Source organism: Neoarius graeffei, chromosome 26 (assembly GCF_027579695.1).
Source record: "Neoarius graeffei isolate fNeoGra1 chromosome 26, fNeoGra1.pri, whole genome shotgun sequence".
NCBI lineage: Eukaryota > Metazoa > Chordata > Actinopteri > Siluriformes > Ariidae > Neoarius > Neoarius graeffei.
The window spans coordinates 10214199-10278907 of record NC_083594.1 but is presented as its reverse complement, the minus strand read 5'-3'; the positions used below and the strand labels follow the sequence as shown (position 1 = coordinate 10278907).

Here is a 64709-nt window from a genome sequence, read left to right as displayed (position 1 = left end):
GTGTGGGTGTACCTGATGGATGCACCTAATGTACCTAAGTGGCCGGTGCATGTGCGTGTGTATATATAGTAGTATGAAGAAAGTGTCAGTTTAAATGGAAAATCTTTTTTTTTTGATAAATCTTATGACAGGGTCGTATCTTCGAGCGCCTGGGTTTGTGTCATCAGGTGAATTTTACTCGATGGTGTCTGGATCACTTAATTGGCCGTAAACGCCCCCCTCCTGCTGGACTCCGCATTAAAGACTCAACCTTTGCTGGAGTGCCAGTGAGGATCTACGAGCCCACAGCTGTTTCAGAACACAAAAGACGAGGACTCATGTATTTTCATGGAGGAGGATGGGTCATTGGCAGCATTGGTAAGACACCCAGCTTATTTGTTTGTTTGTTTGTTTTGTATGAATGATCAGTAACTTTATCTTTTCTACACCTTCTTTAGACTTGTATGATCAAGTTTGCCGGCACATTGCAAAAGAGAGTGATACTGTTGTCGTATCTGTTGGGTAAGAAATGCAAAACATCTCATCTCATTATCTGTAGCCGCTTTATCCTGTTCTACAGGGTCGCAGGCAAGCTGGAGCCTATCCCAGCTGACTACGGGCGAAAGGCGGGGTACACAAGTCGCCAGGTCATCACAGGGCTGACACATAGACACAGACAACCATTCACACCTACGGTCAATTTAGAGTCATCAGTTAACCTAACCTGCATGTCTTTGGACTGTGGGGGAAACCGGAGCACCCGGAGGAAACCCACGCGGACACGGGGAGAACATGCAAACTCCACACAGAAAGGCCCTCGCCGGCCACGGGGCTCGAACCTGGACCTTCTTGCTGTGAGGCGACAGCGCTAACCACTACACCGCCATGCCACCTCATGTTATATCATTTGGGAGAATTTGTGAGGATGGGAAACCATCCCATTATTCTCGCCGCCAAACATCTCTTTAAAAAAAAAATTACAATTATAACTTTCAAAAATGTTTTTATGCAAGAATTTTGAAGAACGTTTGGAATGTAATTATTTAAATCGATTAATTAATTAATGTGTTATACAGTATTTATTAAATAGTAAACTTAAATTAAATATAAATGAAAACAGGAATTTCAGAAATTCAAAATAATTTTATTTGAATTGTGTTGCATAAGAAAAGTAAAATATCAAATTTCATATTCCATTTTTATGCCAAAGCAAAAATAAAATTGAAATGACAAATTGTCTCATTGAGAATCAAAATTGCTTTATGCTTTTAAACCTTTTAAAAACATACAGTGCCCTCCACAATTATTGCCACCCCTTGTAAAGATTAGCAAAAAGGGTGAGAAAAAAAATCCACCTTTTGGTGAAGTCGCTTCATCTCACACTGAAGAAAAAAAAGAGAAAAATCCAAAATTTAATTGAAATAAATATATTCAAAGAAAAACAAATCCCTCATCAGGAAAATTATTTTTAACAAAAACACGTGTGCCATTCAAATAAATTTGGGACGAGGGCGATTTAGGGCAAGTAATGAGGTAAAACAATTAAATAATGATGTGATTTGAAACAGGTGATTGTAATCCTGATTTGCTAGAAAATCAGTATCGGGGAAAAGCCTAGTCTTTTGCCACTTTTCCACTACAAACGCGGCTGAGTCGGGCTGAGCCATGCCGTGCTGAGTTGGGCTGAGCCGTGCCGTGCTGAGTTGGGCTGAGTCGAGCTGAGCGGGGCTATTGAAGTTGCATTTCGACTACAACCGCGCTGAACCGTGCTGGCTGGAAGTGGGTGGACACATTGGGTGGAGTTAGCGAAAGTGGGTGGACGTCACGTGATGTCGTTAAGCAGCGCAAACAGTGACATCAGTGATCTTTTAAGCGGTAGTCTCACAACCCGAATAGTAAACAATAAACATGGAGGACATGGAGTCGTTAGTGTTGCTGGTCTTGGTGCTGTGGCTTGTTGTCACCGACAACGCCAACAGATACTGGCAAGAGCGTATAGATGAGGCGAGGCGCATAAGGCTTCAGAAATTCTTGTAATTCGTAATTATTATTCTTCCAGGTTTACGGTGTTTACAGATCCCAGCGTGCTCGCGGGGCGTGTGTGGGCATGTGAGGACACTCCTCCTCACCAATCAGTGCACAGGGGAGTGTCTGCTCACGCCCCCAGCCTCACTCGGCTCGCTTTGGCTCGCTTCAGCCCCACTCCAAAACGGTGCGAGTTTTAGGGGCTAAGCAGGGCTGAAGCGAGCCGAGTCGTGCTGTTCTTTGGTAGTCAAAACGCGAGCCGTGTCGGGCTGAAGTGAGCTGAAAAAGGGTAGTGGAAAAGGGCCATTTGAGGAGCAAAGATGGGCTGAGGATCTCCAGTTTGTCAACAAATGCATGAGAAAATTATTGAAATGCTTAAAAACAATTTTCCTCAAAGAAAGATAGGAAGGGATTTGGATATTTCACCCTCTATGGTGCATGATATCATTAAACGATTCAAGGAATCTGGAGGAATTTAGGTGTGTCAAGGGCAAGGGCTCAAGCCAAAGCTGAACACCAGTGTTCTCTGATTCCTCAGACAGCACTGCATCAAGAACTGTCATTCATCTATAGCTGATATAACCATGGGCTTGGGATTACTTTGGTAAACCTTCGTCAAGCTACAGTATGGAGTTACATCCACAAACACCAGTTAAAACTTTATTGCGCAAAAAGGAAGCCTTATGTTAACTGTGTCCAGAAGTGCTGTCAACTTCTCTGGGCTCAGAGGTGTCTGGGATGGACCATCACCCAGTGGAAACATGTATTGTGGTCAGAAGAATCAGGATTCCAGGTCTTTTTGGAAGAAATGGATGCCATGTACTCTGGACTAAAGACAAAAAGGACCATCCAGACTGTTACCAGGAACAAGTCCAAAAGCCAGGGTGTGTCACAGTATGGGGTTGTGTCAGTGCCCTTGGTAAATGTAACTCACACTTCTGTGATGGAGCATTAATGCAGAAATGTACAGTGAGATTTTGGAGCAACATATCCTGCCTTCAAGATGACACCTTTTCCAGGGAGATTTCAACAAGACAATGCAAAACCACATTCTGCTCACATTACAAAGGCATAGCTGTGGAAGAAGAAGGTGTGACCTCTCTGTCCCCAATAGAGAATGTGTGGAGAATTTCGAAATGGAAAAATAAGACAATGACAACCTTGGACAATTGCACACCGTACGACCTGTTTGCAGGAAGAATGGGACAAAAATAACACCTGAAACACTTCATCACTCGGTGATTTTCAGTCCCTGAGCATCTTTTAAATGTTGTGAGAAGGAATGAACACATTTTTTGAAATGTGTTGTAAGAATTTAAACTGAAATAAGCATTTATTTTGAAAAGACAATACAGCTAATGATGTTAAATATCAAATAATGAGGGAAGCCATGGCCTAATAGTTAGAGAAGCAGCTTTGGGACCAAAAGGTCACCAGTTTGATTCCCTGGACCAGCAGGAATGGCTGAAGTGCCCTTGAGCAAGGCAACTAACCCCCAACTGCTCCCCAGGCTGCTCTGGGTATGTTGTACATCGCTCTGGATAAAAGCATCTGCTAAATGCCATTAATATAATGTAAATAATGTGCTGTTGTGTTGTTTTGAGTGCAATACAGGTTAAAAATTATTGTTTTCTGTTTTAATTTCAGTTTCAACATACCGTCCCAACGTTTTCTGATTTGGGGTTGTACATACAATTATTTTACACTTATAATCTTTTTTTTTTCAATAAGATTTGCATAATTTTTTTTCAAAGAAAATAATGTAGTAAGAAAGTAGTGATGAATAATTAATACGTAAATATTGTTTTAAAGTGACTGGTTTTAGGATTAATATTCAATAATCATATTTAACAGTTATTCCACGAAAACGAGTCGTACATGAGCTGATAGCCGATGAGGTGCATAGCTCTAAGTTGGCTATAATCCATGCACGACTCGATTTCATGGAATAACTGTTTTATTCTTTCCATATTCACTGGACTGTAAGAAATGGAGCATTTTTATTTTTTGCAAATTCGATAAATAAAAACTTTATACAAAACGCCTGACAAAATAATTTTCGCTTAGAATGTAAACAAACCAGTAAAATGGCAGGAGCAATTTGTGGAAAATGCTATAATAATAATAATAATAATAATAATAATCCTTGAAAAATAAAAAAGGTATGTTCTTATCATGAAGTACTTTCATTCCATATTTTATTGCTTTTTTTTTGTATTTTTGTGGGTTTTGTTCTCGAGAAGAGTTTTTATTTCAACCTCAGTTGGCTCAGCAAAACATGCCGCCATTTTGTTTTTCTCTACTCATGGTATATATTATGATCTGATATTCTAGTAGTAGAGTAGCCAATCAGAGCGCATGATTGCTCATATCCAGTGAATGTGGACAGAATAAATTGCGATATTTGTACTCAAAGTATTTTTTAAATGTTTGATTCATTCATTTGTGATGAAAGTATAATAAAACATTGTGCTCTTTGTTATCTGGATAGTTACAGACTCGCTCCTGAGCACCGGTTTCCTGCTGCATTGGATGACTGCGAGCTCGCTACGGATCATTTCCTATCTGTGGCGGCTGAGTTCAATGTGGACCCACTCCATGTGGCACTGGGAGGAGACAGTGCAGGCGGTAACCTGGCAGCCGCTCTCAGCCAGAGGCTGGCCACAAGCCCGGATAGGCATCTGCCATCACCCTGTGCCCTCGTCCTCATCTACCCGGCTTTGCAGATGGCCGATTTTAACCTGCCCTCTTATCAGCAGAACCATGCTGTGCCTGTATTGTTCCGTGCTCGTGTAGCCTTCTACTTCCTCCAGTACCTAAATGGTGACATGTCTGTGTGCCAGGATGTGCTCGAGGGCAGACATGTTCCCACCGAGCTAAAACTGCACTACAGCAAGTGGCTAGACCCCTCGAACCTCCCACTTGAATTCCAGGTTGGCACCCGAAAGCAGGTAGCGATGGCTCATGACGGTGAAGTGTATCACATCGTTAAAGATGGCCTTGAGCCAGGGATTTCACCTTTGCTCGCTGAGGATGAAGTGCTCCGCCGCACACCTCCCACTTTTATCCTGACCTGCCAGTATGATGTGCTGAGGGATGATGGGATTCTGTTCAGGAAGAGACTACAGGATCTGGGAGTCAAGGTCACATGGTATAACGTCCCTGATGGCTTCCATGGAATTATGAACTTGTTTAGCAAGGGCTGGTTAAGCTTCCCTGCTGCAGAGAGGGCCATGGAGCAGATTATCAGCTACATAAAGACACTCTGAGGCCTGAAAGTTCGACTCAAGCATGTTTTTTTTCACCATGTTCCCTGAATCTGTATTGTGTGTGATTAGCACAGGCAAGACCTTCAACATGTTTTCCTGCATGGAAGAAAGAACTGAAATGCTGTTTAATTAAAGGGTATAAAGGGTCATCCAAGTTGGTGTCAATAACTACTTGTACAAAAACATACATTTTTGCTGAAATTTTTCAGTCAAAGGTCACAGTGTGTTTGGTCAGCGCCCCGACTGGTGTACAGTCTGATTATAGACCCCTTCGCATGTTTGTAAACAAACCGACCGTTGCCAGGATGCGCGCGCAACCTGGACTCAGAAACAATGGCGCTGCCCATAGACCGGCATTATGAGCTGTCAGATTATGCAAAACAATTGTCATTACAAGATCAAGAACGCTACATAAATAAGTTAACTCTAACAAGTGGACATCGCCTACCGGATCCGTATTTAATTAAAGAGTGGACGGACGATGTTAGTAAGTTCCCTGGTATACAATGGCCAGATATATACTCGTACCTTATTGACAAGACTTCAGTGTACACCCACGAAAAACTTCGTGCCTACAAGTCTTTAGACACATAGGATTATGTTATGATGGCACAAAATCTGGACTGCTTGAGTCAAGCGAGACCTCTCCGACAAACAAAATTGCATGCAAAGCTAAGCTAACATGCTAACAATATTCATTACATTGTGTAACTATGACCCAGCTAATCAGACAAACGTTACCAAAGTATTTTGCTACATCAATAAACGAAGACTAGAAAGAATAAAAAAGAAAGATTTAATAAATAGCCTGATCTTACCTGTGATGGAGTGGGCGCTGCAAACCCGCGCATAGTGCTTTCATCCCAGTCTACACGTTTGATGGCTTGAAGTCATAGACGTCGACGAATTTTTTGGAATGGGTGAGATCCTGCTGGAATTCTGTACATTTTAACCCCATCACTGCTACGATTCTGACACCCGACAACACAACAACTAGGCATTTCTTCCAAATATTTCTTCTCGTCTCTACCGTCGCTGAGTCTTTTTTGGGTCCAGGCTGCGTGTGCAATTTCCTCTTACGTATGAATGACGTTTACTGCGAAGGGGTCTATTGTGTCAAAATAGCTTTTGCATAAAGACGATATTAATAAAAACATCTTGTTATCTTTCAAAGTGTTAAAGTGTTGTTTATCCATGCATGAAATATGAGGTTTCTCTGTCTTTTTGTTGTGACGCACTCAAAAACTGAATAGACGTGTCACCTTGGGACTTGTTTACAGCCGGATAGAACTCCAGATGTAATGTCGCCAAGTACTGTTACGAAATAAATAAATAGGGCGGCACGGTGGTGTAGTGGTTAGCACTGTCGCCTCACAGCAAGAAGGTCCAGGTTCGAGCCCCGTGGCCGGCGAGGGCCTTTCTGTGCGGAGTTTGCATGTTCTCCCCGTGTCCGCGTGGGTTTCCTCCGGGTGCTCCGGTTTCCCCCACAGTCCAAAGACATGCAGGTTAGGTTAACTGGTGACTCTAAATTGAGCGTAGGTGTGAATGTGAGTGTGAATGGTTGTCTGTGTCTATGTGTCAGCCCTGTGATGACCTGGCGACTTGTCCAGGGTGTACCCCGCCTTTCGCCCGTAGTCAGCTGGGATAGGCTCCAGCTTGCCTGCGACCCTGTAGAACAGGATAAAGCGGCTAGAGATAATGAGATGAGATGAAATAAATAAATAAATGTTTCAAAAAGGCAACAAAAATACAGGAGATGAGTACAAAAACAGTTATATCATGGTTTATTTAGAAAATTAAACATTTTCGAATCATGATCTTTTTTGGTCCATGTCTGTCCTTTCATTTAAGTGAGTAGTCAATGGTATGGAGTACTTAAATCCTGAGACCGTAAGACTTAAATTGACTTCGTAAAAACTCCCAAACAAACAGGAAATGACTCGATTTTGATTAAGCTTGATGATGAACATTGAAAAAGCTCTCTATAAATACAACCCCAGTTCCAAAAAAAGTTGGGATGCTCATCTCATTATCTCTAGCCACTTTATCCTTCTACAGGGTCGCAGGCAAGCTGGAGCCTATCCCAGCTGACTACGGGCGAAAGGCAGGGTACACCCTGGACAAGTTGCCAGGTCATCACAGGGCTGACACATAGACACAGACAACCATTCACACTCACATTCACACCTACGGTCAATTTAGAGTCACCAGTTAACCTAACCTGCATGTCTTTGGACTGTGGGGGAAACCGGAGCACCCGGAGGAAACCCACGCGGACAACATGCAAACTCCGCACAGAAAGGCCCTCGCCGGCCACGGGGCTCAAACCCGGACCTTCTTGCTGTGAGGCGACAGCGCTAACCACTACACCACCGTGCTGCCCAGGTTGGGATGTTGTGTAAACTAAATAAAAACAGAATGCAATAATTTGCAAATCATGGAAAACTATATTTAATTGAAAATAGTACAAAGTCGACATATCAATAGAATAGACTAGAATAGGTCTTTATTGTCATTGTCACAACTACAACGAAATTTAAAGTGCTCTCCAGTCAGTGCCTCATTCACTGAGTCTCTAAAATATAATTTAAGTTAAAAAGAATACACAGAAAACATGTAACAGTATTAGCAGCATACATGAACACACAGTCAAACACACCCAGTCATTGCAAAAAAAGACAGTACAGACATACAGTTGTCATATGAACATACATCTACAGACATGCATACTTCCTGTCATTACGAACACACCCAGTCATCAAAAAAAAAGACAGTACGGACAGACAGTAACCATATGAACATACATTTGCACACATGCATACTTTGTCATTACATCGGTCTGTTTCACAGTCAGGTTTTGTATTGCACATTATTTAGCAGCATTGAGGGTTATTATTGCAGTTGGATAAAAACCGTGTCTGAGTCTATTTGTCCTTGTGTATATTGATCTGTACCATCTGCCTGAAGGCAGCAATTCAAACAGGGAGTGACCGGGATGGTAGGTGTCTTTTATAATGTTCTGTGCTTTTTTGAGACAACGAGAACTGTGTAATTCCTCCAGTGTGGGAAGAGAGCAGCCGACGATCTTTTGGGTGGTTTTGATGAACCTCTGGAGCGCTTTCCTCTGAGCCGCTGTGCAGCTGGTGTACCATACACACATGCAGTATGTTAGTATGCTCTCAATGGAGGCACGGTAGAAGGATACCAGCAGTCTTTGTGTGATGTTGTTCCTCCTGAGTATTCTCAGGAAATACAGTCTCTGCAGGGCCTTTTTCAGCAGCTCAGAGGTGTTCACGCTCCAGGATGGGCTCTCCTTGATGTGGACACCCAGGAATCGGAAGTCTGCCACCCTCTCCACACAGTCCCCGTTGATGATTAGTGATGGTACCTGTTTTCTTTCTCCTGAAGTCTATGATGAGTTCTTTGGCCTTTGAGGTGTTGAGGAGCAGGTTGTTGGTTCTACACCATGTTGACAGCCGCTCCACCTCATCTCTGTAGGCACACTTGTGCCCCCCCACCCCCGGGGGTAAGCCCCACCACTGTGGTGTCATCCGCAAACTTCACCATGGTGTTGCTGTGATGGACAGGGGAGCAGTCGTGTGTGTAGAGGGAGTAGAGCAAGGGCCTCAGCACACAGCCCTGGGGGGAGCCAGTACTGAGGCTTAGGGCCGTGGATGTGTAGTGGCCCACTCTAACCCTCTATCTGCGATCAGAGAGGAAGCTATTGAGCCACATGCAGATAGTGTGTGGAAGCCCCAGGTCCCCCAGTTTGACCACTAGCTTGTGAGGGAGGATGGTGTTGAATGCAGAGCTATAATCCACAAGGAGCATCTGCACATAGCTCCCCTGCTGCTCCAGGTGTAATAGTGCAGTATGGAGTACTATGTCTATGGCTTCCTCTGTGGATCGATTCGCTTTGTAGGCAAACTGGTGGGGGTCAAGGCTGCAGGACAGGGCTGCTGTAATGTGACTATGGACCAGTTTTTCAAAGCACTTCATCATGACTGGGGTGAGTGCCACTGGTCGGTAGTCGCTGAGGCTAGAAATGTGAGGTTTTTTGGCCAGGGGGACTATAATTGAGGATTTAAGGCAGGGTGGGATAGTGGACTGTGCCAGGGACTGGTTGAAGATCTTTGTGAAGATTCCAGCCAGCTGATCTGTACAGTCCTTCAGCATGCATCCCAGGACGCCATTAGGACCAGCTGCCTTCCTCGGGTAGACGGCCCACAGCGTGTGCCTCACCTCATGCTCTTCAATTGTGAGGTTTACACTGCTGTATGCCGTAGTGTAGACTCTGGTGCTGTGACCTCAAAGCGGGCAAAGAAGGTATTCAGCTCCTCTGCCAGCACGGGGTCACCTTCAGCAGCTCCAAAGTTGGTCCTGTACTTGGTCAGATGCTGGACTCCCTGCCACACCTGCTTGCTGTTGTTACTGCTCAGATGGTCCTCTATTCCAGCCTTTCTCAACCGGGGTGCCACGGCACCCTGGGGTGCTGTCTGGCTTTGTTAGGGGTGCCATCAAAAAATTATATATTCTAACATTGAAATAAATAAAATTAACTAAAATTCCAAAAAACGATAGTTACACTAATGCAGATCATCGCCGCCTCATGCATCATCAAAATTTGTCTCATGGCCCCCTTTCCCACGTCACAACGTCACTGCCGGGATCAGCGTATGGTCAGCGTGACTGCGTATATTTTATATGGGGGTGCCTTGAGAATTTGCATACTTCTGAAGGGTGCCGTGACTGAAAAAAGGTTGAGAAATGCTGCTCTATCCTCCTCCTGTAGTCTGCCTTGGCCTCTCTGATGCCCCTCTTTAAGTTGGTTCGAGCTGTTGCTGTAGAGGTCTTTGTTGCCAGACCACCAGGTGGTGTTCCTCTTTTTTAGCAGCTGCTGGACCTCCCGTGTCATCCAGGGCTTCTGATTGGGGTAGACCCGGATGCATTTGTCCACCATGACAGTGTCTATACAGTTCTTAATATAGCATAGGACACTGTCTGTGAACACCTCCAGGTCCTGATGTTCAAAGACCCCCCAGTTGGTCCTCTCGAAGCAATCCTGCAGCTGCTGGGAGGCACCCTCTGGCCATGTGGCAACAGTCTTAGTGATAGCAGGAGCAGCTTTTCTGAGGGGGCATATGCGGGGATTAAAAGCAACGACAGGTGGTTGGACTGGCCCAGGTGTGGTAGTGGTCTGGCCCTGTAGCCCAATTTGATGTTAGGGTAAACCTTGTCCAGGGTGTTATCTCCCCTTGTAGCACACTTAACATGCTGGTGGAATTTTGGGAGTGTTGCCTTTAAGTCCGCATGATTAAAATCCCCTGCTATTATATTCACGGCGTCAGGATACGTGTTCTGCTTGTTGGTGATGTTTCCATGCAAAAGTCTGATAGCTGAGCTAGCATTAGCATCCGGTGGTATGTAAACAGCCGTTATCAAGACCACAGTGAACTCCCTTGGGAGATAAAAGGGCATTTAACAGTCAGATATTCTAACTCTGGAGAGCAGTGACTGTCTACAGTCACTGTGTTGGTACACCAGCTGTTGTTCACGTACACACAGAGCCCCCTCCTCTGCTCTTACCAGAGTCTGCTGTTCTGTCATGGCACTGTGTGGTGTAGCCTGCTAGCTCAATGGCAGAATCCGGAATGGATTGATGAAGCCAGGTCTCTGTGATAAGCAGAACGCACGAATCCTTCACGGTGTTGTTCGCTGCAGTCTGTAGCCTCAATTCATCCATTTTGTTCGCGAGGGATCTGGCATTCGTGACAAATAGGATGGGAAGCGGTGGTTTGAATGGCTGCCTCCGTAGCCTGACTAGCCCGCCAGCCCTGCAGCCTCGCTTTTGCCTCCTCTCTCTATGCCGCCTATGCCTCCTCCCTACTGGGATGGTAATCCATGGAGAGCCGGGGCTCCTCACTAACTCCACCAGAATCTTGTGTGTGTGGAGGAACTCTCTTGTTACGCATCATTCATAACAAAGTCCGATCTTGAGGAGATCATGCCGGCTGGAGATGTTATTCGCCCGACAGAACATACACAAAACAATAAACATCATGTACAAAAACAGCCATACATGGCACCGACCGCAAAGTAGAGGTCTGCGCGGGACAGAATTTTCAGTCCCGCTCCTGCCCGCGCCCGCATTGTGCAGTCCCGCTCCCGCAAAGAATTATGATTTTCAGTCCCGCTCCTGCCCGCACCTGCCATATTTTGTCCCGCTCCCGCCCGCAAATCCCGCATGATGCAGACGTTCGCGCTATTTCTCATGAAAGTTCTTGTCATTGGCTTGGGGAATTAAACATGCTGAGCTTAGCTGAGCTCTCCACTGACCGATCCTTCATTTATTTTAAGTTTATTGTTTAGACTCTGATATTCTGCTGACACATTCCAAGTTGAGCGCTGCATGCGCTCATGATCGACAGCTCTCGCTTTGATTGACAGCTCTCGCTTTGATTGACAGCTCTCGCTTTGCGCACTCACACTCCCACTTCCGAGTCTTTGGCGTTATGATTCCAACCGCGATTTCATTCTCCTCTCATATGAAGTGCTGCGCAACCACAACCAGCTCCTCAGATTATACACTGTCTATTTCTCGCTTTAAATTGAACAATCTGTGCGATACACAGTCCTTTTTAATACTAGTTAATACTTTTTAATATTTTTTAAATACTTTTTAATACTTAGGACTAATACTCTTGACTTTTTAATGGTAAATGTACCTCTTTTTAAAGCAGCACTTACTTCTGAAGCACTGTGAGCTTCACTAGAGGAGCTCTGCTCTTCTGCCATGATCGGAGATCTCAAACATGGAAGAGCGGAAAGGAATCGGAAACGTAAGCGAGATTAGACCACATCCGCAAATTTAGGCACCTTAAAATGTTTTTATTAATACCAAATAAAATATCCAGCACAAATTATATATGATAGACATAAATTAATAATTTATAAATTTTATTTTAAACACGTTTTTAGTTAGCGGGACTGCAGCTTATCACCTCTCCCGCCCGCGCCCGCAATGTGCACTCCCCCTCCCGCCCGCGCCCGCAATGAGCTTTCAAAATTTGTCCCGCGCCGCACTGCTTTGCGTCGGGTCCCGCGGGACTCCCACGGGAGTGCAGGGCTCTACCGCAAAGACACTGAGCTGCTGCAACTGTATGCCCCGCCATATCAAATGTTGAAACTGAGAAATGTTATTGTTTTTTGAAAAACATATGCTCATTTTGAATTTGATGTCAGCAACATGTTTCAGAAAAGTTGGGACAGGGGCATGTTTACCACTGTGTTGCATCACGTCTACTTTTAACAACACTCTGTAAATGTTTGGGAACTGAGGAGACCAATTGCTGTAGTTTTGAAAGAGAAATGTTGATTTGTATCTGTATAATTTGATTCATTGTGCTGCTGTCAAGGGATCAGCTGATTAGAGAACGACACAAAACAACAGGTGTACCGAGGGAGGTGTAGCTCATAAAGTGTCCACTGAGTGTATATTTTTAAAACAGAGTCTGTATTATGCATTATTTTTGCTTATTAACATTAACATGGCTATTTTATACAGACCATGAAGACCTGCAGGCCGTGCAGATGAACCCTTCTTTATAAATTCAAAGTGAAATTCATCAGGAAGACTCAGCTTCTTTCTTAACGAGTGTTTACTGTTTCTATAGTAACACACCCCTCTGTCTTCCTCCCCTGCTGAGACAATGGATCAGCTGTTACCGCTGTCCTCTACCTGAATAGATACGTGCCAGAATTTCTGTTGCATGAGGGCATGGTGAAGGTACATTATGCAGGAAAAGGACATAGCGTCTGATAAATGGAAGCAGCCGGGCTGGAGGATTGAGCAGAAATACTCCAATAAAGTGCTTGTAGGCAACTGGGCCGAGGAGAGACTCCAGGTATCACTTTACACCTGCTGTCTCGCATTATTTCAGTGACACAGAATGAACTGCGATGATGAAATGTTATGTAATAAAGTGCAATGGATATTATTGCGAATTCATCTTTCTAACCGTTCTAACCAGCATGCAGTATTGTTATGTTTAAATTGCACACTACTTAAACACTGAATTTAATTGACGATGAAAATAACATTTCATTTAACTTAACGCTGTTCTTCCTAGTAACAGAAAAGTAGATTTATAATGAAATGCAATACAGTCTCTTTCTCGAAAGGATGTTTGAAATGAGCAAAAAATGTCGATAAAATGCTACGAATGAGAAACATTCAATACATTTGTCTAGGTACATCATCTTGAATATCAGATGTATAGAAATTAGGACATACAGTACAGTGCAAAAGTCTTTGGCCTATGGTATGTAAAGAAATGCTGTAGACCAAGAATGGATTAAAAATAATGAAATTCAGGTCAAGTCAAGTTTATTTGTATAGCACTTTTAACAATAGACATTGTCGCAAAGCAGCTTTACAGAATTTTAATGACTTTAAACATGAGCTAATTTTATCCCTAATCTATCCCCAATGAGCAAGCCTGTGGCGACGGTGGCAAGGAAAAACTCCCTCAGACGACATGAGGAAGAAACCTCGAGAGGAACCAGACTCAAAAGGGAACCCATCCTCATTTGGGTGATAACAGACAACGTGATTAAAATATTTTTAACATGAAGTCTGTTTCGTTGATGTTATAAACTCTTCATTGATGGAAACTTGAGTGCAAAACTGTTCATGACAACTGCAGTCCTAAAGTTAGCAAGTCAACTGTAGTCCTGTAAGTGTCCAGAGCATCTTCCAAGTGTTACTTTCGACTGTCCGTATGGGGCCGTCCTCCACAGGAGCGATGTGATGAGACTCCGACCAGATGTAGGGCTTCAGGATGGATCAGGCAAGTCCGAGAAGCAGAAGAGGTCAGCATCTCGATTTCAAGATTGACATGTAACTCAGGGGGACAGACAGAGTGGTGGGGGGAAGAGAAAGAAAACACAGGTTGTTAGGTATGCCCAATGTCACCTGATGAGTAGGAACAGTATACATTTTGCGCTGAGTACAAGCAGGGACTCTGGCAAAACTAACTATGACAGCATAACTAAAAGGGGAGAGCCAGAATGTAACACAGGCATGATGGAGCCCCGGGACATAAAGCAGCCAGCCACTTCACCGTCAACAAACTCGAGTGAGCAAGCGAGTGGGGACTGACAGCATCCATACATCCCAGTTTACCAAAACAATCTATTGCCCCTTTTCCACCAAATCAGTTCCAGGGCTGGTTCGGGGCCAGTGCTTAGTTTGGAACCGGGTTTTCTGTTTCCACTGACAAAGAACTGGCTCTGGGGCCAGAAAAAACGGTTCCAGGCTAGTACCAACTCTCTACTGGGCCAGAGGAAAGAACCGCTTACGTCAGTGGGGGGGCGGAGTTGTTTAGACCAACAACAATAAAAAGACCGCGAAAGATCGCCATTTTTAAGCAACGAGAAGCAGCAGCTGTACAAACGTGAAGTCATCCATTATTATTATTATTGTTGTTGCTGCTGCTGCTTCTTCCATGTTGTTTTTGTTTCGATATTCACACCAAGGTTTATGCAAACGTAGCGACGTAACTGACGTATACAGCGACGTAATGACGTATACAATGACGTAACTGACGTATACAGCAACGTAATGATGTGGCTTCTCTTAGCACCGCAAGCTATGGAAAAGCAAACTGGTTCTCAGCTGGCTCGCAAGTTGAACGAGTTGTGAGCCAGCACCAGCACTGGCCCCGAACCAGCCCTGGAACTGATTTGGTGGAAAAGGGGTATTTGTCTGAGGACCCTCCAGATCTACACCTTTACCTCATAAACACTATTAATGAAAGGCTTGACTAAACAGATATGTTTTCAGCCTAGACTTAAACACTGAGACTGTGTCTGATTCCTGAACATTACTTGGAAGGCTGTTCCATAACTGTGGGGCTTTGTAAGAAAAGGCTCCGCCCCCTGATGTAGCCTTCACTATATGCGGTACCAACAAACAGCCTGCACCTTTTGATCTAAGTAGGCGTGGCGGGTCATAGAGGACCAGAAGTTCACTCAGGTACTGTGGTGCGAGACCATTCAGTGCTTTAAAGGTCAATAGTAGTATTTTATAATCAATACGAAATTTGATTGGGAGCCAGTGCAGTGTGGATAAGACAGGGGTGATGTGGGCATATTTTCTAGTTCTAGTAAAGACTCTTGCTGCTGCATTTTGAACTAACTGGAGCTTGTTTATGCACTTATTGGAACATCCAGACAGTAAGGCATTACAGTAATCCAACCTGGAGGTAACAAAAGCATGAACTAGTTTTTCTGCGTCATGTAGTGACATTACATTTCTTATCTTAGCAATATTTCTGAGATGAAAGAAAGCTATTCGGCTAATGTTATCGATATGAGTTTCAAATGAAAGACTGGAGTCAATAATCACCCTGAGGTTTTTTACTGCTGCACATGAAGAAACAGAAAGGCCATCCAGAGTTACTGTGGAATCAAAAAACTTACTTCTAGCTGCATGTGGTCCGAGTACAAGTACTTCAGTCTTGTCAGAGATTTTTCTCTGTAACGTTTAATTTTGTGCTAGAAAATGAAATGAAATGTTTCAACATTTAAAAAATACTTTAAACAGTAATCAGTGAGCCATAATAAATGAAACAAAGTCGATATTTGGTGTGAGACGACCCTTTGCTTTAAAAAAATAAATAAATAGTAGTCTCAGGTACGGCGGCACGATGGTGTAGTGGTTAGCGCTGTCGCCTCACAGCAAGAAGGTCCGGGTTCGAGCCCCGTGGCCGGCGAGGGCCTTTCTGTGCGGAGTTTGCATGTTCTCCCTGTGTCCGTGTGGGTTTCCTCCGGGTGCTCCGGTTTCCCCCACAGTCCAAAGACATGCAGGTTAGGTTAACTGGTGACTCTAAATTGACTGTAGGTGTGAATGGTTGTCTGTGTCTATGTGTCAGCCCTGTGATGACCTGGCGACTTGTCCAGGGTGTACCCCGCCTTTCGCCCGTAGTCAGCTGGGATAGGCTCCAGCTTGCCTGCGACCCTGTAGAAGGATAAAGCGGCTAGAGATGATGAGATGAGTCTCAGGTCCAGTGAGTGCAGTTTTATGCAGAAATGAGCTGTAGGTTTTACTGAGCATCTTCCAGAACCAGCCACAGTTCTTCTGGACGCTTTGACTGTCACACTCGCTTCTTCATTTTGCACCGAAACCCAGCAGCCTTCATTACCGGTATGTTTTCTTTTTTAATCTGAAAAGGACTCTGTTATGGAATATGCTGCTCAGATACAAACATAATTTTTTCCTGTTCCATTTAATTTTGTGCTAGAAAATGAACGAATGTTTGGAACTCTATAATGTGTTTGTACTGACTCGATAATGTAGAAGTCATAAAATAGAAATCTACAAGAAAGTTTGGATGAAAAAAAAAAAGGGGGCCAAAGACTTTTGCACAGTACTGTACACCGACTAGCCATAACATTACCACTGACATGTGAAGTGAATAACACTGATTATCTCATTACAGTGGCATGTGTCAAGATATGGGATATACTGTATTAAGCAGCAAGAGAACAGTCCGTTCTTGAAGTCGATGTGTTGGAAGCAGGAAAAATGGGCAAGAGTAAGGATCTGATACCCCTTTTCCACCAAATCAGTTCCAGGGCTGGTTCGGAGCCAGTGCTTAGTTTGGAACCGGGTTTTCTGTTTCCACTGACAAAAAACTGGCTCTGGGCCAGAAAAACTGGTTCTAGGGTAGCACCAGCTCTTTGCTGGGCTAGAGGAAAGAACTGCTTATGTCAGCGGGGGGGCGGAGTTGTTAAGACCAACAACAATAGCAAGAACACGAGAGGGCGCCATTTGTAAATAAGCGACGAGATATCATGGATGCAGTAAAGCAGCAGTCATCCATTATTGTTGTTGTTGTTGCTGCTTCTTCTTCTTCTTCTCCATGTTGTTGTTGCTTCGATGTTTGCGCCAAGGTTTATGCAAACGCAGCGACATAACTGACGTATACAGTGACGTAATGACCTGGCTCCCCTTAGCACCCCGAGCTATGGAAAAGCAAACTGGTTCTCAGCTGGTTTGCAAGTTGAACGAGTTGTGAACCAGCACCAGCACTGGCCCCGAACCAGCCCTGGAACTGATTTGGTGGAAAAGTGGTATGAGTGACTTTGACAAGGGCCAAATTGTCATGGCGAGATGACTGGGTCTGAGCATCTCCAAAATGGCACATCCTGTGGGGTGTTCCCAGTATGCAGGGGTTAGTTCCTACCAAAAGTGGTCGAAGGAAGGACAACCAGTGAACCAGCACTAGGGTCATGGGTGTCGAAGGCTCACTGATTCGCATGGGGCACGAAGGCTAGCCCATATGGTCCAATCCCACAGAAGAGCTCCTGTAGCACAAACTGCTAAAAACGTTAATGCTGACACCTTTGTGTTTTAACCAGCATTAAATTTTTCAGCAGTTTGTGTAAAGTAGCTCTTCTGTGGGATTCACTGCTACTGAACCATGCTACCGTAGAAGGACTGAGTCCACCTCACTCAGACACTTGGCAGTTTCTTAAAAATTAAGAATTAAATGCTGCTTTTGGGTCAGAAAACAAAACAATTCCTTGTTGCATTACATTTTACTTTCATCAGTGTGTTGCTGTAGTGCTACACTGAAATGCACTCACTGTCCAATCACAGCCCTAAGATATATATATATACAGGGTGTCTCAGAAAAATGTACTCACACTTTAACTGTCCCTAACATGCTGCCTTTTTTGTGTTGCAGGTGTAATTAATTAATCACAGCATGGCAGGAAATTATCGCATCAAACCAAGAACAACTGATGCATTGAAATTGGAAATTGAAAGACAATGTCGCGATATTCCTAATGACCTGTTTCGTGACGTTTGCGAATCCCTTGGTGCGCGTTATCAGCGTTGTCTGGACAATAATGGTCATCAATTTGAACATTTGCGAACATGATTCTTCAATTACATTTGTCTTCTGTATTCGAAGCTATTCCATTTCACTGTATGTTCATAAATAAAGGTTTTCTCGTCATTCAAAGTGTGAGTACATTTTTTGAGACACCCTATATATATATAATTTGACATCCAACGCATATAAACAATCAATAAGCTAACTAGTGACACTATTCCAGCTTTTAGTTTGCTATATTTAACAGTTATTCCACAAAATCAAGTCATACATGAGCTGACAGCCGATGAAGTGCGTAGCACCGAGTTGTACAATGAGATTGAGTGGAATAACTGTTTTATTCTATCCACATTCACTGGATTTTGAGAAACGGAGCATTTTTATTGTTATTTTTTGCAAATTTGATAAATAAAAACTTTACACAAAACGTCCGACAAAATCATTTCTGCTTGGAATGTAAACAAACTGGTGAAATGACAGTAGCAATTTGTGAAAAATGCGATAATAATAATAATTCTTGAAAAATAAAAAAAGATACGTTCTTACCATCAAATACTTTTTATTTCATATTTTGTTCTTTTTTTGTATTTTTTGGGTTTTGTTTTCAAGTAGAGGTTTTTTTTTCCTTCCTCGGTTGGTTCAGTAACACGCGCCACCATTTTGTTTTTCTCTACTCACGGTATATGAGCTGATATCCTAGTAGCGAAGTAACCAATCAGAGCATGTGATTGCTCATATCAAGGGAATGTGGATAGAATAATATACTGTATATTTCTGAATCAGGAACACAACTGGGCGGAGGCTTTGTTGTTTAATGGCTCATAAAATGTTGCTTTTGCAAGAACTTAACAAGTTTAATGAACAAAACTCTGACATGTCTTGAACCTGACTGTTATTCTGTCCAAGCATTTTGTTCCTGCAAAATACAGCACATTATTCATCTATTCCTAATGTTCTCACTTCCACTTAAAAACACATAAAAATGGTGATTAAAAAACTTGTATGTCCTTCAAAAAACATCAATAAGGTTATTCTGAATTTCCCAGCAATTATTTTGTGGCTTTGTTTTTATTCAAGAAGAAATCACCCCGTTTGTTTCATGTGCACATTTATTTATGCTTCGTCACAATCCCCGAACGCCTGCTGTTCTTGCAAACAGTTGGTCTCCAAACTGTGAACATTCACACTGTGATTCAAAGGCAAAATTTCCTTCAGCAAGACCCGAGATCTTTGCAAAAGCGATTAAAGGGGTGCGATTAAGCTGACTCAGCACAGCTGAGGTGTTTAAATAGCAGACAAATAGCACTGCCCTGGCTGCCTGTTCACACAGGTCTGAGAGAAAGATGTGCTGGAAAAGCGTCAGCGATTGATATTGCTGCTGATCGTGCAGTTCGATTGCCAAGTGCTGCTGTTGGGCCTTTTTTTTTTTAAATGACATTTACACTTGGCTATTTTTTGGCAAATTTACTGTATGCCTTCTCTCTCTCTCTCTCTCTCTCTCTCTCTCTGTTTGCATATGTACTGGATATAGTGTATATATACTGTACACACTCACTGGCCACTTTATGAGGTACACCTCCCAAGGTACACCTGCTGTGTGATGCAGTTCCCTAATCCACCGATCCCTTCACAGCAGCACAATGCATCAAATCGTGCAGATACAAATCAAGAGCTTCAGTTACTGTTTACAGTGTTCAAACATCAGAATGGGAAAATTTTTGATCTCAATGTGTGACTTTCTTTCGCTATAGCATGGGTGTTGGTTTGAGTATTTCAGAAACTGCTGATCTCCTGGGGTTTTCACACACAACAGTCTCGAGAGTTTACAAAGAATGGTGCGAAAAACAAAAAACACTGAGTGACTGACAGTTCTGTGGGTGGAAACAAACGCCTTGCTGATAAGAGAGGGTCAGAGGAAACTGGCCAGATTGAGCAGTTTGAGCTGCCAGGAAGGATATAGTAACTCATATAATCACTCTTTACAACCGTGGTGAGCAGAAAAGCATCTCAGCATGCAACAGCAGAAAGAAGACCACACTGGGTTTCGCTCCTGCAGCCAAGAACATGAATCTTAGAATCAAGAACAAGTTCCTATTAAAGTGGCCAGTAAGCAGTGAGTGTATATATATATATATATATATATATATGTGTGTGTGTGTGTGTGTGTGTGTGTTTGTGTGTGTGTGTGTGTGTGAGACAGTTCTCTCAGGAGCGTAAGACAGCAAACAGCAGCAATCGGCTGGACTTCAAGCCTCACACGGATCACAGGCCAGATGTGATTGTGAGACAAACAGCGCTGCGTAGATCTGAGGTTTGAGTCACGTGATAAAAATGTACATGATCATGTTATTAAAAATACACACAAGCACAATGCTTCATCTTTGCTCATAATCCCGCATTCATGTTATATCTCATCTCATTATCTCATTATCTCTAGCCGCTTTATCCTGTTCTACAGGGTCGCAGGCAAGCTGGAGTCTATCCCAGCTGACTACGGGCGAAAGGCGGGGTACACCCTGGACAAGTCGCCAGGTCATCACAGGGCTGACACATAGACACACAACCATTCACACTCACATTCACACCTACGGTCAATTTAGAGTCACCAGTTAACCTAACCTGCATGTCTTTGGACTGTGGGGGAAACCGGAGCACCCGGAGGAAACCCACGCAGACACGGGGAGAACATGCAAACTCCGCACAGAAAGGCCCTCGCCGGCCACGGGGCTCGAACCCGGACCTTCTTGCTGTGAGGCGACAGTGCTAACCACTACACCACCGTGCCACCTCATGTTATATCATTTGGGAGAATTTGTGAGGATGGGAAACCATCCCATTATTCTCACTTGAAAGTGTTCATACCAGTAGCATATTGCTGTGGAGTGCTGTAGTTAAGACCATCTAAATCAAGACCAAGTCAAAGTGTATCGAGACCAAGACTTTTAGGGGTTGAGATCAAGTCAAGACCTTGACCAAGTCATGACCAGCACCAGACCAGTGTGTGTGAATAGGGGTGGGGGAGGGGTGATGGCCGTTAACAGGAAGCAAAATTTCAAATTAGCGCTGAGTCACGCGATTGGTCGCATTTGAAGCAGGAAATTTTACATCAGTCATAGTAACGATGTTAAGAAAAAAATCAGACAATGCACAGGCAATTTAGTGAAATCTCTCCAGTTGTGAGCTTGACTGGTCTTGAAATAAAATCCCGAGTCCTCGATGTCTGACACCGAGACAAGACCGAGTAAATGTGGTCGATTCCAAGATGAGACCAAAATCTTCAAACAGTGGTCTTGAGACCGGTCTCGAGTACTACAACACTATAGCTCATCTATAATGGAACTCTGGCAGGTTGTGAGATTTCAGTTGAAACCAGAATTTATTTCCTTGGCTTGAGAGAAATCGCGGTTGAAATCTCTCAAAATCTCAGACATTTTCCCCAGCAAGGAAGTGCTATTTATTAACTATTTAACAGTTATTCCACAAAATCAAGTTATACATGAGATTGAATGGAATAATTGTTTTATTCGATCCACATTCAATGGATTTTGAGAAACGGAGCATTTTTATTTTTATTTTTTTGCAAATTCGATAAATGAAAACTTTATCCAAAACGTCCACCAAAATAATTTCTGCTTAGAATGTAAACAAACCGGCGAAATGACAGGAGCAATTTGTGAAAAATGCTATATTAATAATTCTTGAAAAATAAAAAAGATATGCTCTTACCATTAGATACTTTCATTCCATATTTTGTTGCCTTTTTTTGTATTTTTGGCGGTTTTGTTTTCGAGTAGAGTTTTTATTTCGTCCTCGTCTGCTTCAGCAACACGCGCCGCCATTTTGTTTTTCTCTACTCACGGTGTATGTGCTGATAGCCTCGTAGTAGAGTAGCCAATCAGAGCATGCGATTGCTCATATCCAGTGAATGTGGATAAAATAATTATGGTTATTCCCATATGACATAAAAGCAGCACAAAACTGACATTATGTTATGTTATGTTAGCATTACTAGTGAACGACATCATACTGTATGTCATGTTATAACATTTGGCTACTTGTCACATGCTTTGAAAACGTTATGGAAAAAACACAACCATCAAATTCTTTCCATATCAGAAAATCAAATAACAAATGTTCAAATCCCTTTATGATGCAGCTCCATGATTATGATTAGCAGGAACATGTCGTGTTAGAAATCCTCTTCTAAAATATTGTGGATGAAAAGTATCAGCAGGTGTCGTTAAGTTGACTGATGGGAAGTCAGTTGTCATACAGTGTTATAACAGGTATCATAAAATGTCAAAAGATGCCATGAAACTAGAAAATCTTTCAACACATTTACAACTTTACAGCTCATTACATCTGTTTTATGTCTGCTGACATGTTTATGACATGGCTATGTCACCCTAATGCAGTTTTTAACTTTTTAATGTCATGACATGATCTGTATGTCTATGTGGCTTCAAATAAATCAAATTCCTAATTTGCTTGGATCATCATGTCCAGGGTCTTCCCACCAGACTCTTCTTCTCCCATCATAACACTCCAACCTCACATTACCTGGTCACTCTCTATGACGAGTCTTATGGGCGACATAACTCTTCTGGTCTTCCCAAGCTCCGCAGTTGGCACACTGATAAGATGGCTTGGGTTCCTGAGAAGTCTGACCATCCTCTTCATGGTATTCACCATTATATTCTGTTCACAACTTACCACCATGGATATGACTTTATAGCCAGTTATATCCAGTTTATAAGCAATATCATAATGATCATGTCAATAATTAACACTCATATTTCAATTCAATTCAATTCAACTTTATTCACACGCAATATATAATGTGAGAAATATAATTTACTAAAAAGCTTAATGCTATTATACAACCCTGATTCCAAAAAAGTTGGGACAAAGTACAAATTGTAAATAAAAACGGAATGCAATAATTTACAAATCTCAAAAACTGATATTGTATTCACAATAGAACATAGACAACATATCAAATGTCGAAAGTGAGACATTTTGAAATTTCATGCCAAATATTGGCTCATTTGAAATTTCATGACAGCAACACATCTCAAAAAAGTTGGGACAGGGGCAATAAGAGGCTGGAAAAGTTAAAGGTACAAAAAAGGAACAGCTGGAGGACCAAATTGCAACTCATTAGGTCAATTGGCAATAGGTCATTAACATGACTGGGTATAAAAAGAGCATCTTGGAATGGCAGCGGCTCTCAGAAGTAAAGATGGGAAGAGGATCACCAATCCCCCTAATTCTGCGCCGACAAATAGTGGAGCAATATCAGAAAGGAGTTCGACAGTGTAAAATTGCAAAGAGTTTGAACACATCATCATCTACAGTGCATAATATCATCAAAAGATTCAGAGAATCTGGAAGAATCTCTGTGCGTAACGGTCAAGGCCGGAAAACCATACTGAGTGCCCGTGATCTTCGGGCCCTTAGACGGCACTGCATCACATACAGGCATGCTTCTGGATTGGAAATCACAAAATGGGCTCAGGAATATTTCCAGAGAACATTATCTGTGAACACAATTCACCGTGCCATCCGCCGTTGCCAGCTAAAACTCTATAGTTCAAAGAAGAAGCCGTATCTAAACATGATCCAGAAGCGCAGACGTCTTCTCTGGGCCAAGGCTCATTTAAAATGGACTGTGGCAAAGTGGAAAACTGTTCTGTGGTCAGACGAATCAAAATTTGAAGTTCTTTATGGAAATCAAGGACGCCGTGTCATTCGGACTAAAGAGGAGAAGGACGACCCAAGTTGTTATCAGCGCTCAGTTCAGAAGCCTGCATCTCTGATGGTATGGGGTTGCATTAGTGCGTGTGGCATGGGCAGCTTACACATCTGGAAAGACACCATCAATGCTGAAAGGTATATCCAGGTTCTAGAGCAACATATGCTCCCATCCAGATGACGTCTCTTTCAGGAAAGACCTTGCATTTTCCAACATGACAATGCCAAACCACATACTGCATCAATTACAGCATCATGGCTGCGTAGAAGAAGGGTCCGGGTACTGAACTGGCCAGCCTGCAGTCCAGATCTTTCACCCATAGAAAACATTGGCGCATCATAAAACGGAAGATACGACAAAAAGACCTAAGACAGTTGAGCAACTAGAATCCTACATTAGATAAGAATGGGTTAACATTCCTATCCCTAAACTTGAGCAACTTGTCTCCTCAGTCCCCAGACGTTTACAGACTGTTGTAAAGAGAAAAGGGGATGTCTCACAGTGGTAAACATGGCCTTGTCCCAACTTTTTTGAGATGTGTTGTTGTCATGAAATTTAAAATCACCTAATTTTTCTCTTTAAATGATACATTTTCTCAGTTTAAACATTTGATATGTCATCTATGCTCTATTCTGAATAAAATATGGAATTTTGAAACTTCCACATCATTGCATTCCGTTTTTATTTACAATTTGTACTTTGTCCCAACTTTTTTTGGAATCGGGGTTGTATATAATCGAAAAAGAATTTACAAACAATAGTTACGACAATTATTAATGTAAAGTGTGTGTGGCTGTTGAAATAGTAGAAACTTTCGTGTCAACAGCCACCCATGTTATATGACAATTTTTTTTTTGTTAGAACAAGAGAACCATACACACACACATTCTATAATTGCGGGTACAGTTCAAGTGTTGACTTTGTCAGTCATCGTCAACTCTGTTATCAATAACCTGGGCAATCCGTTAGCAGAATCTCTAATAACAGGGTTGACATTTCCCACCATTTTGTGTCTTAACGCCACATGCTAACCTCAAACTAGCTACCCCGTGGCATGCATAAAAACAGAGTTTTATGGATTTTAATCACATTATTGTTTTTAAAAAATGAATGAGAGATTCACTCCAATATCACAATAACAGATTTGACAAATAACTAATTGACTGTTGGTGTGTCCTCAACATTTTGCTCAAATGAATGAGAGAAGAAACATAACGTACCTCGCTGCCTTTCTGAAGTTTCCCGCCGGAGGAAGTGGCGTCTCTCGGTGCAGGTGTCATGCGTATTATTAAGTCTTTGTGGATTTTATGTGGTTTTACAACAGAGTTAACAGAGTTGACAAGAACATTGGGACATATATATTGACTGAAATTTCACATAATACAGAAAATAGATTTTCTATGCAACTGATTTTATAACAGTTAATAGAATAAGCTCCAAAAACCAGACTGTTAGACTGAATCACTTCATGTTTATTCGAGTTGAATGTATGAATCAGGAGTCGAAGACAGCCAATAATGTGGGGGGAGGGGTGGGAGTTATTTAATTAATGTTTTTTGGATAAATTGGGTCGAAAATGGAGATCAAGCATTGCTATTGGTGAAAGTTTGTCATAATTTGCATTATTATTCAAAACTGATTCAATAAAGATTTCTTTTGGGGAAAATAACAAAAGGTTTATCTCAGAGACGTGAAATGTACCCCGAATTCTCGAATGACCCATATAATATATATTAAAAGTAGATAAAGCTTTCTCGCGTGATTTGGAATAAGGAAATGCATCATGTGACACATTAATTTCTTTTTCAGTGGTCTGATATATTCCTGTATTAATATTTACTCCACTTGCCATTTCTACTTGACTTGATAAAGGTCCGATTATTTCACAAGTACACTACTGTTCAAAAGTTTGGGGTCACTTTGAAATGTCCTTATTTTTGAAAGAAAAGCACTGTTCTTTTTAATGAAGCTCACTTTAAACTAATCAGAAATCCACTCTATACATTGCTAATGTGGTAAATGACTATTCTAGCTGCAAATGTCTGGTTTTTGGTGCAATATCTCCATAGGTGTATAGAGGCCCATTTCCAGCAACTATCACTCCAGTGTTCTAATTAGTGTTGCACCGATACCGATACCAGTATCGGGCGGGGCCCCGATCTGGCACTAAAATGGTGGTATCGGTATTGGCGAGTAGCAAGAAATAGGGCGCCGATACCATTTACCGATGCTAGTATGACACTTGAACGCAGCCTTCTCTCTCCCGACACTCACTACACTCTGTGTTGTGTGATCACACGTGATCACTGTGCATGCCTGCCAAGCACGCCAAGCAGCTATTGCTATTGACCTGCTCCAGACCAATGAGAGCGGGCCAATAGCCGCTCTTAACCAATACAGGGGCAGCTTTTTCATGCGGAGGAAAAACAAACCACGAGAAGAAAATGTCGGCGGTCTGGATATATTTCAGCATAGAAACTCCGGCGAGTACAATGGCTACATGCAAGATTTGCGGCCTGAAAGTTTCGAGAGGTGGAGTTAAATCGGCCAGTTTCAATACCTCGAACCTGATAAAACATTTGAAGACGAAACATGTGAACGAACACAAAGAGTTTCTACTGGATTCACTTTGTATTAGTCTTTTTCCTGTTTCACAAAGGTAAGCAGCAGCCTGACAAAGCCATGATAGCAATGATTTTACATGCAAATATGCAGCTCTTCATATATATATATACAGTCGGAGGAAAATGTTTGTACACCCTTTGGAATTTTTTACATTTCTGCCTAAATTGGTCATAAAACATCGCCTGAACTCTCCAGCAATCTTAAGAATGAACAAACAGTGTCTGCTTGAACTAAAACCACTCAAACAATTACATGTTATCATATTTTTATTGGCCATAAGATGGAAATATTGACAGGATAGGGAGGCATAAGTAAGTACACCCTTAGCTAAGGCTCATCCAAGAGCTAATTAGACTAATTAGATGATTAAACAATTTGACTCAGGTGTGAGCCAACCTGATGTCCAATCACTGAGGTGTGTCGTAAGCTACCCACCCCACTGGAAAACCAGTTAAAAGGTGTGTTTTGATGAGAGGCATGTTCTGTGCATCATGCCTCGCTCAAAGGAGCTGTCTGAAGACTTAAGACACAAAATAATTGATTTGTATAAAGCTAAAAAGGGTTACAAAACCATCTCTAAGACCCTTGGTGTTCATGTGTCTACAATTAGAAAAATTGTGTATAAATGGAGACAATTTGGAACGGTTGTTACTCTGCCAAGGAGTGGCCGCCCTGCAAAGATCACTCCAAAGGCACTGCGAGTCATCATCAATGAGGTAAAAAAGAATCCAAGAGTGTCCGCTGAAGACTTGAGGAAATCACTGAAACATGCAGACATCTCTGTGGACACATCTACTATAAGAAAGACACTGAACAAGAATGGGATTCATGGGAGAAGGCCACGGAGGAAGCCATTGCTGTCCAGAAAGAACATTTCTGCTCGTTTGGAGTTCGCGAAAAGCATTTGGATGCTCCTCAGCGCCACTGGAAAAATATATTGTGGTCTGATGAAACCAAAGTTGAATTGTTTGGGGGGAACACACCACATCATGTGTGGAGGAAAGTCGGTACAGCACACCATCAGCAAAACCTCATCCCCACCGTCAAGTATGGCGGCGGTAGCATCATGGTGTGGGGGTGCTTTGCTGCCTCTGGGCCTGGACAACTGGCTATAATCAATGGGAAAATGAATTCTCAAGTATATCAAGATATTTTGCAGAAAAACCTGAGGCAATCTGTCAAAAAGTTGAAACTCAAGAGAGGATGGGTCCTGCAACAGGACAATGACCCTAAACACAGAAGCAGGTTGACATTAGAATGGTTTCAGAAGAACAAAATTCACGTTCTGGAATGGCCCAGTCAAAGCCCTGACCTCAATCCAATCGAGATGTTGTGGCATGACCTCAAGAAAGCCATCCATTCCAGGCATCCCAGGAATCTTGCTGAATTGCAACAGTTTTGCAAAGAGGAATGGTGCAAGATTTCTCCTGATCGTTGTGCCCGTCTAGTCTGCAACTACAGGAAACGTCTGGTTGAAGTTATTGCAGCCAGAGGAGGGTCAACCAGCTACTAAATCAAAGGGTGTACTTACTTATGCCTCCCTATCCTGTGAATAATTCCATCTTATGGTCAATAAAAATATGATAAAACGCAAATATTTGGGTGGTTTTAGTTCAAGCAGACACTGTTTGTTCATTCTTAAGATTGCTGGAGAGTTCAGATGATGTTTTATGACCAATTTAGGCAGAAATGTAAAAAATTCCAAAGGGTGTACAAACATTTTCCTCCGACTGTATATATACACATTTCAAACGGAGTGGTATCGGTATGGTATCGGTATCGGCCGGTACTGCACAGCCAGGTATAGGTATCGGTATCGGGGCCAAAAAAATGGTATCGGTGCAACACTAGTTCTAATGGTACAATGTGTTTGCTCATTGCCTCAGAAGGCTAATGGATGATTAGAAAACCCTTGTACAATCATGTTAGCACAGCTGAAAACAGTTGAGCTCTTTAGAGAAGCTATAAAACTGACCTTCCTTTGAGCAGATTGAGTTTCTGGAGCATCACATTTGTGGGGTCGATTAAATGCTCAAAATGGCCAGAAAATGTCTTGACTATATTTTCTATTCATTTTACAACTTATGGTGGTAAATAAAAGTGTGACTTTTCATGGAAAACACAAAATTGTCTGGGTGACCCCAAACTTTTGAATGGTAGTGTACATCTTTGGGTCTTTGCATGCACCAGTAGTCAGTTCGTGTTCCTTAATACGTCTTCGACAACATTATTTACTGACTCCTTAGTCCTTTGGGCAAGTCATGGCCCAATGGTTAGAGAAGCAGCTTTAGGGCCAAAAGGTCACCTGTTCGATTCCCTGGACCAGCAGGAATGGCTAAAGTGCCCTTGAGCAAGGCATCTAACCTCCAACCGCTCCCCAGGCTGCTCTGGATGTGTTGTACCTCACTCTAGATAAGATCGTCTGTTAAATGTTGTTAATGTAATTTGCTACTTTTTAATTTTTTTTGTAAAGTCGTGCAACTTGTTGTGTTGTCGCTCGCTTTGCATTGCATTTTCAGTGTTCTGTCACAAGTAGCAGTGGTTAAAAGTTCTGCTCCAAATCTGTCAGCGAGCTAATTAATGATTGCAGTACGTAACAGCTGAGTCCTGAGTCCTGCTCTCCTCCTTCCTTTTCCTTCTCCCACACACACACACACACACACACACACACACACACACACACACACACACACACACACACACATATTCCCAGGCCCTCCGACCAACTACGGTCTGACAGAGCTTTGGCGAGCGCAGCTGGAGAAGCAGCAGGCAGGGTCACACATGCTCAGTATGTACAGAGCGGCGTATCCAGTGCACCCTGCAGATGCATTCTGTCAGCCTCGGCATGCCAGAGTGCCACGCCTGACCTCCATCAGGAAGAGCAACTTGGAAATAAACCACATGCCAGGAAATGCTGCAAGACCAATGTCACCCTCGTCCTGTGACTAACCCTTGCCTTGATTGTATGCACTGGTTGGAAAAATGCACATATGTCATATTAAATATCCTGAACAGCATTTATATACATCTTAATAAAGAAAACTATATTGAAAATGTTGTCCATGCTATGATTTAACAGATTTACCTTTCCTGATTTATGCAATTTTGAGAATAAGACAATACACCCAACTTGTCTTGTTACCAAGTCCTCTATTCTGAAGATTCTCCCATAATGGAAGAAAAAAAAAAGTGCTGACACTGGAGACTCATAAAAGTTAGCTTTAAATGTTAAATAAACATCCCTTTTCAGAAATCGTCCATATCAACAGTTAGTTCTGGTCCATTAATTTGATTGGTCGAGCGGCGTTCCAAGAGTGCTGATACAGTACTTCCTATAACCACACTGAAATGTTGCACTCTGTATCACTCCACTCGTCTCATAAAATTCCACTTCCTAGTTCAAAACGATTATTCCAGTAAACTTAGTGACATCATCAGAAGACATGGCCAATGAATATAACTCATCTCATCTCATTATCTCTAGCCGCTTTATCCTTCTACAGGGTCGCAGGCAAGCTGGAGCCTATCCCAGCTGACTACGGGTGAAAGGCGGGGTACACCCTGGACAAGTCGCCAGGTCATCACAGGGCTGACACATAGACACAGACAACCATTCACACTCACGGTCAATTTTAGAGTCACCAATTAACCTAACCTGCATGTCTTTGGACTGTGGGGGAAACCGGAGCACCCGGAGGAAACCCATGCGGACACGGGGAGAACATGCAAACTCCATACAGAAAGGCCCTTGCCGGCCCCGGGGCTCGAACCCAGGACCTTCTTGCTGTGAGGCGACAGCGCTAAGCACTACACCACCGTGCCGCCCTGAATATAACTTATAGATTAAAATATAAACTCTCATCAGATGAAGATGAAAAGGAAGAATTTCACCAGACGCACCTTGAACAAGAATGTGCAAATCAATACGAGTTAGCTAGCCAGCTAGCTGATATGCTATAAAGTAAGCGTGACTTCTTGGGGTCTATTTCTGCTAGTGGAACAAAAAATAAACAGAAAATTTGGCTATTTTGTCTGTGAAGGTTCTCAGTCATCCAGGTCATTGTAAACCATAGGTGCTAAAGAAGGCATCTGGACTTGCTTGAAATTCTTGAAGACGTTCCACCTCTCATCCTTAAGGCTTCTTCAGTTCTGTCTGACTAGTGAGGAGTTTCAGGTATTTATCCTCTAGTGGACCAAAAGCAACCCTAAGGAGAGCCGTTGATGCTCTCAGTCATCCTGGTGTGAATGGTGTTAGCAGCCTAGATGGTTGTTAGGGTGATCTGTGGGTTATTGGTTCTCTCTACCATCATGTAAGTCATTGAAGTCAGCTGAGTCTTGGTGTGGATGTGTATTCAGTTTTCTGGGAAATGCGCCAAGGACTGCATTGTAGGTGGCTGATAAGTGGTGTCTCAGACCACCTCGTCTGTTCAGTGATGGTCATTCCAGGTTGATGAAGATGGCTTCTTTTACATTTGGCCATTTTGTTTCTGACTGTTATATAAAAGCAAGTTCACACTCACAATCATGAGGTTATCGTGAATATCGGCTCAATATGGACGTGATTAGCTTCAGCGCTCGCCCGTTCCAACGGCCAAATCACAGGCTTGCCAATATTCAGTATAACCACTGTTTTTATTTGTCAGATCACATGTTTATTATTAGGTTTCGATTACATGGAACATCTGCCATACAAGATGTCATGAATGAGTTGGTACTATAGAAACGATCATGCATTTGAACCTGTGATTTGACTTGCGCCCAGAACTTCTGTCAGAGCCACTGTTATTTAACAATGATTCACCCATATTCACTAAGTCTGAGGCGGATAATTGTTTTAGTCTAAATACACAGGTGATTATTTCAATAAAAAAATCATATTTAAAAAATCATTAATTTCAAACTTCCAAAGCAGCATGCAAATAATGATAACGGCTCAGTGCAGACTTGTCACTTCTCTACATCGAGTCACATAAAATACTTTGTTTTGAAATCGTTAAAATACCGTAAATCACAATTCCATCTTACCTTTGAATAGTTTTAGACCAAACTTCGTAGCATCTTTTGTACTTTTAGGAACAGTATTGGTTTTTTTTCATAATTTGTAATTCTTCCTCACTTACAATGACGAAGCGATTGGCTGCCATTTTGCCAAGTCGCTTGAGGTGATTATCGAGAAATAGGCCGACTCTCTCGACCAATCAGCATGTGATTTTCTATAATCACCTGCATAAAAATACCAATACCAAAGAAAGTAAAAATACCAAAGAGTATTAATTAATCAGAATGAAGAAATCAACAGCACTGTGGTACTGTATGACATATTATACACAAAAAGTGGATTTTAACATGCTATGGCATATTTTTTCTTCTCATGAAACATCCCCAAGCACATTTTTTTTTTTTTGCTGTCTTACCGATATGCCGAGTGTCCCAAAAGCATAACGGCGCAAAGGTCATCGTTAAATGGTAGAGTGAGCAGCACAGTGAACACTCTCTCTCCTAGTTAAGATGCTCTTAGCATTAAGAGGCTTTTGGGAAACCCACCACTGATAGTTTGTGCAACATTTGTGCTGGTTGGCATCATAAAAATGAACAAATGCAGATTTCAAGCTTGAAGGGTACACAATAGAGTGTATATCTCTGCCAAGCCACATATTATCAACATCAAAATCAAATCACTTGAAACCAGGATAATACTAAAGCTGTACACCAAATTTCATCCAAATCGGTTCACTACTTTTTGAGTTATGTTGGGAACAGACCAAAAAAAAAAAATCCTGGATCCACATACACATCCGGATTTGCATCAAAATCTAATCAATTGTTCCCCCGTGGTTCACCTTTCCTCAAAATTTCATCAAAATCCGTTCACTACTTTTTGAGTTACGTTGGGAACAAACAAACAAACAAACAAACAAACAAACAGAGGGGAAAATATAACCTTGTCCAACAAAGTTGGCAGAGGTAACAATCTTTCATATTAAACTGTGGGTGGTAGAAATGGGCAACTGGACTTGCTTGAAGATTCTTGAAAACGTTTCACCTCTTGTCCAAAAGGCTTCCTCAGACAGAACTGAGGAAGCCTTTTGGACAAGAGGTGAAACGTTTTCAAGAATCTTCAAGCAAGTCCAGTTGCCCATTTCTACCACCCACAGTTTACTATGACCTGGATGATTGAGAATCTTCACAGACACGAATCTTTCATATTTTATATTTCTGGATTTACAGCCTAATTTTTTGTCCTACATTTGTGAAACACTGTTTTGATTATCGAGGAGAATCAACGGAAGGATGAATTGTGATTCATTTGTGCATCTCATCTCATCTCATTATCTCTAGCCGCTTTATCCTTCTACAGGGTCGCAGGCAAGCTGGAGCCTATCCCAGCTGACTACGGGTGAAAGGCGGGGTACACCCTGGACAAGTCGCCAGGTCATCACAGGGCTGACACATAGACACAGACAACCATTCACACTCACATTCACACCTACGGTCAATTTAGAGTCACCAGTTAACCTAACCTGCATGTCTTTGGACTGTGGGGGAAACCGGAGCACCCGGAGGAAACCCACGCGGACACGGGGAGAACATGCAAACTCCACACAGAAAGGCCCTCGCCGGCCCCGGGGCTCGAACCCAGGACCTTCTTGCTGTGAGGCGACAGCCCTAACCACTACACCACCGTGCCGCCCCTCATTTGTGCATATTATGATTAAAAAATTGAATGTGCATAAAATTATATGAGATGGAGAATCAATATATATAATAATTTGACTTCATTCTTCAAAGAATTTGCTGAATTCAATACTGAATTTTACACATTATGTCCCCAAATAGGGTGGCACAGTGGTGTACTGGTTAGTGCTGTCGCCTCGCATCAAGAAGGTCCGGGTTCAAGCCCCATGGCCGGCGAGGGCCTTTCTGTGCGGAGTTTGCATGTTCTCCCCGTGTCCGTGTGGGTTTCCTCTGGGTGCTCCGGTTTCCCCCACAGTCCAAAGACACGCAGGTTAGGTTAACTGGTGACTCTAAATTGAGCGTAGGTGTGAATGTGAGTGTGAATGGTTGTCTGTGTCTATGTGTCAGCCCTGTGATGACCTGGCGACTTGTCCAGGGTGTACCCCACCTTTCGCCCGTAGTCAGCTGGGATAGGCTCCAGCTTGCCTGCGACCCTGTAGAACAGGATAAAGCGGCTAGAGATGATGAGAATGAGATGAGATGTCCCTAAATAGATAAATCTTGGGAGATTCTCAAATAAATATAAATCTTCAATGAATCTTTGAATTGAACAAATGAAGTCCAATTGAGGAAAAAAAGTTATTGATTTATTTTCTCCATCTTTTCCAGTTGGGCCTGCTCACTATTCCTTCATGTTTTTTTTTCATTTCAGAATATAATTTCAAACCTTTTGAACATTTTATCACTAATTTTCCACGTGAGCAGGCAAACGCCTCCCTTTATTTGCGTAAGTGCATGTAAGTATGTGTGCGTGACAGAGAAACCAAACTGCTTCTATTTGCTGAGCCATGTTTATCAATTTATCCAATAACAGCCTGCAAATTCTATTTCTTGCCCAGATTTCAATGCAGTTTGGATATAATTTGCTTCGTTATTGTCCCAGAATAGCCTTGCTGAGCTGTGCAACGTTCAAATTGGCCATGTGTGCTGGGAAATGGCTGACTCATTGAGGAGGAGATTCTGAGGGGACCTGTCCAAACTCCCATCCCATTAGGTGTTTAATTACAACGAATCAAAGTGTTTAATTATGCAATCAAGGATGCTTACATTTGACGGTCAACCATCTGTGTCACACTTTCCCCGCTGTCTGAAAATGCAGATCAATTCTGCAGACCTTGCTAGTATAGTAGGTCCTACATTATAACAGTGCATGCTTTTTTTTTTTTTTTTTCCATTTTATGCACAACCAGTTTAGATTCTGTTGACTCACTGTAAACATCCACATGATGGTGCCATCGTTACAGATCATGAACAAGCGAGCAGGCAGGCATGCTACCGTATATCATTCAGTACTTTTTTCTCAGCTTTGTTTGAAAGTCCTTGTCTTGGATTAAACCATCAAAAATTCATCACACATTTATTTATAAGGCATGCTATAATCCAGGCTTTATTATTTCATTCGCATAATTTGAACAATTTGCACTAGACAGTATAACTAAGCTTCGTTTATTGCACAGAAACCTATCAAGCACATCATATGAGTTGCACTCAGAATATATACTTAATATAGAAAGTACATCGCACATAATATATTATCTTTTTTTATATATTTCATCTATAATATTTACACATGACATACAGAAAGTGAAAATTTGACATTTGACACTGAATATCCTGAAAATCGACATGGTCTCACTTGCACAACTCAAGTTACATGAAAAGATACGAAGGTTAAGGTTTGGGTTCACATTCATCTTCAGGAACTGCTTTATCCTGATCCTGGGAACACTGGGTCATGGTGGGAATCTATCCTGGATGGGATGCTTGTACATCACTGGCAACCATCCACACACTCATTCATACCTATGGGGAATATATAACAGCCGATGCACCTACTAGCATGTTTTGGAGATGGGAGGAAAGCCGAGAACCATGAGAAGAACCCCCCCCCCAAAAAAAACAAACAAACAAAAAAAAACCAGACACCATATGAAACCCAACACGAACAGTAATCCGAGCTGAGAATTGAACCCTGGATCTATGAGGCAGCAACGCTACCCGCTGTGCCACCATGCCATCACTCATGAGATTATATTATGTTGCTAAAAATATATTACATATTTAGAAAAACAGACACGATGTCAAAACTAGTATTCAACGGCATTAGCTTTACTGTTTTCAGCATTCATTTGACTTACCTAAAAAGTGCTTCACATAAAAGTCAAGACATTGATGTCAATGACGACCAGCGGAAAAAAGTCAATGTTCGATAATTTATCATTTTGAATTATTCATGAGTTCAAGTTCTCACATGGGTGTGAGAGCAAAGGATGCCATGAATATCCTTATTCTATCCTTCATAAATCTTGGAAATGATGAGCATTTGTGGTATTCATTACAGCAAATTGCAGCCTGGCTCCAATCTACATATTGATTAGCTGACATTTTGCTTATAGCATTTTGTAGCAGTATATTTGAATGAAACACTTTAAGCAGTAGCAATAGACATTAGCAAGATTTAAGAGTTTGCTTAGACCCAAGAGTGGACTGAAAAACTCTGATAACAAACAGCTCTCATTGGAAAGGCAGATTTATCTTACTGGGAGTGCACACTAAATCTGATCTAGCTTTACAATTACTGGCTTTAATAGCCTTGATATTTCACTTCGACTGCCACTGATTAAGACGGCTGTGCTTTCCAGTAACTTAATATGGACTCCAACTATGATCTTTGAGTGCGTCAGTCTTTTTCTCAGCCGAGCAGACCGAAGTCAAACGCTAGTTTGAAGAGTGCTTTTATCAGGCAGAGTAAGAACAAAAGGGAATAAAATACCCTTAGCTGGAGTGAGGATTTGTAAATCATCTGCCACAAATCCTGGATATTTTTCATCAACTAAGAACCTCATAGTGAACTGCCGACTTACACAGTAAATGACGTCATCCATAGCGATGCACTGAAAGGCAGGGCAGTGTTGAATTTGCTTGGAACAGCACTCATACCATATCCTGGCCACAACATGATAGCGATACACACTGATCCCCAAGTAAGGGTTAACATCAAACCGATAGAGAAAGTTCCGAACTGCTACCATTTCTGTGGTCCTTTCTTTGCTCCCCACAATCAAGCTCTTCCTCCAGACATCGGTTTTGGGGTTGTAGCGCAAGAGTGTATACTTCAGGGTGCCACCAGAAACAAACAGTTCACCGTTACAAGCTGTGGCCCGATGGGCAACGGCAAAAGTCTCATTGGGCAATGGTGCGACAAAGGTCCATCTGTTGGTCCTGGGGTCATAACGCTCCACTGTTGAAAGACACTCCCCTCCAATGGCATAAACATGGTCCTCTAGGGCTACGAGCTTGCAGTGAGGCCTGGCCTCGTTCATTGGGCAGATTTCGCTCCAAATGGAGGTGATAGGGTTATAAGAAAACACTTTTCTTGATGGTACTGTGCATTGGAAGCCTACAGCTACAAACAGGTAGTTGTCCATGGTGCACATTGCACAGCCCTTGGATAAGACTTCCTGAGGGATTTGGCACTGAAGGTGCCAGGTGTCTTTGTAATCCTCATAGTAGTAAAGTCCACTAGAGCCTTTAACAGTGTAGGAGTCTGTAGACTGTGAGGGACTTCTGGTCCAATCTGGGGAGTCCATGTCTGCCACCATGAGGAATCTTCTGCCTTTCTTGCGCTGTTTCTGGATCTGGTCTCGCTCACCTGCCTTCAGCTGACCATACAGGTTTGGATCTCGTAGAACCTGGAAGTAATTGTCTGACATAACTGTCAGAGCAGCCTTATAAAGAGCATTATGTCCATGTTTCTTGGCAAGCATCAGTGCTTCCAGACAATTGCCCAAATCAAGTTTTCCAGTTAAACTCTCCAGTTCTGAATTTCCTATGTTCTCTGTAGGAAAGTGAAAAAACTGAGCCCTAGCCAATGTTTTCACTTGGGGATCCTCAGAGGATTTTGAACCAGATTCTTGTATTTGTTTAGGTGACCTTGGGGAGTTTGCTGAATGCTCATTTAGAAGTGCTGGTGAGCGGCTACGAGTCAAAGGAGGAGGGAAAGGGATCTGGAGTTCTGACTCTGCAGCAGCAGCAAGATAACTGTCCTTGCGAATTAGTCCATGTCTGAGAAGTCTTCCAGTTTCTGATCTGATGGGAGCTTGAGGCAACATATCTGAGTCATTTGAGGATTCCACATCTCTCATGATAAAAGATGAAGGCAAGGGACTTGGTGTTCGAGGTTTATCCATTACATTAGGCAAAGTATTAGCTTCATATGGTGCATAAGTTGGACTTATGGAATGGGTGGGGCTTAAATCTGAAACTGACTGTGAGGATGTCTCAACAAAATAATCATAAATCTTACCATGAACTGCAGTGCTTCGATCACCAGGCCCCTCTATTACCAGGTTAGCATTCTCTACTTTGATCTCTGCCTTTGACTGGAAACTGGAAAAAGTACCAGGTTGACCCATATTCTGCATGAGCTCTCTGCCAACTTCAACTCCACCATCCATTTTTTTTAGCTGGCAAGGCGAGCGACGTCCACTTGGACTTGTTGCCACATTGACATCTGAACCAGGTGTTAGTCGAGTCAGTCCTGCTTTGTAGTCCCTTATCTCTTGGTCTGTCTTATCCCTGAAGTCCTTCATGCTACGCTCTGCACCAGAGGAGGGTGAGGAATTTTCCTTTGCACTGGCAACAAAATCCTCAGACTGTTTATCCACTTCTGTGTTGCATTCCATAGCAGAAGACAGTGAGGAGCTTCCCTCTGCATTGGTCACAATGTCCTCAGAATTTGTCTGCACTTCTGTGTTGCGTTCCACAGCAGAAGACAGTGAGGAGCTTTCCTCTGCATTGGTCACAATGTCCTCAGACTTTGTCTGCACTTCTGTGTTGCGTTCCACAGCAGAAGACAGTGAGGAGCTTTCCTCTGCATTGGTCACAATGTCCTCAGACTTTGTCTGCACTTCTGTGTTGCGTTCCACAGCAGAAGACAGTGAGGAACTTCCCTCTGCGTTGGTTACAATGTCCTCAGACTTTGTCTGCACTTCTGTGTTGCGTTCCACAGCAGAAGACAGTGAGGAGCTTTCCTCTGCGTTGGTCACAATGTCCTCAGACTTTGTCTGCACTTCTGTGTTGCGTTCCACAGCAGAAGACAGTGAGGAGCTTCCCTCTGCATTGGTCACAATGTCCTCAGACTTTGTCTGCACTTCTGTGTTGCGTTCCACAGCAGAGAACAGTGAGGAACTTCCCTCTGCGTTGGTTACAATGTCCTCAGACTTTGCCTCCACTTCTGTGCTGCATTCCCCAGCAGAGGACAGTGAGGAACTTCCCTCTGTGTTGGCTACAAAGGTCTCAAACTCTTTCTTCTCTTCCTTTTCAACCATGGCATCTGTTTTTTGTGGTTGAAGAATGCCTTGCCCAGAATCAGAGGACTGACTGGACTGGTTTGTGCCATCATATTCCTCTTTCTCTCTTTCTTTCAGAGGTTCTAACACAGTTTTGCAAGGGTTGCAGGTTTCAGGACTTGGATGAATACTCTTGGGAGGAGGGAGTCTCTTCTTGGCCCGTGCTCGGGCTTGGTTTCTGTTGCTGTAAAATCGGAAAACCCAGGTGACAAAAATAATAGCAGCAGCAGAAACAGTCAGCTTGGCCAGAAGCTGCATGTCAAAACGCACTCCTAGTAAGTCCGCTATCGGCATTTCTGGTCGAGCAGGTTTGGCAGTCAACTGGATATTTAGTCTTTATTTGGGATGCCGAACCTAGCGCATCCCAGCCTGTGTAACTTGACGATGAATACAACTACAAACTGCCAGCTTGCTTTCTCTCTTTCTATTCTCAATGTGGCATAAGGAACCTGATACCTGCTCTTGCTGAATTTGCATGCTGAGGGCGGGACCATGGGTGTTATTCCACCTGGTGCACGCAGTTGGTCTACAACCACAGCTCTAGAGCTCATAAAGGACTATCTATTGACATCTGTTGACTTTGAGTCATTTGCAGATGACAGTGTACACATGCTCTCTTTTTCAGTATTTCAAACCATAAAATTGTACAAGATATTTTTTTGTAAATGTATATAGAATATCCAGAAAATAAGGATAGTTTGACATTGATGAGTTTTGTTTTCTGTCTGCAGATTAGTAAACTAATGAACATACCCGAGCAGGCTGGAGCTGGGTATTTGCATTTGTGTTAAGGGTGGAGATGGCTGCTGTAAAACATTAAACACATATAGAAGTGCACAGACCAGGATGCAGCTGTTTGCACAGTTGTCTTTTTCAATAAAATCATCAAGAATTATTCCATATTATGTTAAATTCTCCCACTATTTGTGTATTGTTTAATATATTACACACTCAAAGGAAAAATTAGAGAATATTCTTAAGCTAACCTAAAAAAAAAAGGAATAATTGTGACTATAATCATCTCAGAACTCAATGGTGAACTTGCTGCACTTTGGTAATATTTTGAACATTGTGTTATTTATTTTGGGGGGGGGGGGAATTTTTGCTACTACCTGATAGCACTGTCATGTAGATACTCTAGAGAAACTCAAACCAACAAGCACACTTGAATAGGTCTGAATAATTGATAGTTACACATGCCTGCTCCTTCAACCCTTTACTTCTCATATGTCAAGTGGAGCATTTTGGTGGCTTGAGAAATGTGACGGTGGATTTGGCAACGTGTTTTTTGTTTGAGCATTACAGTAAGCCAAGTAAACTTGATACCTGTTTGCCATTAATCATTGACCTTGCTTTCATGAAACATATTTTAAAGTGCACCTTCATGCGTAGTATAGTTTATTTATTCAAAATAAAAGTATACGGCACATAATCGAGAATTTTTACAGACCATATCATTACATGCATTACCGTATGTGAATCAAACTTTTAGCATGCGTTCAGCTATTTCTGTTGGAGGATAAACAGACTTGGAAAGGGAAAAACCTGAAATTTGTAACATTTATTGCATTTTGGTGCTAGATTTTTATTTTATACTATAATCCTTGTATTCTGAGAACATAAAGTACTATACTGCATGTTCTGCATGATGTTCTTATGAAAGGATATTATACTACTTTAACAGTGCCATGCAAGTATGTATCAATAACTTACCTTTATGCAGGCTTATGTCAGTCATTATAAGCCATGATGCAAGCTATGTAACACATTATAAATCCAAATAAAGTACAATGCATTATTAAAATTATAGCAACTAATATGGAAAGTTGTATGCTATAATCATTGCCCTTTTGTCACAAAGATACGATACTCTATCAGACTTTGTTTTATAATGCGTTATAAATGTCTATGATGTTCATATATATATATGTTATTTACCAGCTGGGAGGTCCGTATGGTGAAATACCATGACCGAGGTCTTGAAAGTACTGACTGAGGCCCTCTGGGCCGAGGTCAGTATTCAAGGCCGAGGTCATGGTATTTCACCATATGGACCGACCTTAAGCTGGTAAATAATTATTTTTTTCTTTACCAAATTCTAACAGAAAACGAGAGTGCCCGAAAGGGAGAACCGAGCCGAGGCAAGCCACCATTTTGAATCGTCATTCATGGCTGTAATGCAAATGGCTTCCTCCTTGGTATACAAGTGCACGTCCATGGCAGGAAAAAAACTACATTTTGCTGCCTATGTAGTCCCCTATTTATACAAAATTGAGTCATTCAGGATTCAGCCATGTTTTTGCTCAGCGTTAGCAACAGTTAGAGGTTTTTAGCTTTCTCCTGAAATGTTTTCTTTTATTTCTTCTTCCTCAGGGTAGTAAAACTCGCTTTTGCTGTGAACACTGTCGTTATCGCTATCCATGCTGTAAAATTAATGCTATTCTCCTGAGAAATGCTGGCAAAAATTTATAAGATTCTGATAATCTTCTTGTAGGTATCATGCCCCCATTCTGTGTCTAAGAACTACAACTCCCAGTCCTCTTCCGCGTGACCTACGTCACGCGTGGGCGGGATCATCTACATCAGTCCGCCATGCGCGCATAAGTCCAGGCGGAAGCTCCGCTCTTTGTCTCTCGTGTCCGGATTCCAAGGAATCTAGACGCACAAAAGAGATGCTCTCAAACCCGAAAACACTTCCTTCTTGCAAGATTCACCATCCAGCGCGTTCTGTGCTTAACCACTGGCCAAGGTAAAAGTCCAGAATAGCGCGATCTTTAAACTCAACCTGAGTTACAACCGGTTTATTCGTATTAGAAGTGATGTCACGACTGCAGCTCAAACGCAGTTTTAATTTGTAATTAGGAGCAACCAGAATTCCTCCTGATTGAAGTTCTGTGCACATTAATCAGAGACTTTCCTTTCATCACGAACGACGCGTCGGATCAAGAGAAGTTCTCTGTCCACGGAATCGACTCACGTGCTTCATGAACAGCGAAGCTCTGCAACGGCGAACATCTTCTCAGAACTTTGCTAGAGGCAAGATATTGAGTAAAATATATTTGGGCATAATAATTAAGCTAGTTTTAGGAAGTTGCTTTATTGAAAGTGTGAATTTAAACCCAGGTTTATTCATTACACTATTAGACACGCAGCGCGTCGAATTGAATTGTTCTGTTTGTTTAATCTCATTTGTTTTAAAAGGCTGTGCATGCCTCTCTCTTTCTCTTATTCTTTTTACTAATATCCTCAATCTTCTAAACACACATTTTGACCTTATTAAGATTTCAGTGAGTTTGGTAATGTTATGAGTGTGGAATCCTTTTGTTACTTAGAAACACGTGCTCAACAGGCCTGACCAGGCCTGATACACTTTAGATAGCTTCCCTTTTGTCTTAGCTTAGCAACACGAAGCTAATCTGGGCCTACCTCGTGCTCAAACACATTTTGGTTAGCTATACAGAACTAGCCTTTTGTCTAAACACATGGTCAAGCCCCTTCTCCACACTCAACATACCAAAACATCAGATAAGAACATTCCAAATTTTATAGCTCCCTCATACACACACACCTTGGCTCAGGCCTAGGGGCCTAACACACACACATACATACATACACACACACACACACACACACACACACACCACACATAAACACACATATATATACACACCTCACTGCTTGTATATATTGATTATTATTTTTATCTTTGTATAATAAATTCATTTATTATCAAAGCTGTGTGTATTCATCTTGGTGTGAACAATATCTGAAGTCCCCAATCGCAAAGAATTCAAAAAGGTGTAGATTTATGTAATATAGTAAGTGATCAATAATAATTTGGAAATATACCATAATCTAGCTGTTTGGTAATTTATCCAGGATTAATGGTATGATTCACTAAATGATTCATTGAACGATTCACTAAGTGATTCACTGAATGATTCACTTCAAATGAGACTGATTCTATGGTATGATTCAATTCAAATGAGTCAAAGTAAACGATTCAATGGGATTGATTCATTTTAATTATTAACCTTCAAATTTAATGAGACTGATTTAATGAGATTGATCACTTAATTTCAATAATTAACTGATTGCACCTACATTCTAAATAAATCTTATAAAAAAAGATAAATGTTGACAAAAAAATGTTACTATGTTTGTTGTTGTTGTGAACGAGCGAGTTGCCAGAGGTCTGTAACCGGGGTCCGTAACTGGCTGTAGTCCTATGATACGGACCTGCTCGCCAGCCAATCAGAGTGCAGTATTTGATGGAAACCGGACTGCGAAAAAAATAATTAACAGTTATTCAACGAAATCGAGTTGTACACGAGCTGATGGCCGAGTTAGCTATAAGCCACATATGACGAGATTGAGTGGAATAGCTCTTTTATTCTATCTACATTCACTGGATTTTGAGAAACCGAGCATTTTTATTTTTATTTTTTTGCAAATTCAATAAATATAAACTTTGTATAAAACGTCCGGCAAAATCATTTCCACTTAGAATGTAAACAAACTGGCGAAGTGACAGTAGCAATTTGTGAAAAATGCTCTAATAATAATTCTTGATAAATAAAAAAAGATACATTCTTACCATGAAATACTGTAATTCCATGTTTTGCTGGTTTTTTTTTTTTTCATTTTTTGGGGTTTTGTTTTTGAGTAGAGTTTTTATTTCGTAATCGGTTGTTTCAGCAACACGCTCCGCCATTTTCTTCTTCTTTAGGGTTTTTTGGCAGTTAGCAAACCAACTTAAAGGTGCATTACCTCCACCGACTGGGCGAGAGTGTGGAACAGGTGATATTTGGGGGGGTGTTACTATATTCTTTTAGCTATTTCTGGTTCTTTTAAATACTTGATAAAGTGATATATCTGACTTGATGCGCTCCACCATTTTGTTTTTCTCTACTCACGGTATAAGCTGATATCCTAGCAGTAGAGTAGCCAATCAGAGTGCACGATTGCTCATATCCAGTGAATGTGGATAGAATAAAAAGAGATATCATACTGAATTTTGTACGTGACACCCTGAAGTCTGGAGCTTGTACTTTAAAATGTGCTCTGCATGTAACTAAACCACTTTATAGTCATATATTTCGACAGTCTTATGTCAGTCATTAGAAGGTATCACATGGGCTCTGTGACATCATAAAGCTCCAGTATAATGCTTTATGAACAACGGATTAACAGGAAGTATGACGTGTATGTCATAATCCGTTGCCCTATGTGTAATAGTAAAAAGATAAAATACTCTATTTGTGTTTGTTATAATGCATTACGCATGATAGTATTCTTATGACCAGATGTTAGAACAGGTTATGTACCGTAAAGTGACGTTATTACATTTTATATCCTCATGCTTTAAAAAGTGCTATACATGAAACTATAACTCATTGCATTAATACAAGCTTAGGCCAGGAATTATAATGTGTCATGTAGGTTAAATGACACTTTATAAATGCATACATATAATACATATAATGGGAGCACGAGATTCATTAAGCTGGATATGATAATGTATGAACGACTGTGTCGACAATATTGTGTTATATATGTAACATGCTGTCTGCAGTGTTTGTATAAACTAACATGAATAAATCATATACTTATGCCTTAAAATGTGCTAAACATGGAAGCACATTTACAAAGGTATTATGTAGGCTATATGCCAATTTATAAATGATTCATATTAATGATTCGTATTAAGACTTAACAAAAGTTGTATGCTGTTAATCATGACCCTGTTTGCGATATAAATTGTAGATACAGCACTATATGAAAGTTATAATGCATTATGAATGTCTACAATAATCTTCTGGAAAGATATCATAATGCATTGTATTCTATCCACATTCACTGGATATGAGCAATTGCGCGCTCTTATTGGCTACTCTACTACTAGGATATCAGCTCATATACTGTGAGTAGAGAAAAACAAAATGGCAGAGCATGTTGCTGAACCGACCGAGGACGAAATAAAGTTTGAAGCTTTTTTTTTTTTGATAAAATGTGTTTCCATTGCTCGACTGTTGATGTAAATCTTGTCAAATTTGAATATTTTATGACGCGTGTATGCAATTTGTCATGTGTCCGTTACGTGGAAATGATTTTGCCAGATGTTTTGTATAAAGTTTTTATTTATTGAAGTTGCAAAAAATAAAAATGCTCTGTTTCTCAAAATCCAGTGAATGTGGATATTGGCATCCTTCTGTCTCGAGAAACAATGGAGTTTTGCGCCTTAGAGTTAGTCTATTACTGAAGTGACCTCTCCAGGGCGCAAGCCTGGGCGAAGTATGTGGAGATCCTGGGTTGCCCAATCGTCAGGACCCCCCTCTCGGCCTCGCCGGTGTAATCCAAAGGAATGCGAAGCAGTACGTTTGGCACCGGGTTGGCTGCAGGAGTTGCCGGAGTCAGTTTGCACAGCATGCTGGTCCGCCTTCGGGGCTCCACTCCTGATTTGAAGGGTTTACTCCCCTACACTAGGCCGTTGGATCCACTTGGATCTCCTCCGCCCGCTAGCCGTTGACTGCCCAAAGCAGCTCCTTGAATGTGGATAGGATAAAACAATTATTCCACTCAATCTCGTCATACATGGCTTATCGCTAACTTGGGGCTACGCTCCTCATTGGCTGTCAGCTCATGTACGACTCGATTTCATGGAATAACTGTTAAATATACATTAAATATATGTTTATACTCTGATTCTTTCTTTATTTTTTGTAACATACCATAATAATTTGGCATATAAGCTATTCATATCTACATTAATTTTTATACTAATTTTGTACAAGAGGATACACATTCACCTGTTCATATGTCATGTTCAGGAACAAACTAGCGTTAATGGCGCTAAAATGCCTGGAGAGGACGCTGCTAGGATTTCCTGCTTTGCTTATACAGACTTCTAATGTGGTGGGAAAAAATGCCCTGCTGTGTGTTCCATATGTAGAAGAACTATCGAGGAGACGACGGGGACAACCTCGAACTTCAATCATCATTTGGTAAGACTCCACCCAGCGAAGGAAGTGACACGCTATGTTCATTGCTCTGTTGATAGTGGGCGGGGCTTGCTGAGCGATGAACTAGCTAGTGTTAACCCTCTCTCATGTTATTTGCCCTGTTGATAGTGGGCGGGGCTTGCTGAGCGATGAACAAGCTTTTTATCTGTAGCCTATTAAATAAAATGAGGCAGTCGAGCAGTAACGTTAGTCCAACACAGTAGCAGAGACGCTTTCACATAAAGGCAGCAACAGCCACCGTCAAATGGTGCGGATGGAGTCTTGTTCTCGGACTTGACTCGGATCAACAGTGGACTCGACTTGAAATTTTCTTTAATGACTTGGATTTCACTTGGATTTGAACACTAGGGACTTGAGACTGGACTCAGACTTGAGGTTTAGTGACTCAACTACAACACTGACTGTCTCACACCATATCCATTTTTTTTTTTTTTAATTTTGAGATCACGGGATACATTGCTTAATCAATGGTGGAACTATTTTGTGTCATGTGAGCCATCCTTGGCCAATCCCTGCACAGGAAATGTTTGATGAGGGATATAAAATGCGTTATATTTACAGTAATCAGGTTGTAAGCAAGATTTTAATGTAGCATGTATCATGAGCTCCTTAATGCCCTAGAAGACTTACTTTCGTTTCATTGTTTAGGATTTGCATTGGCACAGAAATACACAGTGCAGCACAACTTGTGTTTCTCTCCTTCCAACATTTCCAACAAATGCACAAATGACATCATTTTAATCTGAATGCTTCATAAACAAACTTCAACGGGAAATGACGTGCACTAAAATCCCCTTTTGTCTGTCTGCTTGAATACATGTGTTGTTCCCAAACAAGAATAGTGCAGTCACAGCAGGCACTTCTCCTTCAATCTTGCTGCATATTCTCATCATAATGGGCGTTTCGGTCTCTCAGAAGCTGTGGAAGAAATCAGGATATCGCTTGTATGCCTTGCTCATATGAATATGATCGTTCTGTAAACAAACTATTGGCATCGGCTTTATTCATCGTGAATAATTCAGCCATTAAACTGCGATTTGAGCACCGTTCTAACACTTTTATTGGAGATGACGACTCTGAGCCTTTCTCTGAATATCAACTGAGATATGAAGAGACCCAGAATGTACTGCAGGGCCTGTTTGAAATGGAGAAGCCATTGAAATGGAACAAATGCTTCAGAGGGAGGAGGAAGGAGAAGGAGGAGGAAAAACTAGGATAGCCAAATCTGTCAGAATGATCACTGAACAAAAGTATTCTTCTGTTCATAATGTTCTTAAGGCAACCAGGTTCACATTAGAGAGAGACATGTACTGTAGGGAACCAAAATTGGAATCAAGGCTACTTTACTAAGCTCATATTTGACTAATCTCTCCTCCTACCTAGGGTTCGGTCCTAATCTTTTAATACACAGTGTGTTTAGAGGAGCTTAAATTGCAATTCTTCGGAATGTTTGAAGGATTACTTTTCATCACGAGGGCAGGAAGATGAGTGGCAGAAGAAAAACTTTTGCAAAGAGTTCACATGAAACTTTGTGAAACAATTTACTTATGCCTAGGATGGTTTTCAAAGAAGGCAGACATTCTTTTTTGTATTGTTGTTGTTAGACTGATCTCACTTTTGAACCATTTGAAGAAGAGAAAGCTGATTTTTTGAAGGGGACTAGCAACTAATTTGAGCTAACTTTCACTGACGTGGTGTTGAGTCCATTTGAATCGACCCCTGTTTAATGCACTCCTTCGGCATAGTACTTTAGGCAGGTAAGAACGCAGCAATTATGTTCCGAGGTGCACAAATAAAATCCACTTCCAAATGCTATTTGATGGCAGTGAAGAAGAAGAAGCCTTTATTTTTGTCACATGTACACTCAAGCACAGCGCATTTCCTCCTCTGCATTTAACCCATCACAAGTGAGCAACAAGCACACACACATACTCAGGGTAGTGGGCAGCTATGGTATGCTAGTGTCCGGGGATTAGGAGGTTTGGGGCCTTGCACAAGGGCACATCAACCATGAGGTTGAGGGAGAGGAAAGTGCTGTTCATTCACTCAACTCCTCTCATGTTTTGCCTACCAGTCCTGGGACTTGAACCGATGACCATTTGACCCAAGGCTGCTTCTCGAACCTTCATGCCATGGCTGCCTGCATTCAATTTTGACCTGATTTGAATCAACCCTCCTTCAGGAAGTGAACCAAATATACCATGTGACATGGGTCACAGCATTTGTTTTGTAGATGTGGGCTGCTAAACCAAGACACAAGGTGCTAGGCAAATGAAATAATGCAGAAATGTGCTGCGTTCTGGATATTTGGGCTGATGAAAAGAAAAGAGCAAACAAAAAATTCTGGATGTGATATATGAAACAATAATATAATAAGTTGGTGTAAAGTGCATTCTTAGTCATTATTTGAGAAATTTGTTACACCATTAGCACCAGAGTTGCTAATCACCTCACAGATATTATATAGAATAAACATTAAATATGTTTCAGGTTGAAAGTTTCCTTGAATAACATGACTCTAGTGAAGACATTTATTACTCTGTAATATTGAGATGAGTTAGTATTAGCTTCTAGCTAGCTAGCATGATATTAGCCGAACAACCGTTACAGAAAGACAGAAAACAGAAGGGTTTTGTTTTCTGGAGGGTTAAACATTTTCACATTTATAATGTTGAGAAAAGGTCCCTAATGTTCCAAACAAGTTAGCACTAATGACATGATGTCCGTGCAAACATGAAGTTTTAATGTTAGCATAATATTAGCATGCGGCTGGTATGAAAAGCTTGCATGATTATAATTAGCAGAAGCACAGAAAAATCTAATCGTTTAAGCTTTTTATCTAGTAAGAATGATCAGATCCATTCAATGATGGCAAAAAGTTAAAAATGGAAAAAAATATTTCCACTTTTTCCAGTAGACTGTTTCTTCTCATTTTTATTTGTTGAGGAAATTTTTCTAATATTTTTTCAAGGATTTTCAGTACAAGGGTGAATTTGAATCATTGGCATTGGTGGGGGGGGGAGTTTTTTTAACAAAATATATTCATCACAAACAAACAAAAAGCCCTTATTCACAGGGCCCACTTTTAATAAGTGGCCTATGTGGGATTAAGGTTATTTTTTCCCCTCCAACACAGAAATTTTATGCAGAAAGCATAATTGTGGCACACAGGGCACAAGGATTCATAAAAAACAAACAAACAAACAAACAAACAAACAAACAAACAAACAAACAAACAAACAAAAAAGCTTGCCTGAGTGCAAAATGCTGACATACATGCACAAAGATGTCAGTTTGTTAAAATACATTTCCTATATGGCTATAAATAAAAAGCGTTGGTGGAAGATGCAAATGCCAGTTCAAGCCCAGATCGGATTTCGATGGTCAGAACAAATGGTGCATTTCTGTACGAGCACACACAGCCATATCAAGTTGATCATCTCCATGTTTTAATACAGGTGATATGAAACAAATACAACAACCCTGTTTACACTCCTTTGAGGAACAGAGGAACGGGAAGAAGGAGGGGGATAAACTGTGAATAACATGATCCTAGCAGTACCTGTTAGGAGAGAGTTACATACTGTACACGATGCAGATCACTGAATATATTATGCAACAAGAAAAGGGGGGAAGAACAGGTGGGTGAGAGCAGGGCGAGGCGACGATGCCGCCACCGTAACAGACGCAGAGGAGGAGAAGTCGCCAAACGTCACATGCACCACAACCTGGAGAAGAGAGGCCGACGTACACTATGTTAAGGATGTGTTTTCCTCTTATTTCAAGCCTGCCAGTATGATGCACAGGTTTGAGGGAGCATTAAATCAGAATAAGGGAAGTCTATTTTGTCTTTTCTTTAAATTGTCCTTGAATAAAATTCCTTGGTTATGATTCCTCAATGCTGGGGTTACTGAACTGGGGATGACCAAACATGTAGTATAAGCAATAAAGCTTTGCTAATCTCCCACCCATCACCCCTCAACTCCCTTATATCTCTGAATTTATTTTTTTTTAATATACCTCTCAGTATTTACATGGATGTACACAAAATACATTTAAAAAGAGGGTCTTCTGTTTTACTTCTCAAATAAAATCTCACCAGTTCACAGGACTTATTTTTATGAGTCTTTTTTTTTGTACATTCCAACCATGAGCCATTCAAGAAAAAAAAAAAAGACAGAATGGGTAAAATACTGTGCTAAAACACAACAAAATGGCGTCCAAAAAGAGGATGTTTGTGCTCGAGTGCAGTGTAGTTGTACAAGTGGAGCAGCGATTATTGTCCGTGTTCTTGTTTTTAGTCTTTCCTGTTCATATCGCAGTCCACTACAACCACTATGACATCATGAGTTCATTTCAAAGAAGAAAGAAGCCCAGGCTTGCCTCTTTTTTTCCATTTTTTCTTCTTTTTTTATTGACAGGCTGAGATGAGACACAAAAACGAGGTATGGACAATACAGAAGGTGGAGCTTCTTCTTATATTATAGAATATCTTTTGCTTTTTGTAGTTAGGATCACAGACGTTGCCATCAGGTTCTGACAAAAAAAAAATCCAAACCAAAAGAATTAAAACAAGGAGAGAACATGGCATCCCCTGGCGATGTTGCAGATGTCCTCTGAAGACAATCCCCAAGTGTGCCAGGGTGGGAAAGTGTGTGTGCGTGTGTGTGTGTGTGTGTGTGTGTGTGTGTGCTTGGTCAGCGTGGATGGACATGTAGATGGGGGCAGGAATTTTTTTTTTTTAATTTTCCCTCTTATTTTTCAGTTTTTATTCAAATGCTCATTTCAGTTTGATAGTCAGTACAAGGACGAGGGGCAGCCATATCAGTCTGTGCATGTGCAACCTGGGACCCCCACCTGCGAACAGCAAAATGTAGCATCAGGGTTAACATATCCAAAACTGAACAGTTACATCAATAACAATTACATCAATAGTACTAAAACAATAGCATGTTGCTAATTTGGTTGGGTAAAGGACAGTTTTTAGGTGACAAAACAAGACCAAATGCATTTCTTACAACCAAGTACCGGGGTGGCACGGTGGTGTAGTGGTTAGCGCTGTCGCCTCACAGCAAGAAGGTCCTGGGTTCGAGCCCCGTGGCTGGCGAGGGCCTTTCTGTGCGGAGTTTGCATGTTCTCCCCGTGTCCGCGTGGGTTTCCTCCGGGTGCTCCGGTTTCCCCCACAGTCCAAAGACATGCAGGTTAGGTTAACTGGTGACTCTAAATTGAGCGTAGGTGTGAATGTGAGTGTGAATGGTTGTCTGTGTCTATGTGTCAGCCCTGTGATGACCTGGCGACTTGTCCAGGGTGTACCCCGCCTTTCGCCCGTAGTCAGCTGGGATAGGCTCCAGCTCGCCTGCGACCCTGTAGAAGGATAAAGCAGCTAGAGATAATGAGATGAGACAACCATGTACCTTTTGTGCATATTCAATTCATGTTACACTTTATTCCATAGCAATAGGTGACTGATTGTCCATCCATTATCCATAACCGCTTATCCTGTACAGGGTCGCGGGCAAACTGGAGCCTATCCCAACTGACTATGGGTGAGAGGCGGGGTACACCCTGGACAAGTCGCCAGATCATTGCAGGGCATGACTGATTGTTACCTCTGCCAAGGAGGTTATGTTTTCGGTAGCGTTTGTTTGTTTGTTTGTCTGTTAGCAACATTACGGAAAAAGTTATGAACGGGTTGCTCTGAAATTTTTTCCAAATGTGTGACTGGGCACAAATAACAATCCATTAAATTTTGTCAGTGATCCGGATCACTGTCTGGATCCCGGAATTTTTTTAAAGGATTCTTGGTGGAGGTCTGCGCTGTCCAAGTGCTTTTCTAGTTGAATTAATAATTTATTTTCAGTGTCTAATTTCAATGTTGTTGATGAAAGACAGATCAGAGAAAAATGGCTAGAATGGGTTGAGCTGATACGATGGCTATGCTAACTCTAATAACTACTCTTTACAACTGTGTTGAGGAGAAAAGCATCTCTGAATGCACAACGTGCCAAATCTTGAAGCATATCAAATACAACAACAAAAGACCACAACAGGGTCGGTGAACAAGTATCGAATATCAGTTTAACTGCTTCATCTAGTTTGATGTGTTGTGCATTTTGAGATGCTTTTCTGCTCAACGTGGTTGTAAAGACTGGTTATTTGAGTGACGAGCGTAGATTCCTGTCAGCTTGAACTAATCTGCGGTGGGTTTCCCAAACGCATCATAGCATAAATATCATCATTAAATGGTAGAATGAGCATCACGATGGACACGCTCCTAGTTAAGATGCTCTTAGTGTGAAGAGGCTTTTGGGAAACCCACCCCTGGCTATTTATCTGTAACTTCTCTTGTCAACAATATATTTCTGCCCAGTGGATGTTCATCATTCTGTGTAAATTCTATAGATTGTGTGTGTGTGTGTGTAAAAATCCCAAGAGACCAGCAGTTCTAGAAATACAAAACCTGCCTGTTTATCACCAACAACCATGCCATGTACAGTCACTGAGATCACACGTTTCCACATTCTGATGTTTGATATGAATATTAACTGAAGCGCTTGATCTCTGTCTCTCTGTGTGTGGGGTTTTCTGCATTGCTTTGCCACCAGATAATTAACCTGATTGGTTCATCATCATCATCTTCTCCCTTGTCCAGCACTGTTGCCAGGTCAGGATCTATGTGGACCCTCTTGATCCGCATGTCATGTATTAATTGGAGCGTAGTTTTGCGCCGGATGCACTTCCTGCCATAACCCATTTCTGGGCTTGGGAAACAAACATTCACACACACATTCACACTTATGGACAATTTAGAGTAGCCAGTTAACCTAACCTGCATGTCTTTGGACTGTGGAGGAAACCGGAGCACCCGGAGGAAACCCACGTGGACACGGGGAGAACATGCAAACTCCCCATCAGCCACTGGGCTTGAACCCAGAACCTTCTTGCTGTGAGGTGACAGTGCTAAAAACTACACCACTGTGCTACCAATTAGCCTGATTGGATATCCATCCATTATCTGTAGCCACTTTATCCTGTACAGGGCTGCAGACAAGCTGGAGCCTATCCCAGCTGACTACGGGCAAAAGGCAGGGTACACCCTGGACAAGTCACCAGGTCATCGCAGGGCTGACACATAGACACAGACAACCATTCACACTCACATTCACACCTACGGTCAATTTAGAGTCACCAGTTAACCTAACCTGCATGTCTTTGGACTGTGGGGGAAACCGGAGCACCCGGAGGAAACCCACGCGGACACGGGCAGAACATGCAAACTCCACACAGAAAGGCCCTCGTCGGACGCTGGGCTTGAACCCAGGACCTTCTTGCTGTGAGGCGACAGTGCTAACCACTACACCATTGTGACACCCCCTGATTGGATAATACTAAGAATTACCAGTGGTACAGGTGTTCCTATTAAGGTGGCTGGTGAATTTATACTATTCATATACGGTACAGGGGGCGGCACGGTGGTGTAGTGGTTAGCGCTGTCGCCTCACAGCAAGAAGGTCCTGGGTTCGAGCCCCGGGGCCGGCGAGGGCCTTTCTGTGTGGAGTTTGCATGTTCTCCCCGTGTCCGCGTGGGTTTCCTCCGGGTGCTCCGGTTTCCCCCACAGTCCAAAGACATGCAGGTTAGGTTAACTGGTGACTCTAAATTGACCGTAAGTGTGAATGTGAGTGTGAATGGTTGTCTGTGTCTATGTGTCAGCCCTGTGATGACCTGGTGACTTGTCCAGGGTGTACCCCGCCTTTCGCCCGTAGTCAGCTGGGATAGACTCCAGCTTGCCTGCGACCCTGTAGAAGGATAAAGCGGCTAGAGATAATGAGATGAGATGAGATATACGGTACAGGGTGTTTAAAAAAAATTATATTATTTGAGATGTAAATATCCCAGGAACTACATAGTCCAGGCAAATGAAACTGAACAGGTTTAATGTTGAGCAATATAAGATTTATTCCTCAACATTTGAATGAGAAATTCAAAAGGTATGTGGATTCCATGAATGATTTCATAAATTTTCAATATGTGCGCCGTCTGAGACACGGACGCACAGACACACACAGCCTTCCTCGTTGAACTTTTTGTGCCGTGTCCAAATCTGCATTGCAGTTGGTGCATGTTTAGAGAATTCTCTCATAAATGCAGCCTTGTTCGACCGTGTTCGAGCGTACTCTAACACACAAACGCCTTTTCTTTTCCAGTGAATGTCATTTCTATACCTAAAAAGATAAAAACAAAAAGCATTAAACGTAAAATTTTGACCTGAGGTCAATTGAACGAGAATTGGCAAAGTGATTAGATTGTGAAATGATATCAAATGTTTTCAAACACCCTATATTTTATGAAAACACGCCCGGCGTTAATTAAATGGTCAAAAAAGTGACCACGACAATTTTACCATGCTTTTTCAACACAAAGGAACTAAAGTGTGGCCTCGGGTGCTTTGGTCTGCTGTAATTTAATTCCAGAAAGAGACCTCTACGGAATAAAAGAGCTTGCAGAAAAAGTCTGTCTTTCTGCATCGGTGCTTTTTTGAAGTTATAATACAGAGGACAAGCAACAAAGACCAGGTGGCTTTCTAAATCCTCCGATATTTCACTGTAATTGCTTAATGCACTGAAAGGGGCTTTTAAGTGAAGAGTGCACTAATGCTAAGTGACCATAAGCACAACCCCAACACATATTAGAGCATTTTCATGATGCATGCCGAGACTAGAAGTGACAGCAGGATTCTGTGGGTAAAGTGCTATTGACTTCAATTACTATTATTACAGAAGAGACACAATGCTACTATTTCACGTTCAGATTAGCACTGCTTATCTGAAGCACGATTTTACAGCAAGTTCAGTGTTGCCAATGAAACTATTTTTTAAATTATAAAATGATAGTTTATTTTGATTGATAATATTTGATAATTATTATAAAATTAGAGCTGTGAGCCAACAGTCAGGGGGCTGGAGGACCTGGGAAGCTGTGGCGGTTATGTGGGCAGATACTGTATATGGAGGATACCCCAAACAAGGCTGAGCTTCCTTATCAGGGCCACATATGATACCCTTCCCAATCCACGGAACCTACAAAGTCTCTTTGGTACAGTTCAGTGGAGACCTGCCACCTCTGCAACTCCCAGAACATGCTTTTTGGCTGCAAGGCAGCACTGACACAGGGTTGGTACAGTACGGATGGCACCATAACCGGCTCCTGCGTAAGCTAGATGAAATCCTGGAAGCAAACAGAGCCAACCTGGTAACATCAAAGCAGCTAATTAGTTTTGTCAGGCAAGGAAGCAAGGCTCAGAGCAGCAGCGAAACAATGTCACATGAAGGTACTGTAAGTGGAACACGAGAGCTGATCTAGACCACCAGGTGAAGTTCAGATAAGAGATCACCACAACCTCCATGCTCTGGTCCACCAATACTAGGACGGTCATTATGGCTGAATTGACATCCATGGGAAGAGGGAATGGGGGCTGCCTTCAAGAGAAAGAAGGAAAAGTACTCAGAGCTGTTAGCTCTGTGCTCACTAGCAGGGTTCTGTGGTATCTATGGGAAGTCAGTTGAAAGGACTACACTGGAATATCCACCCAGCTGTTCCTGAGGTCTTTTGGGATCTCAGGCTCCAAGCTGAGGAAGGCTCTCCAAGACCTGGCGGACAAGGAGGAACAACAAGGGAGCTTCTGGCTCTCATCTTCATCATCATCATCATCATCAATGGTCCATGGGCTCGGAAAGCCCATTGATGCTTAATTTTCTGATGTTTACCATGGCCCTCCACTGTTCTTGATCTTTTGCAATCTCAGTCATCTGGTGAAGGGTCATATCAGATGATGGAGACCACAAAAGATCTTCTGGCTCTGAAGAAAGGCCAAGACATGTGGAAAGCAAGGATTCTAGGGCTGGCTGGAGGGGGTGGTTGGGAGATGTTCCTACCGCTGTTCCCACACCTTGTAATGCCCTGGGGTTAAAGGAACGAAACATCAGGGATTAAAGGGTGGCTCTTGGGTCACGACGCTGCAGCCGACACAATGGCACAGTCGGAGGTACATAAGACAGAAATGCCCAGAAGGTGGATCCACCTGTGCTCGCATCTAAGATCAACAATTAACCTTGGCTTTCGCTAGTATTTCATTACTGCTGTTGTTATTCATTTATTAGGTTACAAATTCTAGTGAATGCATAAACTGGAGCATTTTAAGATAAAATTTGAAAAAAAAAAGCTACTAGCTAATTTGCTGATGTTACGACAACACTAATTTACGTATACTTATTTTATTTCAACATATGAAATGTATTTATACATAAAACTAAAGCTGTGCTATTTGCATTCCAATAACTTTTCCAATCTTGAAATGATATATTTTTAAGTTAAATGATGTCAAATTTCATTTCAGTGTAATTAAATACAATATTATCTGTGCACACACAGAAATTCAGTGTCATTTGAAGCAAACAAAGAACAATAATGATAAAAAATAAGAACAAATTAGGAAAATATGTCGCTTTTTGTATCTAGGAAAACCAGCAAAAAAAGAGGCTTTATGAAATATTATTTCTGTCAATAGAATTTGGATTGCTGTATTTTATATCCAAATTTTATGCTTTATTTTGAACTCGGAGAACAGGTTTTGAAGTCGAATGAAGTTGAATTAGTCAAATCTGATGATGTAGGAAATGTCTGAAACTCAAATATTAACAGCAGGACTTATATTAAGTTTACCTCATTAAATTCAAATTCATTGTGAGCATTCGAATTCAAATTGTGGGCAATGAAGTTATTGGGAGTTACTGATTGCCTGAAATAAACAACTGGATCGAGCAATGATTGTGTTTCTGAAGCTCTCTGACGCAGCATTCGTTTGTATTGTTGCATTTTGTACACCTGTGTGATCAACATGAAATTCATTTCTACTTAAATTAAAATGGTTCCACAATTCAAAGTATTAAATGCAAATTTTATTTATTATTTGCAATGCAGGGGCAGCATGGTGTAGTGGTTAGCGCTGTCGCCTCACAGCAAGAAGGTCCGGGTTCGAGCCCCGTAGCTGGCGAGGGCCTTTCTGTATGGAGTTTGCATGTTCTCCCCGTGTCCACGTGGGTTTCCTCCGGGTGCTCCGGTTTCCCCCACAGTCCAAAGACATGCAGGTTAGGTTAACTGGTGACTCTAAATTGAGCGTAGGTGTGAATGTGAGTGTGAATGGTTGTCTGTGTCTATGTGTCAGCCCTGTGATGACCTGGCGACTTGTCCAGGGTGTACCCCGCCTTTCGCCCGTAGTCAGCTGGCTCCAGCTTGCCTGCGACCCTGTAGAACAGGATAAGCGGCTAGAGATAAAGACATGAGATGAGATTTGCAATGCAACTTGGAAACTTGATTTACGAGGTTTTGTTCCAGGAACTTTTTTCCTCCCCATTTGTTGACTCTGAAACACAAGACTTCATTTTCCTGAGAATTTATTCTCCACTAGAAGCCAGGAGCCGTTGTGTAACAATAGTGTAAGATACATATGATAGTTACATAATAGTTAAAATATGGAAGTATGAAATATTATTGTATACCGCATGTTATATATTATATTTTTCTTCAAATCCTAAGCATAATTAAGTAGCTAGTAGTTTTTTTTAAAACAAGAATTATTTAAAAAATTAAGCATTGTTATGTCTGCAGCATATATACAACTCCTATATATGGACTCTACTTATGAAAAAAATAGCTTTGAGCTATTTTTGCACTGAAATATGGATTAATAAGATGATTTCGTTTTGCTGCACAGGCTCGTGTACAATGTCCTCTCGGGGCCTTGTTCCTACAAGTTATTTGCCTTGCATACGAGGCTGCAGGACGACCTGATTCTGTCCCTACAGTCATGCACCTGCTCGCGGCTGCATTTGCATATTCAAATTTATATCCGTGGGTACCAGAGTGTAATGTGAGAAAGAGAAAAATGGAGAGAGAGATCTCATTCCTGCACTTAAATCCCTCATTTTTACCTATGGGTCTGTAAAAAATTACAAATGAGACAGTGAGATTTGCTCCAAAACTTTAATTCATCAGCAGCTCACCGTCACTAAGGTTTCAGAGCTTTTCACTAGGAATGACGTCTTTTGTGCGTGACATGACAGGGCGCTGTGCAGCTTCATGAGTGCTCTTTTAAACAAAATTCTCCTGCCTACTTTATACCAAGTGTGTATAGTACGTGAATATGTATCTGCGAAAGTGAAGCTCGACAGTGTTTCACGTAATAACATCACGCTGTGACTTAGTGAAGGTTGTAATGATAACTGATAATTATTTATTACACAGTAACATGCGTAATGTAATGATGGTGCCAATAATTAACCAATAAGTATCAACAAAGGTCATGGTGTTGAGTCAACTTGAGATCAATGCAAACTCATACAGTTTAGGTTTATCGGAGTTGCCTCGATGTACAGTAGTTGCCATGTAGCCTTATGAACACTCCTCTCGAGCGCTTATAAGACTCTTATGAATATCTGGGGCAGGTTTATGACAGCATAATAAACAGCTGTGGTATAGTGGTTAGCACTGTCGTCTCACGGCAAGAAGATTCTGGGATCGAGCCCAGCGGCCGACAACGGCCTTTCTGTGTGGAGTTTGCATGTTCTCCCCATGTCAGCGTGGGTTTCTTCCGGGTGCTCCAGTTTCCTCCACAGTCCAAAGACATGCACTTAGGCTAAGTAAAAGTCCTTCCCGCACCATTCAACGGTGCATTTGGTGGCGCCGATCTCCGTTTCATAGCCCTCGGCCTCTCACCTATATTACATAGCTAGGATTACAGTGGGGGTCTGGTCCTCTGGTAACTGTGAGACTTTGACTCCCCACTTGCATCTGTATTGCAGCGTGCCTTGCCAGATGGCAGTAGGCACCATTTTTATGACGGTCTTTGGTATGACCCGACCGTGAGTAGAACTCGTGATCTCCTGATCGAAAGGCAGACACGCTAACCACTCGGCCACTCGCTGGTTACTAGTTAGGCTAACTGGCTACTCGAAATTACCTATGGACCCTTTTCACGTGACGTCACGACAAACGCGGCCGCCATTTTGGACATGTACTACCAGTAGTTTACCACAGTCAACATTGAGGAACGGCAGCAAAGAAAGTGTTTATTTTCAGCAAGACTTCCATCATGCCACTATATTGTTGTGCACCTGGATGTAGTAACCATCAACAAACAAGGCAAGGGTTATCATTTTATCGGATCCCGGTAGATGTTGACCGACGGAGAAGATGGATAGCGGCATACCAACGCTTGTGTAGTGACCACTTTGTTGGAGGTAAGACGAATAAAATTAGCCAGAAAAGGCATTACATTGCTGTTAACATTCCATTCTAGTTTACTGTAATTATGATCTGGCAGCTATTTACACCGGATCCAGTGTAAATAGCTGCCGGAGCCAACGTCCGAGGTTCCGGAGTGCGCTAGCTCGCGGCCGGCCGGATTGCGCTCCGGCAAGCTCGGACGTTGGCTCCGGCAGCTATTTACACTGGATCCGGTGTAAATAGCTGCCAGATCATAATTACAGTAAACTAGTAAATACAGTTTTCTGCATCTCGCTCCTTTTTCTTTTATGTTTGTCGCCTTCCTCGCATTCAAACCGATTCGAGCCGAAGTCCACTACATGTCCAAAATGGCGGTCGCGTTTACGAAGGTCATGTGACTGAAAAGGGTCTATAGGTGTGAATATCTGATCACGAGTGCATGCCTTCGACTCGGTCATGCCCTTCATAATTCCAGTGCTGTTGAACTAACGGAAATGGTGCTATATAAGTCCATTATCAGTTACACATAGTATTAATTTGATGTTTGGTCATCACCATTATTCAGCGCCATTAGTCATGACGTTATAAGACAGTCTTATGTCAACAGAAATGCACATCGATTCTGGAGTTAAATCAACGTAACGTGATGTCGAAAAAGTACTTGTGACAGCAAATGCCTGTTGGAGTAAACAGCTTCCAAAGTATGTCTTTGAAAACGTAATGAATTTTCTAAACGCTAATTTTGCCTCATATAGTTCTAATGAGGTGCTATTTAATAATTATTCGATCCAAATTCACTGGATATGAGTAATCGCACGCTCTGATTGGCTACTCTACTACCAGGATATCAGCTCATATACCGTGAGTAGAGAAAAACAAAATGGAGGCACGTGTTGCTGAACCAACTGAGGACGAAATAAAAACTCGACTCGACAACAAAACCGAAAAAAGCAACAAAATATGGAATGAAAGTATTTAATGGGAAGAATTAATCTTTTTTATTTTCAAGAATAATTATTAGAGCATTTTTCACAAATTACTACTGTCATTTCGCCGGCTTGTTTACATTCTAAGTGAAAATTATTTTGACAGACGTATTGTATGTATAATTTTTTTATTTATTGAATTTGGAAAAAAATAAAAATGCTCCGTTTCTCAAAATCTAGTGAATGTGGATAGAATAAAACAGTTATTCTGCTCAATCTCATTGTACATGGCTTATAGCCGACTCAGTGCTACACGCCTCGTCAGCTATCAGCTCGTGTACGACTCGATTTCGTGGATAACTTAATTATTCGCTGAAGGTGAAGTGAATATCGGTGAATAAAAACCAAGACAAAGTTGAGGTAAGTTTTAGTATAAATACACAGGTTTTAAAATACAACCCCGATTCCAAAACAGTTGGGACAAAGAACAAATTGTAAATAAAAATGGAATGCAATGATGTGGAACTTTCAAAATTCCATATTTTATCCAGAATAGAACATAGATGACATATCAAATGTTTAAACTGAGAAAATGTATCATTTAAAGAGAAAAATTAGGTGATTTTAAATTTCATGACAACAACACATCTCAAAAAAGTTGGGACAAGGCCATGTTTGCCACTGTGAGACATCCCCTTTTCTCTTTACAACAGTCTGTAAACGTCTGGGGACTGAGGAGACAAGTTGCTCACGTTTAGGGATAGGAATGTTAACCCATTCTTGTCTAATGTAGGATTCTAGTTGCTCAACTGTCTTAGGTCTTTTTTGTTGTATCTTCCATTTTATGATGTGCCAAATGTTTTCTATGGGTGAAAGATCTGGACTGCAGGCTGGCCAGTTCAGTACCCGGACCCTTCTTCTACGCAGCCATGATGCTGTAATTGATGCAGTATGTGGTTTGGCATTGTCATGTTGGAAAATGCAAGGTCTTCCCTGAAAGAGACGTCGTCTGGATGGGAGCATATGTGGCTCTAGAACCTGGATATACCTTTCAGCATTGATGGTGTCTTTCCAGATGTGTAAGCTGCCCATGCCACACACACTAATACAACCCCATACCATCAGAGATGCAGGCTTCTGAACTGAGCGCTGATAACAACTCGGGTTGTCCTTCTCCTCTTTAGTGCGAATGACACGGCGTCCCTGATTTCCATAAAGAACTTCACATTTTGATTCGTCTGACCACAGAACAGTTTTCCACTTTGCCACAGTCCATTTTAAATGAGCCTTGGCCCAGAGAAGACGTCTGCGCTTCTGGATCGTGTTTAGATACGGCTTCTTCTTTGAACTATAGAGTTTTAGCTGGCAACGGCGGATGGCACGGTGAATTGTGTTCACAGATAATGTTCTCTGGAAATATTCCTGAGCCCATTTTGTGATTTCCAATACAGAAGCATGCCTGTATGTGATGCAGTGCCATCTAAGGGCCCGAAGATCACGGGCACCCAGTATGGTTTTCCAGCCTTGATCCTTACACACAGAGATTCTTCCACATTCTCTGAATCTTTTGATGATATTATGCACTGTAGATGATGACATGATCAAACTCTTTGCAATTTTACACTGTCGAACTCCTTTCTGATATTGCTCCACTATTTGTCGGCGCAGAATTAGGGGGATTGGTGATCCTCTTCCCATCTTTACTTCTGAGAGCCGCTGCCACTCCAAGATGCTCTTTTTATACCCAGTCATGTTAATGACCTATTGCCAATTGACCTAATGAGTTGCAATTTGGTCCTCCAGCTGTTCCTTTTTTGTACCTTTAACTTTTCCAGCCTCTTATTGCCCCTGTCCCAACTTTTTTGAGATGTGTTGCTGTCATGAAATTTCAAATGAGCCAATATTTGGCATGAAATTTCAAAATGTCTCACTTTTGACATTTGATATGTTGTCTATGTTCTATTGTGAATACAAAATCAGTTTTTGAGATTTGTAAATTATTGCATTCCGTTTTTATTTACAATTTGTACTTTGTCCCAACTTTTTTGGAATCGGGGTTGTATTATTTAAAAAAAATATTTCAGTCTTCAAAAGCGGCACACAAATGTAATAACAGCGTGTCGCAGACTTGTGTCACTTATCTACACCGAGCCACATAAAATACTTTGTTTTGAAATCGCTAAAATAAAATCACAATTCCATCTTACCTTTGAATAGTTTTAGAACAAACTTCGTAGCATCTTTAGTGCTTTTAGGAACAGCATTTTCTTTCATCATTTGTAATTCTTCCTCACTTACGGTGACAAAGTGTTTGGCCGCCATTTTGCCGAGTCGCTCGAGGTGATTATACTAAAAATAATTGACAGCTTATAGTCATGTTGTACCACAGGTGTTACGATTCATTATAATGCCGTCTGCAGTACCACATAACCTTTATAACCTGTGGATGATTATAAAGCAACTGTAAGATTAATTAACATTAGAAATTTCAAGAATTATAAGCACAGTTTTACTGCTTCATGAGAACGAGCTTTAAAAAAAGGAGTTGCTCAGGACGTCTTTCCAAATATCTACGCAAGTTTAATCTTATCAGTAGTCTTAAAAGGTTTATGAAAGTGTCATGTAGCTTTACAGTGGGGCAAAAAAGTATTTAGTCAGCCACCAATTGTGTAAGTTCTCCCACTTAAAAAGATGAGAGAGGCCTGTAATTTTCATCATAGGTACACTTCAACTATGAGAGACAGAATGGGGGAAAGAATCCAGGAAATCACATTGTAGGATTTTTAATGAATTAATTGGTAAATTCCTCGGTAAAATAAGTATTTGGTCACCTACAAACAAGCAAGATTTCTGGCTCTCACAGACCTGTAACTTCTTCTTTAAGAGGCTCCTCTGTCCTCCACTCGTTACCTGTATTAATGGCACCTGTTTGAACTCGTTATCAGTATAAAAGACACCTGTCCACAACCTCAAACAGTCACACTCCAAACTCCACTATGGCCAAGACCAAAGAGCTGTCAAAGGACACCAGAAACAAAATTGTAGACCTGCACCAGGCTGGGAAGACTGAATCTGCAATAGGTAAGCAGCTTGGTGTGAAGAAATCAACTGTAGGAGCACTTATTAGAAAATGGAAGACATACAAGACCACTGATAATCTCCCTCGATCTGGGGCTCCACGCAAGATCTCACCCCGTGGGGTCAAAACGATCACAAGAACGGTGAGCAAAAATCCCAGAACCACACGGGGGGACCTAGTGAATGACCTGCAGAGAGCTGGGACCAAAGTAACAAAGGCTACCATCAGTAACACACTACGCCGCCAGGGACTCAAATCCTGCAGTGCCAGACGTGTCCCCCTGCTTAAGCCAGTACATGTCCAGGCCCGTCTGAAGTTTGCTAGAGAGCATTTGGATGATCCAGAAGAGGATTGGGAGAATGTCATATGGTCAGATGAAACCAAAATAGAACTTTTTGGTAAAAACTCAACTTGTCGTGTTTGGAGGAGAAAGAATGCTGAGTTGCATCCAAAGAACACCATACCTACTGTGAAGCATGGGGGTGGAAACATCATGCTTTGGGGCTGTTTTTCTGCAAAGGGACCAGGATGACTGATCCGTGTAAAGGAAAGAATGAATGGGGCCATGTATCGTGAGATTTTGAGTGAAAACTTCCTTCCATCAGCAAGGGCACTGAAGATGAAACGTGGCTGGGTCTTTCAGCATGACAATGATCCCAAACACACTGCCCGGGCAATGAAGGAGTGGCTTCGTAAGAAGCATTTCAAGGTCCTGGAGTGGCCTAGCCAGTCTCCAGATCTCAACCCCATAGAAAATCTTTGGAGGGAGTTGAAAGTCCATGTTGCCCAGCGACAGCCCCAAAACATCACTGCTCTAGAGGAGATCTGCATGGAGGAATGGGCCAAAATACCAGCAACAGCGTGTGAAAACCTTGTGAAGACTTACAGAAAACGTTTGACCGCTGTCATTGCCAACAAAGGGTATATAACAAAGTATTGAGATGAACTTTTGTTATTGACCAAATACTTATTTTCCACCATAATTTGCAAATAAATTCTTTAAAAATCAGACAATGTGATTTTCTGGATTTTTTTTCTCATTTTGTCTCTCATAGTTGAGGTATACCTATGATGAAAATTACAGGCCTCTCTCATCTTTTTAAGTGGGAGAACTTGCACAATTGGTGACTGACTAAATACTTTTTTGCCCCACTGTAAGTAAAAAGTGTTCAGATTTGAGTCTCTAGCCAGATATTACTAACAAGTTATTAACACGCTTATAGATTTCTGTAGCTCTTAAATTCAGTCTTAAGTCCATAAATGCAATTTTAATTTCATATGCTATGCTGGATGGAGCAGATGCTGCAGTGATGCTTCGCATGTGGCTCACTTGTCATTTCAAATAATATGTGAAAGAATAACAACAACAACAACAAAAACAGTTTTGTGCTCTGGCAAATAGCCGGATCCCGTCTCGCTGTGCAGTCCCAGAAGGTTCTCACACTTACTGTTCTGATTCTGTGCGTTTTTCATCATGCTCGGGTTTTCTGCAGGACAGAACAGAGACAGGAAAGAAAGTAAGAGGTTGAAATGTGAGGCAGCTGTTGTCGTTAAAAAAAAAAAAAGTCGTTATGTTACAAACTTTACAGCGTCATCACAACAATTATTTCTCTCTCATTTATTACCGAGGCCTAAAGCTCCGAGCTCATTTCTTTCTTGGTACTAATCTGAATTCTTTATTATAGGTGCGATTTGTAATGCAGGGACAGCACACACACACACACACACACACACACACACACACACACACACAC

The 64709-nt window shown here is 41.7% G+C and overlaps 4 protein-coding genes across 4 annotated transcripts in view; 2 read left to right on the top strand and 2 right to left on the bottom strand.

Moving 5' to 3' along the window:
- aadacl4 (arylacetamide deacetylase-like 4) overlaps positions 1-5273 on the top strand; it is a 10818-nt gene extending 5545 nt beyond the window's left edge. The window contains exons 2-4 of the mRNA XM_060910335.1: positions 132-357; positions 438-501; positions 4496-5273. Coding sequence (XP_060766318.1) covers positions 132-357; positions 438-501; positions 4496-5273 — 1068 coding nt within the window. The remainder of the gene's footprint in view (positions 1-131; positions 358-437; positions 502-4495) is intronic.
- Positions 5274-13066: 7793 nt separating this feature from the next.
- Positions 13067-29510, top strand: cfap107 (cilia and flagella associated protein 107). Its single transcript, XM_060909759.1, has 4 exons — positions 13067-13177; positions 20379-20489; positions 22685-22859; positions 29272-29510. Exons 1-4 carry the CDS (start codon positions 13067-13069, stop codon positions 29508-29510), a joined length of 636 nt encoding a protein of 211 aa, XP_060765742.1.
- Positions 29511-34681: 5171 nt separating this feature from the next.
- Positions 34682-39092, bottom strand: klhdc7a (kelch domain containing 7A). Its single transcript, XM_060909949.1, has one exon. The coding sequence runs from the start codon at positions 38939-38941 to the stop codon at positions 36008-36010; it is 2934 nt and encodes a 977-aa protein (XP_060765932.1). The 5' UTR covers positions 38942-39092; the 3' UTR covers positions 34682-36007.
- A 10746-nt stretch (positions 39093-49838) lies between these two features.
- igsf21a (immunoglobin superfamily, member 21a) overlaps positions 49839-64709 on the bottom strand; it is a gene marked incomplete at its 5' end in the record, with an annotated part of 652865 nt that continues 637994 nt past the window's right edge. The window contains 2 exons of the mRNA XM_060909758.1: positions 49839-50526; positions 64404-64442. Coding sequence (XP_060765741.1) covers positions 50450-50526; positions 64404-64442 — 116 coding nt within the window. The remainder of the gene's footprint in view (positions 50527-64403; positions 64443-64709) is intronic.

Coding starts and splice junctions, on each gene's coding strand:
- cfap107 (XM_060909759.1), top strand. CDS start 13,067: ATGCAGGAAAAGGACATAGCGTCTGATAAATGGAAGCAGCCGGGCTGG. Junction 13,178..20,378: donor GGGCCGAGGAGAGACTCCAG/GTATCACTTTAC, acceptor TGTGTGAGACAG/TTCTCTCAGGAGCGTAAGAC. Junction 22,860..29,271: donor GTCTGACCATCCTCTTCATG/GTATTCACCATT, acceptor ACATATTCCCAG/GCCCTCCGACCAACTACGGT.
- klhdc7a (XM_060909949.1), bottom strand. CDS start 38,941: ATGCCGATAGCGGACTTACTAGGAGTGCGTTTTGACATGCAGCTTCTG.